Genomic DNA, 72,089 nt, shown 5'->3' on the forward strand with positions numbered 1-72,089 from the left:
TGGGCATTTGTTGTGAAGTGTCTGCTGTCAAAACAAAAATATATCAGTCAAATTAAATATATATACATACGTTTAATTTGACTGATATGCATATGTGTGTGTAATCCTGAGTTCAAATTCCTAAACTCCTCTGCAGATGTACATTTTTCTCATCTGTTAAATCAAGGTAATCATATTTGAATCTCTTGCTTCACGGGGCTATTGTAAGACGAGCACTTTACAAATCCCAAAGCGCTATATAAATGTGAATTTTTTTTTTTCCCATTGACATCTCAGGACCTTAGAGCATCACAGGGTCATCACAGGAAACATCAGTAAGGAATGTAGTGGTAGATGCAGTATTATAGGAGTTTGGATCAGGAGTGAAACAGTACATGACCTGAAATTACCTTTTTTAAATATGTGTATGTTTCTGTATTGCCAGCATATTTTCTTGTTTGAAGGCATTCATTTTAGCAGAAATGTGCTAGTCAATGTTAAAATAATATCCAAGTGTGCATGGAAAAAAATGAACACAACCCACTTTCAAGTTTCATCTGCATTATTAACATTTTCTCCATCATTTTCTTAAATCTAGAAAATTATCCAAACAATAAATCATGCCTTAATGTGTACTATTTGCTGAGATGCAAATGCTCACACTGGAAATGAGCTGGCTCCAACATACTCATGGCTTAGTTAATCAAAATTTTGCTCTAGGAAAGACAAACTGAGGGTTCAATATCCTTTAGGGATGATGACTAATTTATTCAAAATCCAATCTGATTTATTTTAAACTCTGGGCATATGATGGCTTTTTAGGAATATGTTACTATTAGTATTAGGGTTAAATAGTGAATGTAATTTAATGTCCTCAATAAAGAACCATGCATATAAAAAGTGTTTTATTTCTTTACAGGTCTATTTACATAGTTAATCATAATTAAGATGTTACACACATGTCATTAATAAATAAAACATGTTTTGCATTTTAAAAAAAACATTTGAATTTCACTAGTCACGTAATTTACACCAAGAAACTAATCATCAAATATTTTCCTTTGATAGTACTTTTGAGACCAAGGCAGAAAGTCTTAAACAAATCATTTCCTAGAGCACACAAGAAGACAGAAAAATACAATTGATATACTTAATGTGGATGTTTTCCCCACAAATCTGCAGTGGTAAGGAGTGTTTTTATATGAGGAGTCCTCATGCAAAAAATAACAGATTCTAGCCAAGAAAAAAGGACATTACTCAGTCTTTGCTAGCTGTTTTATACATATATATGTACATATACATACACATTATGCACATGTACATATGTACATATATGCATGTATGTACACATGCACAATATGTATATATGTATAGTGAGTAGTTTTACAAGGTATTTTTAAAAAATGATTTTATTATGAGGCTTATAATTATTACAATTATTTGAAATATCTCTTTGGTATTTTAGTACATAATCTCCAAACTGATTCAAACATTTTTTCATAGTACAGGTCACACTTTCTGAGGTCAGCAGAATTCAGTTTAAGTTCCTGACTCTGCTATTGAGGGCTTTCCCTTTCTGACCTCCACTTTAGCATCTCTGGGCTCTTCTTTCCTTTTAGTGCTTTGATAGACTATGTGTCCTCACACTTTTGACAATTTGGGTAACTTCATGACAGATGTCTGCTTCAGAAATACTTTTTTGCCATTTAAAGGTTGAACCAAGCACTCACTTTGTCTGAGGACTGAAGACGTAGGAGAGCAGCCTCTTAAAGGGAGAACACATCAAATCACAAACTCTTTTAACTGTTACACTTCACAATGTTGTCATGCATTCCTAATACAACATTATGTGTGCAATGAGATTATTATCTCATGCGAGGTATAATATGTTGGCAATTAATCTTCTAAGCTTATTTTTTGTTAATTTTAATATAAGTTTGCACAATTTGCTAAGTTGTATACATTCAAATTCTCAGAGACATGATGAATAAGCCACCAAGACAACTTCAGAGAAACTTTAATTGTGTGACATACAGAAGTCCTATATGATTATTTATAGTTATTACTATTTTTAATATTATTATTATTTATAATAATATGTGACTGCAAAAATCCAGAAGATCACAACCTTATTGAATTAGAGACTGCGTCTTATTTTTCCTTGAAAAAAGGTAAGATTTTTAGTACAGTGCCGGGATTATAGTGGCTATTTGATAAATAACTGTTTATTGAATTAAAGGGTTGAAGACACTAAGTCCTGTTTATGCCTACAGTTGGGAAAATGCAACTTTCCTTTGGTCATTAATCACAATATCTGTAGCATCCACCAGGTGGCAGTGTTTCTCCATTTAATAAATGCAAGCGAGCTCTAGAGTGAGTTGAAGTTAATTGGGAAGTTGAGGAAGCTATTGGCATTGAATAAGAATGTTTTTTAAAGTTGTTAAAAGGTCAAGGAATTTGTAAAGAAAGAAAGAAAATCAGTGAAGGCAAGAAAACAATCTAGAAAGAGACTGCTTCAACCTTTGAGTCAATAATTAATGTTTCAGAATTTTTGCTACCCAGACCAAAATTCTGATGATTTTGTACTATAAATTTATGAGAAAGAGGCAAATGAAATATTTAAACTATTTTTCATTATTGATTCATTCCTTCTATTTGCTTTAAAAAAAAAGCAACTCTTGTAAAGAACAAAGAGATACTCAGAGAATATTCAAGAAATCAAATTTTAGAATGTGTACGTATGAATTCAGCACAATGTCCTGTATTCCCTTACTTCTTCAGAATACTATAAACAACTAGTCATTGTGATAAACCTGACTTATCAGGGAAAGCTTGCTTTATTAAAATATACTCTGCTTAATAAGACAGGGAAGTGAATCAATACATTTCAGGGCTGAAAACAATTTGAGTACCACAACGATTATTAATATCCAATGATACATAATAACACATTCTCAATTGTGCCCAGATAGTTGGTGTCATTATTCTATGCCTTAGTTTGGGGAGTTTTGGGAGGGGGGTCAATATCTGTTCTTTGGGTCCTGGAGAGTTTCTACACGTTAAGTCCTTAGGTATATGTGGCATTCTCTTCTCCCTCTGATTAAAGATGTGTTTTCAGATATGCAGGGCCATATCTCAGCAAATTAGTAAAGGAAATAAGATGTACTCTTGGTGTCCTCCCACCTTCCCTTTCTGTGTCCTTTTTGTGTTCTTATATTTCCCCTTCCCACCTCATCCATTCCACCAGGAGCTCCTTATGTCCACTGAAACAACCTAACCGAGCACGTCCTTCCCTATTTGAGATTCATCTTCATAGGCATCGTCATCATCTTCTTCTTCTTGTCCACCCTCCCCTTCCAAACTTCCTTTCTTCACTGTTCAATATCCTCTGTCAGGGAAGAAATCTACTTAATGAAGTCATACTGAAACATAACTAAAAATGGAACTCTCTTTACAGTGATGTCAACATTTTAAAAAGAAACATTTAAGAATCATTCTAAAGGACAGATGGAGAATTTCAGATATCAGTGACTGATTGGGGCAGCTCTTTTAGGGCCATGAAACTTTCCTGATGCCCCTCAAATTAGACTTTATAGTTAGAGGCATCTACTCTATTTAGACTTAAGGTCAGGTCTTTTGATATCCCTAATGATAAAATAAAAAAAGGATTCATTCCCCAAAAGGATACAGAGCTAAAAAAGCCAATAATAGTAACAGCTCATATTCCCATAGCAATAGATTTCCAAAGCTTTCTCCTCCCAACAACTTTACAAAGTATATAATGTAAGAATTATCCTTTGCATTACACAGATGAGGAAGGGCAAGTTGGAAAGCAATAGTGATGCAGAAGAAAGAGCATTGCATTTGGAGTCCAAGGTTCTGAGCCAAGGCAGAGCTAGTGGGAGGGAAACAGATGGTAGCTGAAATTGGAATCTAGATGATACCTTAACTGTGAAAGCAAAATAAGGTAATGAACAAAGAATGTTTTAAATATTAGGATAAAAGAGCATCTGCTTTAAGGCCAAATCTCAATTAAAGCTGTGTGGGTGACCAAGCTTAGCTGCCGCTTGATACTCTTAGAAGTTTTGCTTTCCTTCCCACTCTCCCCCACTGTGTACTTGGGCTAGACCAGGGTTTAGTCTTTATCAGCTATCACTGATAGAATGGATGTCACTTACTGAGTTGGCTCCAGTGTGTATCACTTTGCATCCTAGGAGAAGAAAGAGTTTGAGATGGGAGTTGTGGACCTGGAAAATCAGTGGAACTGCATTGGTGTCTGACTCATCCACAGATGGGTTTCATGGTCTTGATCACATCAAGAAGCTTCTTTATTCTTATTGAAACAAGTCTACCTACAAAATGAAGAGATAATTAAAACTCTCACCTTGATGCAGCACTGAGTTTGTAAGCAGAAAAGGCTTTGCAAATATGAAATACATGGGAAGACCTTTGGCTTAATTGGTGGAGCTCCTGTGGCAGATATATGCGAGGGTACAGCAAGAGTTCCACAGGTTGAGCTGTCATGGATGGATTGTGATCTATATCATGGGACTAAGTACGACCACCACCATCACCACCACCACCATCACCATCATCATCTGTATAATTTATAGAGAGCTTTAAAGTCTGTAATATATGTCATCTGATATAACAATTCAATGAGATAAGTGCTATTATTATCTCCATTTTACAGATGAGGCTGAGAGAGGCAAAGTGAATTGCCCAGGATCACACTAGTGTATGAGGCCAGATTCAAACCAATAATAACAATTGCTTAATTATATAACCTTTTACAAAGCATTTTTCCAGTATCTCATTTTATCCTCACAACTCCCCTTTGACATAGGTGCTATTATTATCCCTGTTTTACAGATGATGGAAGAAGGTAAAAAGAGGTGAAATGACTTACCTAGGGACACATAACTAGTGACCAGGGTCTAATTCAGATTCAGGTCTTCTTCACTCCAGATTCAGTGCTCTATCCACTGTGCCACCTAGTTGCTTCTACTACAGAAGAATTCAATAAAATTCAAGTCCAGCAATTTATCCACTTTGATATCTAGGTGCCTCCCACAAGTTGAAATCACAGATTTATTGAAATTATTGAAGATACAAATGAAAAGCATAATCATCTCTTAATTACCTCAAGGAACTGGTTGTGGAGTGGGAGTATGGGGTATTCCAGGAGGGCTAGCACCTCTGGTGTGAAGGCTTGCCAAGACGTATTTAGGGCTACTCATCAACCTTTGGTGTCCACCTGGCACTCAGCTCTCACCTGTGACTCCAAGAAGCTGTAGAATGTGCAGCTGCCACACCCAGTAAAACCATCTCAGCAAGTAAGCTAAACCAAGTTGAGGGTAAATGACATGCCTCAAACCTATTGGTGAGTTAGGGAGTTATACAGCCCAAGCATGTGAAGACTTCCCTTGGTGGAATGGAGAAATGAGAATAATTTATTCCAATGACTAACTAGGTGGTTGAAGCAGACACTATGGAGTGCTTAGAGTTTGGTCAGACATCAAAGACACCAAGGTAATCTAATGTACCTAGGGCCATGATAGGCCATCTTGGCTGTTGTCTTGCCATTTGACTTTGATGACTCTGGAAGAGAGAGTGAGGCTGATGACTTTGTGCAATCTGCCTCACAAATCCAAATTATGAGCAAGTCAAGAACATCACCCTGTGATGTCATGGACCTCTTTGAAATGAAGGACCACAATCACCAACAATAACAATCTCCACTATAAAAATTGATTATCTGGAAAGAACATAATCTCAAACTAACTTCGTCTCCCTTGTCACTGAATAAGATATTTCTGGACCTCCTCCTTCACTATTGACAAATGCTGCAAAAATAGTTTTTAATATTAACTCAAGTCAAATATAATCAATAAAGCAAACCTACTGGGGGAAAAGTTACATAATGTGGTCCAAAGACAAATAAATAGCAATGAATTATGGATAGTACTATCTGCTGTTTGAGAGCATCCTTGTTACCTCTGCTGTCCAGTAGGACAGATAATCGAGAGTTAATTGTATATTGACTTTTGGTGAATACAGCATAATATAAACTGATCAATTTCTAGTTTCTAACATATCTATATAAGGAAAGGCAATGAGACTGGTTTGCTTCCCTAACTTACAAAACCTCTTAAAATCTGTTTTTTATCGAGATACTGGATGACTAACCTATTTTTGCTCTTTGTGTTCATCTTGTTAAAATATTGTTTCATTGATTAAAGTTTCACCAAAGATCTAAAGACCAATATTATTTTTCTAAGTATTGGAAATGTAAAAATTAATCACTCCATGAATGATTTGCTATATGTGATGACAAATAATATAATTTACCTTTAAAAATGAAATTGATACTTATAGGGAAAGTAAGAAAAAGTTGATACTGGTGAGAACATTACTTCTTAAAAATAAAGGCTACCTTTTTGAAGTGCAAAATAATTTTCTTCCTTTCCATTTTTAAATTTAGAGGTGAATCTGTACTCTGAATTATTCCCCTGTGATGCTGGTCCTTCAGAATATTTTTAGGGTTTGAGATAGAATGCTCAAAAGCTTTAAGGTTTTAGAAATGCCTTCCAAAAATTATAAACTAAATTTAATATTTCATATTACTTGTATACTATATCTACTTACCTTCATATACCATTCATTATGAGGAGAGGGCAACAGCTAGAATGTAACCAGGATGACTTGTACTTCTAGGTGTTCAGGGAGGAAAAAAAAACAAATTTAATTTGTTTTCCAATATTAATTCTATTTTGCAAATCAGGGTTGAAATGGTTATCTAATCCCAAGCAATTAAAGAAATGCACATTCAAAAAACCTTAAGGTATCATTATCTACCTATTAAACTATCAAGAATAAATAAAAATTATATAACCCAAGGTTAATAGGTTTGGCTCAATAGGTACATTTTGACATTGCTGGTGGCATTGTAAATTGGCCTGACTTTCCTGGAAAGTAATTTGGCAGCATGTGACAAAGGGCTACGAGACTATTATTACACTCAGACTCAGGAGTTTTACTTCTGGAATTATACTGCAACGAGAACTTTCCTAACTACCCCTCATTGCCCCAATGCCAAGTTCCCACCTGGCTCATGACTTTGCTCTCATATTCCTACTACCTCTATTGGATATATTCCTCTACTGTAACCCTTGGTCTCCAACCATCTGCCCTGACATTCCTCCACCTCCCTTCACCCTTCCCAACTACTACCTGGCCCTTCATCTACCATGAACTGAAAACAACCATGAATCCTCTTTTATGTGTTGCTTCCAGGAATTAGAATGTGAATCCCTTGAGAATTAGGACTCTAGATTTTCTATTTGTAGTCCCAGGGATTATCTGAATTCCTGGAAGATAATAAGCACTTAATAAATGCTTTTCCATTCCGTTATAAAGGGGGAAAAAAGTAAATAGCACAAAGATATTGGAAGTATCTCTATTTATCTCAGTAGGAAAGCAGAAACAATTCCCAATGTCCAACAACAGCAGAAATGCTAAGGAAAACTATGCATATCATCACAATGAGATACTTTATAACTATTAAATGACAGTAATATGAACCATACCAGTGTATAGATCGTATAGATCAAATAATATTAAGGTTTGGAAAAGAATACAAGGTGATAATTTTTAAAGTCAGAAGGGACCTTAGGGATGATACCCTAATCCCCTCATTTACAAATGAAGAAACTGAGGCTCAGAGGAGCTAAGTAACTTTAAAAATGTCACAGATATAGGATGTAGTGTAACTGGGATTCAAACTAAAGTCCTCTAACTTCAAACTAAGCACCTTTGCACCAAACTGACTCTCCTCAACTATGGCCTTGGAGTCAGGAGGCCTAATTTTAAGTGTTCATAATAACTCTGTGACCTTAGATGAATCATTTCATTTCTTTAAGACTCAGTTTCTAAGTAGACATGCAATACACTATAGGAAATGATTACATTAAACTTGTATTAGACAAATGTAAAAATTTAAGCTTTGAGGATAAGAATTCATTATTTGGTAAAAATCGTTGGGGAAGCTGGAAAGGAGTCTGGCAGAAATTGCGCATAGACCAATATCTTACATTATCTACCAAGATAAGGTCAAAATGGATACATGACCTTGATATAAAGGGAGATATAAGAAAATTAGAACACGGAACATAATTACCTGTCAGATTTATGGATAAGAGAATAATTTAAGAATAAACAAGATATAGAGAGCATTGTAAGGTATAAAATGAATAATTTGGATCACATTAAATTAAAAGGGGTTTGTATAAATGAAACCAATGTTGCCAAGATTAGGAGGGAAACAGAAAATTGGGAGAAAATTTTTACAGATAGTTTCTTAGATAAAGGTCTCATATCTCAAATTTATAAAGAATTTTGTCAAATTTATAAGAATATAAGTCATTCCCCAATTGATAAATGGTCAAAGGATATGAACAGGCAGTTTTTCAATGAAGAAGTCAAAACTATATAATCAAAAAAAAAATGCTCTAAATCACTTGATTAGAGAAATGAAAATTAAAACAACTCTGATACACAACCTAACAGATTGACTCAACTGACAGAAGGGGAAAACAACAAATGTTGGAGGGGATGTGGAAAACTTGGGACACATTCACTGTTGATGGAATTGTGAACTAATCCAACCATTTTAGAGAGCAATCTGGAATTATGCCCAAAGAGTTCTAAAACTGTATATACCATTTGACCCAGCAACCCCATTATTAGGTCTATTTTCCACAGTGATCAGGGAAAAAGAAAAAGAACTTCTGTGATGACAAAGAATTAGACATTGAGGGGAATGGCTAATGAAGTTGTATATGATAGTGATGGAATACAACTATGCTATTAAAAATGATGAGCTGGTCAATTTTAGAAAAAACATGGAGAGACTAGTATGAAATAATGAAGAGTGAAATGAGCTGAACCAAAAGAATATTGTACACAGTAACAGAAATATTGCTGAAAGAATAACTTTGGATGACTGAGTCATTTTGCATCTTATAAAAAAATCAGCCTTTTACAAAGGAACTATAAAGAAAGATGCTATCCATGTCCAGAGAAAAAACTGATAAATAGAAGAATGTATAGCATGGTTTTACATGTTTGTGTGTGTGTGTAGATATAGATATAAAAATATGGATATAGATGTGTGTGTGTGTATGTGTAATGGTAGCCTTCTCTAGGGCAGGGTGAGGATGGAGGGAGAAAAAGGTGCATAGCAGAGAATGAAAGAAAATTTAGAAAGAAGCACAAAAAAGTAATGTAGCTTTGAAAATAGTTTCTAGTATTTATTATACCATTTTTAAAAACAAAAAAGTGAACAGTGTGAAACAGAAATTCGTGGCTTTAATGTTGTGCTGTATACATGGAAATGTTGCGTTTCGTGTCTTTTTGTATTTAAGTTAACATGAATAAATATTTCTAAACTTTTTAATAAAGACTCAGTTTCCTATAAAATGGGAATAATACCTATGCTACTTACCTCATGAGGTTCTTTTGAGGAAAGTGCTTCATAAAACAAATCAAAAACCTTACAAAACTATAGGTTAGTATATACTAACTGATGGGGAGAGGGCATGATATATGTTAGCAGGGACTATTATTTTATTGATCTTTCTTTGTATCCTCAGCAAAGTCCCTGACACATAGTAAGCACTTTGTCATTCGGTTGTTTACAACTCTTTGTGAACCTATTTGGGGTTTTCTTGGCCAAGATCCTGGAGTGATTTGCCATTTCCTTCTCTGGCTCATTTCAAAGGTGAGGAAAGTGAAGTAAAGAGGGTTAAATGACTTGCCTAGGCTTACCCAGTTAGCAAGTGTCTGTGGCCAGATTTGAACTCAGAGGATGAGTCTTCCTGACAACAGGTCTGGCACTGTATCCACTGTACCACCTAGCTGCCCCACTTAATAAAAGTTTATTAACTAACTGGTTTAACTGGTTTGGGGAACTTCCAGTAAAGAAATTCCCCATGACCAATGATGCAGACAAATAATTCTGTGACTTATAGCTTGAGAACAGAGACTTATAATAATCTTTTTTGTGTCTTGGAACCTTTTGGCAGTGTGATGCAACTTATGCATGCTTTCTCAGAATAATGTGTTTAAACTTATAAAATAAATACAAAGGATTACAAAGAAAATCTGGTATCTTGAAACACAATAATCAAAATACTTTTTCAAAGCAAGTTTGAACTTCTGCTTAGAGAGTTGCTTGGAATACCCAAAGGTTAATTGATTTGTCTATAGACAAAACAAAAACAGCAATGAAAACAAAAGAAAAACATAGTTCATATCAAAGATAGGACTTGAACCCTATCTTTCTAACTGCAAAGGCAACCCTCTCTTCCCTACAGCAAGGGTAGCTAGGTAGTATGGCACATGGCCTGGAATCAAGAAGACTTAAGTTCAAATCCAGTCTCAGATGCTTCCAAGCCACGTGACCCTGGGCAAGTCACTTAAACCCTTGTGTCTGTTTTCTCATTTGTAAGATGAGAATAAAAATAACACCTACCTCCCAGGATTATTAGAAGGATCAACTGAGATAGTAATTGTGAAGTGCTTAGCATAGTACCTGGCACGTAGTAAGTACTCTATGCATGTTAGCTATTTTTTTAATAAGTATTACAGCATACTGCTTATACATCCTATAATCATAAACTTGGAGGTAGTACAAATATCATTTCCCTCATTTTATATATGGTAATATTAAGAAGAGTGACAATAATAAAACTTACATTTATATAGGATTGCAAGGTTAACCTATCATGTTCCTCAAAGCAAACTTGTAAGCTAAGTAGAGCAAATATTGTGAACCCTTCTCCCCCCAGTTTAAACCGAGGGCCAAGAGACTCCGAGGGACCCAGTGATTTGCCCATTTTGTTACACAAATAGGAAGTGTCCAGCTCTTACACAAGAAAGAGATAGTGGAACTCTTTTTTTCCTCATGCCTTTGAAGCAAGTTATGTGTATATATATATATATAAAAATGATCTCAGGGTAATTTGAAAAAAATATAGTTTAGAGCTTAAAGTCTATTGGTGTGGGATTTTTGTATAAATATACTTGTCTACAATTTAATGAGTAAATGAATACGTAAACTAAGAAATGAATTAATAAGATTGATAAGAATTACTAAATAGATGAATAATTAACATCAATAAATGCATAGGAATATGGCCATATTAATTCTTATATTCCAGAGCATTATAACACCAGAATTCTTGGCATGGAAGAAAGCTTCCAGTTTTGAAGAGAAACTAGTTCACTTTCTAGAGCCAAACACTTTTCAAATTTATTGCAACTGGTTTTCCCACATAAACATAGAAATGTCATGGCTTCTGTGGCCGAAAGAGTTTGATTTTCTGTTGTGCCCAAGGAAGACGTAAAGAGAGCTAGCTGAACCCTTCCATAGTGTGAAAGGGTTGTCAAAGTTCTTTGGGCTTTCACAGGAGGTAGGCGTAATAAGCACCCCAAAATCAAGACTGTATTTTAACCTGTCTCATATTGGTCCCACACAGTCCCATGGGCATGAATTTTTAAGTCCTTCAAAACGTAAGGGACTCAGTTAAAGGTCCAACTTCTCACACTTTCAGTTCAGTAAAACCATATTAATTCATGACGAGTCCAAGGAGCAGAGGAACCGAGATGGCCCCAAACTTACTAGATAAAAGACTGGCTTGGATAATTGGAAATTTGGAAGGCTAACTCAAGCACTAAAGTGGTCACATAATTAGTCATCCCTCCCCTTGTTTATTTACCTGCCCAAAAGTTGATAGAATGTAACAACAAACCTTCCTGCCATCCTCCTCCCCACAGAAAAGCAATTAGAACCACTTATAAGCTATTTGTTAGGAGGAGATGGTTGGTGTGGAGTGCTCTCCTGGCCCCCAAGTTATTTTTAATTTGGAATAGCTTGAAGTAGAGATAATTGGAAGGGATCGCCTAAATTTTAAAATTTAAATAAGTTTCCTTCATATTCAAACAACAACTTTTCAGTTCCTTACCAGGAGGTGGTGAGAAATTCCAGTCTACAATTTACATAAGACTACCTGAAACATCTTGAAAGTTCTGGTATTTTAGAGACAAGTTTTATTACTGATAGACTTTTCAGAATATTCATATACCTTCCTTTGAAAAACAAAAACAAAATAGCTCACCTATAGCTTCTATGGCCCCCAGGATCCAGGAATTTTCCTTCTAATCAAAATAGTTCCATCAGCCCTTATTTTAATTTTGAAGAGATCAAAATACACATTTCCATCATTTAATAGTGAAGGGAGCTGCTTTGCCTTACTTTAATTGATCTACCCTCACTCCTCCACCAAAAAAAAAGTAATGAAAGTGAAAAAACAAAGTTCCAAACAAATTATACAAACTTTCAACTTTCCTAAGTACATGAGAATTACTAGGATGAAGAGTTTAAAAGTCTAACGTTGGTCCTTCCCCACAGTTTGCCCATGACCTCTGACCCCTAGGCACTTTTTAGACCTATATTAATTTCCCCCAAAGAAAAAAGAGTTCTTTTAAAATAACACACCTTGAAACCTAGGGTAGAGGTGAGAACATGTTTGAAAACTGATAGTATTGTGATAGATAAATTGAACTAGTTCTTCTGGGTGGTCTAGAAAATGGAGAGAAAGAATAAAATATTGTACAAGGTCCACCAGTATTATCCACTATAAGTAAGGATTTTGTAGCTGTTTTAGGGGAATCTTGTGGGTTAATCCATCCTCAGCAGAGAAAGCAAATATATGTACAAAGTATGTCTGACTGAATAGAAACCCACTGTTTGCATCCACATTGCCAAAATTTGGAATTTTTCTAGGAAAGAGGAAAAAAGGATCAGATTGTTTTGTAAACCATAAATTGCAATATAAACCTGAGCTGTCTCTATGCTTCCCAGTTTCTTGTTTCATTTATATCCACGTATAAGATATATATCTATTGTTGTTGTTTTTGAGTTGTTTGTGGTTGAGTCATTTCAACCATTTCTGACTCCCCACATCCCCATTTGGGGGTTTTCTTGGCAGAGATACTAAAGAAGTTTGCCATTTTCTTCTCTAGCTCATTGTACGGATGCGGAACTGAGGCAAACAGGGTTAAGTGACTTGCCCAGGGTCACACAGATGATACACATAAATTATTCCAGACTTGTTACATCTTACCTCCCCACAACCGTGTACTTACTCCTCATTCCAGGGCAACTGGCCTCCTTACTGTTCCTTAAACAAAGGACACTCAATCACGGGACTCAAGACATTTTCTCTGGCTATCCCCCATGCCTGGAATGCTCTCCCTCCTCATCCTTGTCTTTTGGCTTTCTTCAAGTCCCAGCTATAAAATTTCTCCTTCTGCAGGACGTCTTTCCTGAATCCCATAATTTTTAATGTATTCCTTCTGAGATTATCTTCAATTCATAATATATAATTCTTGTTTATACATAGCTGTTTACTTTTGTCTCCTCCATTACACTACGCTCTCCTTGACAGCAGTCATCATTTTTTTTGCCTTTCTTTGTATTCCTAGACTTGGCATAGTGCCTGGCACATAGTAGGAATTTAACAAAATTTTTGACTGACTCACATCAACATCTATTCATTCAATGCACACACAGAGGCAGTACCAACTTATAAACAGATTCAATTTATATCAGTTCATTTAGGTCTTATGTTTAGAATTTGAGATCAATTTTCTTAGAAAAGTAGTATTATAAATGGTAGTTAGATTCAAAGTCTACCAACTACTATTTAATTTTTAATGGATCTAAACAAAAGGTATTCCTACAAGGGAGAGAGGGAGGAAAGTAGGGCTGGATGACTGCTAAGATCTCATCTGACTCTAAGACTGTATGTTTCTAAACATACTAAAAAAAAGGGATAGTGCTAAACCACCATTTATACTAGTTACTAGTGTGTTTAGAGTTCTAGCTTGGGATGTCAGGGACAAATCAATGCTTACTATAGTCTCATCATTTAGAGCAGAGGTGACAAACATAAAGTGCCTGCCTGAGGCCTCAGTACTCCTAAGTGCAGATTAAAATATAATTGGGAAATAGTTAACAAAATAAATAAAACTATGATAAAACATACATAACATTACTTAAAATTAAGTCATAGGGATCCTTAGGTGTGGATTAGTGGTTTCTGTTTCTATTTGAATTTGATACCTGGTCTGGCTCTACTGGAGAGGGTTTCCATGATGAGTGTGGAGGCAACTCCAGCTGGAGTTGGTGCTGATGGTAGTAAAATGACTGGGACAGAGGTTCCCAAGAGCAGATTGGGGAGAAAAGGGAGAAAAATAATAACTACCAAGGGTAAGGACTAAGAAAAATGTGAAATAGGAAATTGAGGATTTGAGGGGTAGAGAGAAACTAAGGAATTGTGGGACACAGGTGTTTTTTGATTTTTATTTTTTTGGTTAAAATAGGGCTGACTCTGGCAGCTTGGTTATAGGGAGAGTTGATAGCCAGTGAGGGCAGAGCAGGTCAGAAAGTCAGTCACCTCCAGGAGTTTGATAGGGACTACACAGAAGGAAGGGGCAGGAATGGTAGGAAATCCCCATGGTGACAATGGTATAAAGGTAAGTGAAATTCCTGTAGCTGGTCTAGTCTATGAGATTAGTCCCTAGCCAGTACAACTATTATAGTTAAGGGATATTTCTCCTTTATGGTTTGTGGAATGCTTATATATAATAATATATTAATAATTGATCAACTTGTATCTTCTTAGCATCTCTGAGCATCATCTTTCTTCAAGGTTCAGTTCAAGGGTTATCTTCTATATAAGGTCTTTCTTGATTCCCCCAATTTCTGGTGTCCCCCTTAACCTTGTATTTATTTTGTATGTACTAATATTTTTATACCTATCTCTTTATTCTTGCCTTTTTTTATAATGAATTTTTAGCATAGAGACTGGCACAACAGGGGCTTAACAAATGTTTGTTAATAGATTATCTCTATATGAATGCATATATATGTAATATACATACACATATATGTATTGGATCCATATATGTGATTTTATCCATGTGGGGAGCTCCCAGTGTGGAAACTCCTCCCATAGACCAGATGAAGTCTTAATGACCTGAAGAACTAAGAGTTTCTTGGTCACATAATTAATATATATCTAACTTAAAACTACATCTTCTTGACTCCAAGACTGGTCCTCTATCCACTATACCACATCATCTCTCAATACTTTCTTAAAGCTTTAAAGAGGAAATTTTTGTCACTAAACCAATAATCTTAAACTTCTGCCTCAAATTCACATACTTTGAGTTGTGAAGCTAATACAGATGGCACCAATAAATAGGTCCTCATTTGATTCTTAATAAGATGACTTAAAATAGGAATTTGGAGTGACAGACTGTCTTTAGGAAAACCATGCCTGTATCTGATTTTGTAAAGAAGTAACTTCAGGGAACACCCAACTGAGTGTCCAATATAATCTGCCCTAAATAATTCATCTCATTTAGGCAATGTAATGTAGCAGCAAGAGCTCTGGAATCTAAAAATCTGGGTTCAGTTCTCAGCTATGTCATTTCCTTCATCCACTATACGACCTAGGCAAATCCCTTGTGAAGGGAAGACAAGACAAGAATTTCTCTGTGAAGACAGGAGTTTCCTCTTTGGAAAATATCCTAATTATTTCAGTGGGTTGTTTTGGGCATCCATTGAGATTAAAATCAGTGAAAATCATGTGTAAACATTAGAAGGCTTCATAAATACAAAGAAGTACTAGATATCCTCTTTAGAGATGTGCCTGGAAGTATTAACTTGTTAGTAACTTCATAAAGGCTTTGTTTCTTCCTAGGATAATATGAATGACTTCTTATCAATCAGGTGAGTTCAATAGCAGGCAGAGAACACTAAGGCTTTTTTTTTTCCCAAAGTCTAGAAGTTTCAGTTTCCTCAGGATCATGAAATCGTAGAAATTTAGAAGGACATGGAAGGACTTTGGAGATCACTAGTCTAATGTAACTGAAGTATATCGCAAAGTTAAAGGTAGTTAGCAAAACTGTGAAAATATTGTTGTAAGCACTTCAGAGGTTATTCTACTTTTTAAATACAGTGTCTTTTCTTTTAATTTTGTGGCATTTGTGACTCTTTGGAATGAGTCTTGGGCAGCTAGATGGCTCAGTGTATAGACTGTCAGTCATGGAGTTAGGAAGATTCATCTTTCTGAGTTGAAATCCAGCCTCACACACTTCCTAGCTGTGCAACTCTGGGCAAGTCACTTAACTCTGCTTGCCTCCCTTTCTTCATCTGTAAAAATGGGCTAGAGAAGGAAATGGCAAACTACCCCAGTATCGCTTCCAAGAAAACCCTAAATGAAGTCATGAAGATTTGAACACCACTGAACAGTGACATGCTACCTCATAGTCTCTCAGAATCTCATCTATAAAATGAAAATGATAATTAATAAATACAATGATTAAATGATAATTCATAACCTACAGTTATGAAGTTCAAATGAGAAAAATGTAAAAGTTCTTTGCATACTTTAAACGCTACATAAATGTATATATTATTATGTGACCCACATCTTACCAACTTAGTTGTTACTCTCTAGAATAGATCCTATATTCCAGACAAACTAATAACACTTACCATGGGCAAACTCTAACTAGCTCGTTCTAAGCTCTGTGGGACTCTCTTTCTGAGTATCAAGCTGACTCAAACTTAGCTAAAACTCACCTGCTAAAAGTCTTTCACACTTTACACATAGGTACACACAATTGTATATTCATATTTCACCCACCTTCATATTTGACCTGTGTTTACATGGCAAAATATAGAATCAGAAAGCATTTGAATTGGAAAAGACTTTAGAGATCATCTAGCCTCAACTCCTTATGTTATAAATGAGGGTACTGAAGCCCAAGGCATCGAAATGATGTGCCCAAGATCATACAGCTAGGTAGTGGGTAGATTAGAATTGAAGTCATGCAACTCTTAGTTGTTTTTTTCCTAGTATATCATACTGTACTTTAGGGGCTGTATAGAAAGAAACCCCCTAAATAATTGAAGTTTTCTAGCATTCTCACTTTGAGTGAGATACGCCCATTCAATGAATAGGTTTCTTTAAGTAGTTGCTCAAGGGATGGCCCCTTTAATTAAAAAAAAAAACAAAAAACTGGGAGGAGAAGATCCTCAGGGTTCCAAAGTAAAAGAGAAACAATTACTATTTATTACTGAATGCTATAAGAGCTTAGTCTGAAAATGACAAGGTCTCACATTGCATCCTGGGCCATCTCCAGTCATCCTGATGAATATCAGTCCACTGGACCCAGATGGCTCAGGAGAAGAAAGTGAGGTTGGTGACCTTGCACAGCCCTCCTTCACTCAAATCAAAGTCAACTGCAAGTCATTTCATCATCTTGATGTCATGGTCCTCTTTGAGAATGAAGGACAAACACAATAACAAATAACTGAAGTTTGAAAGAAAGGACTTTTAAACATAGAATACTATGGGGAGGAGGACAAAAAAAGAAGGAAAAAATTTCCAATATCTCTGGCATTAAAAGCTTCTCCTCTAGGCACTTTTATACTTAGAGTTAGAAACTGTTTTGGTGAAAGATTGCTTTGCAAATATTCGTTTTTCAGTAAATATGTTGATTGACAAAGGCACCCAAATGTATGCACTAACCCATGTGAACCTCATATACCAACACAACTAGTCAACTTAATGGGAAAAAAAAAGAAACAGAAACCACCTGTCTACACACCTCTTCCTAAATGTCACTGGAATCATCTAACTACACTTGTCACTTTTCAACCAAATGTTTTGTCAGATTGTCAGGCAGTAAAGAGTCAGATTTAAAAAGAAATAAGGTGTATAGAATTCTTGAACACTTTAAAGTTCAAATAAATGTTAGTCATCATTGCTATTTTTATTGGTTTTACTTTGGTGTTCTTGTCTTTTTTTATGGAATTCAGAGAAAAGTCACTATCTGGTTATTCTTTCATATTTGCATATTACACAAAGGGGAAAAATCACTGCTTTGTAATTGAATAAGAGAATTGGGACGCAAGGTGATTGATCTTCTGTAAGTTCACTGAAATGACTTTGGGAATATTATTGCTATTAATAATCATCATTCTCATCTTTTTCAATGTAATTTAGCCATAAATGACTATGGAACAGGTTGCTATCCTGCTATTATTCTTTTCTATTTAATGTTCTGCAAACTATTGCATGAGTGAATACAGTAGCTGCCTTTTATAGTTGGATGATTTTGATGATGATAATGATGACCCAACAATGACTGAGTTCCCTCCCCCACCAAAAAAAAGAGAAAAACACTTTGAGGCAAAGGGTTTCTACCCCTGTTTCACAGATAAGGAACCTAATACTCAAAAAACTTAAGTGACTTGTCTGGCTTAGACCTAGCAGGTATCAAAGTCAGGACTTTAACTCAGATTGCTTGATTCTAGGCCTACCACTCATTTTATGCCAGCAGAAATGAAGACATTGTTACAGTCTGCAGCTATCAAATATAGGGAATTTTCAGGGCAGCTAGGTGGTGTAGTGGATAGAGCACCAGTGCAGGAGTCAGGAGGACCGGAGTTCATATCTCACCTCAGACACTGGACACTCACTAGCTGTGTGACCTTGGGCAAGTCACTTAACCCCAATTGCCTCATCCTGGGTCATCTCCAGTAATCCTGATGAACATCTGGTTACTGGATTCAGATGGCTCTGGAGAAGAAGTGAGACTGGTGACCTGCACAACCCTCCCTCACTTAAAAACAAAGTCAAGCACAAGCCATGTCATTATTTCTCTGATAGCATGTTCTTCAGCAACAGAGGACAAAACACACATAGGGAATTTACTAAACTTTTCCTCCTTACCATTATAATATGGTAGAACCTAAATTTTTAACCATAAAGAGATAAAATCCTTTCACCTTTATATTTCATCTACCTATGTGGCAAAATATAGAATCAGGGAGTATTTGAATTGGAAAGGACTTTAGAGACCATCTAGCTTCAACTCTTTATTTTATAAAGGAGAATACTGAAACCCAAGGAGTTGAATTGATTTGCCCAACATCACACAGCTAGGTAGTGGGTAGATTGGAATTGAAGTCATGTAACTCTTAGTTTTTTTTCCTAGTATATCATACTGTACTTTAGGGACTCTATAGAAACTCCCTAAATAATTGAAGTTTGGAAGAAAGGACTTTTAGACATTGAATACTATGGGGAAGAGGACAAAAAAGAAGGAAACATTTTCCAAATTATCCAAATAAATGGCAAAACGTGCAACTTCACCCCAAACAGATTTATTACTGGATCAAGGTAGAAGACAAGCTATATCAGAAGAAAAAACAAATATGTGCTCATTCCCTTCTCCAAAGGCTTCATGAAAGAAAAGAGCCAGGGCAGCAGTAAAGGTGCGGGAATATAATGAAGAAAATGTAAGACAAAGGAACGAGGGAGAGATAGAATAATATACAACGGAGAGGAAAAAGAGTGGAAAATTATATTAGATATAGATAGTACCAAGAAAATCCTCCAATGGAAATAGATGAGAGAATACATCTCCTTTCCTTGTCAGAGGTGGGGAACTATGAGTGCAACTTCACTTATGCAGTTAGATTTGGTTGACATATTGCATTGTTTTGCTAAACTGCTTTTCCCCCTTCTCTTTTTTGCTTGCTGTTGCCTGTGATAGTTACCTGACTAGGAAAGGGAAGGGGAATACATTTAGAAATGTATGTTAAGTGATGTTAAAAAAATTATTTTTAACTCAAGAATTCTTTCCCCAATTATGGTTATTTGCAAGACTATTCGGGAGAAGGAAAGATAATGGGGGGGGGGGAGGAAGAGAATTATGAGGGAGACAATGAGTTATCAGATTTGAAAAGAGGAAAAATGGTGTTTCTCTGATCCCATAAATCAAGAAAGTCACACTGAACTTGCTCTTTTTTTTGTTAACTAAAAAGAAGTGTCTAAGATCTTTTAATATTAATATTAATGAAATGTGCCTAGGCTTTATCTGTCTATTGGTTCATCTACCTGTCCATGATTCTATCAAGCCATAGTCACACACACACACACACACACACACACACACACACACACACACACACACACACACATACACACACACACATCAAAATAATCAATTTATTTTTTAAAGAAAATAATGAATTCAACAAAATTAAAAAAAAAGTGTAGCCATTTATTCCAGTGAATAGAAAAAATAGTAATTCAAGGTAATTCATAGAGTATGACTAAGTTTGTTATTTGATAGTAGGAGGAAGAGGGTTGGGCATGGACAATATAGTCTATTCTTGTTTTAATGTTAATAGAGAGAATAGGGACAATGGAACCAATACTGACATTTCCACTCACCTCACAGTAGAAGAGATTCCTGAACACTAAAAAAGAAGAGAATAACTTCTAGAAAAGAAATATAGGATAAATAATGCACAGGCACACACCCAAACACACAAAGAACTGAAGAGAGATAACAAAGACGAAAAGAATGAAAATAAGTACCATGGACAAAGGTCAGGAAGGAAAAGTACCCAAGGACGTTATGAAGAAAAGACACCTTCAAAAGCATGATTTTTGTATACTAAGAAGGTAAGATAGAGAAATAAATGAGATGAGTATTCAGCTTTGTAAGAGGTTCTGAGACACAGTTTCTGTGATGGCAATGAGAAGCAGGTCAATTTCAACATTCAAGGGTTTACAGACTGGTCTGATACCAACCTTCTGAAAAGAGAACTGAGCTATATCAAAATGCAATACAATGGCTCATCAAAAAATTTGACTCCCCCCCTCATTGTTCTTTTGCTGTCAGCCTGCGGGAATGAGGTCAAATCAAAATCAACAACGTATTATTGAGCCCCTACTGTGTACTTAGCCATATGCTAGGTTTTTTGGGAAACACAAAACTCAGATAAGAATGACCTTCCTGAAGCTTTTAGTCAAGTTGGAGGGAGGAGGTTCAGACACAGATATTGATGACTTTAATAGACAATATTATATTCTAAGTCTATTGGAGAAGGAAAAACATGAAGTGTGAAGAGGGAATTTTTTATTAACCAAAGATATCAAGGAAGGCGTTGGTGTTTAAGTTGGATTTTGAAGAACAGACAGAGCAAGGAAGGTATTTCAGTTGTGAGGAATAGGATGGGCAAATTGGTCTTTGGTTCTTTCTATCTCTCTTTCAATGTCCTTCTCCAATCATCCGTTGTTCTTCTCCATTGTCTCCCAAATACCCTCTATCATCATACTGCTTTCTTATTGCCCAAAGTCACATAAATGTCCCTCAAATTTCAAAATTATTTTTCCTCTTCATTTTCCTCTCTGAGAGAGCAAAAAGGGACAAGGAAACCCTATTCAAAGATCTATTTTAGAGTTTCAGACAAAAGTATCTCATTAGCGTAATTCACAGACAGAAAAGAGTGCTAGGCTTAATCTTCTCAGGAATATTTGCCTTTATTCTCTAAAACAAATTAATCTTTAAATACTGGACTGTGCTGTCATTGTGATGAAGGATCATAGATTCAGAGCTTATGGAGACTTCAGAGGCTATCTATTTCAAATTCTTCACTTATTTGTGTGGAAACTGAGGCCAAGGTAGGACAATAAAAACAGCTCTTGACTCACATGGACATCCTTTTCCCTTTCATCTCCTGCCACCTCCTCCTCAGCTTACTTTTTTTCCCCCTGTTCCCTCTTCCTCAGGTTCCCAACACCTTTACTTGTAAACTAACCACACACCACCAAAAATACCATTTCACTACTTTGTGTGTGTGAATCCCAGTTAATTATCAGTTAGCATGACTTTAGAGATATTCCAGGAGACAAGATTTGCAAATAATAAGGGGTCAGAGGGAAAAGAATGTGGGATTTCTTAAGGAGGATGAGGCATGAGACAGGCTCCTAGTTTTTGGTGGAAATGGGTGTCAGATTGGAGATTCAAGTCCTGGGATGAGAGAAGCCACTTTTCATCTTGATCAGCTGAATATCCCTGTTAGGGATGCTGGCATTAATGTTAATCTCCCTCTTTGATTCCCAGGTTTCTAAGACAGAAACTATATGAAGGGTGGTAAAATAGAAAGATCAGTCACTCAAATGACCAAGGTTCAAATCTGCCTCCTGCTGTTTAAAATCAATGGAAACTTAGACTCTCAGAATAATTTTTGCTCTATAAAATGTAGGAACCACAATTGGAGGTCCCTTCCACCTCTAGATTTATAATTCAATCTGTTCTCTAAAAGAAGAGGACAGTGGCTTTGGCTAGGTAGCTACCAAAGTAAATTTGAGTTCCTCTCTTCTCCTTATCTCTCGTGCCCCAGAGAAGGTTTTCTCTCCTCATTATTAAAGAAGTCAGGCATGTCTGGGTGTCTGGACATGGGGTACAAGAATTGGGGTTCTTAATCTAGAACCAAATTTTAGAAGATTAGTGGACTTAGTTGAGCAAAAAATACCATCTTTATGTTTTACTATTTTCTTATTAAAATTTAGTATTTCATTCAATTATCATTTAAAAAAATATTCTGAGAAGGTACTCATGGGCCTCATCAGACTGCCAAAGACCCCCAAAAAGGTTAAGAACCCCTCCTCTAGAAGATGGCTTCTTCTAAGACTCAACTCAACAGCACTTCATGGAACGAGGAGCCAGATAAGCCAATTGGACAGAACCAGATGAATACCCATTTAATGAAAAATTTACATAAAATGTATAGGTACAAAATAATGTATTAATTTATAATTTATCAAGTTACAATGTGAGAATTAATTTTACATGACTGAGCTCTGTCACTGTATTTGGCATATCTTTGTAAAAAATGAAATATGATCATTGAATAGTGGTCTTGTCCCCCAACTGACCTTGGACTTAATGCCTTCAGTTGTTGCCCAGAGTCTTTTCAGAATATGTACCACTTTTAACTCAGGCTCTACATCATATCATTTTGTAAACACAAAGGTTAAAAGGTATGTGGAATTAGGGGTGTTATGGGCACAGAGTTTTGAAAGAATAAAATGTGTTAGTGGCATGAATTTCAAATATCTTTTGTGATTATTGGGGGCAATGCTAGGGGAGGGATAAATAGGCATGTCCCAAAAGTTTTAGTGCAGTTTAAACTATTAAACCTGAAAACTGTGTTAAGACTTTGAGATAGCCTTCATTATGAAGGTGATAGAAAAATATCCAAATAAAGTGCTTTGATCGTTTCCCCCAGAAAGAATCTCTAAATATAACCAGGAGGTGCAAAGCAAAAAGTCAATAGATAGTGCTTTCCCATTAAAATACAAGACATTTCAGCCTAATGACAGGTGGGTAGAAGTTTTCATTTTAAGGAAAAGAATCTGGCTCATGGAGGATTAAAGTGATTCAACTCTGCAGCTCAGTGGGAGAACCATAGGAATCAGAGCCAGAAGGAACTTTTTTGCAGACCAGGAAATTAAAGTCCAGAATGGTGAGGTGACTTGCCCGATGTCATTCAAGCAAAGAGTTGAAGAATCAGCATTTGTAACCATATCCTCAGGGTTCCAAGTCCCAGTACTTTTTTCACTGTAGGGTACTATCCCAAAAGGAAACCATGTTTATAACAGAGATATCAGGAGATCATGAGTGTAGAGCTGCAAGAGAATATAGACACCTTTTAGACTGGCATTTTATTTTATAGATAACAAAATGAAGGCTCAGAAAGGCTAGTGACTTGCTAAAGATCACATATGGGAATTGAACCCATGTTCTTTCTTCTCTGTATCCATTCTTTTCTCCAAGGACCAGACTACCTTTCCAGAGACAGAGGGACTTGAGTTGGCTGAGAGCTTTTTGCTGCTGTCCCTTTTAAAACAGAAATGCTTTAAATTGCTTCCCCCCATCTTTGACAGCACCCATCACCATTTGTTTCTTTGCCCCCATGGACCCAGGAATCTGTGAATTTGTACCCAACCTCCAAGGTCATTTTTGGAGATATACTAAAGTAGGAGAAAAAAAAGATAATCCATTGGACAAAATTTTACTGGGGCCCTAGTCAATAGCTACATCAGATTAGAACTCCAGAATTAACTCAGAGCATCCATGAGAGCTATGTGATTTGTAAATAGTTCTAGAACTACATAAATAGTCAAATGAAAGGATGCAATTAGTCCTTGCATTTTATATTTCAGGCTGGGGTATCCAAAGCAGCACAACTTTTCTCTTTCTCATTCTGAATTACCCTATTCCATTCTCTCCCCCTGCCCCCACCAATTATCTTTCACTACTGCAAACCCTAAATCATAGTAGCTGTAAGCCTCCAGCCAGCACTCTCACTCCTGGATCAGAATGCCTTTCTCTAGCTACACCTTGAATTTATAAAGTCATTTCTAGAATAATTTAAAACATTCCCTATCTTTGCTAACAGAATACACCTGCCAAGGGAGAATGGGAACAAATCTTCAGTCTGTTGAAGTAAAAAGTAATCAAGTAAAAAAATCCCTAAGCACATTTTAATGAAAAATCTAGTTCAGAGCCAGTTTCCTTACCTACTTAATATGGATAAAATCATAGTTGTGTTTTTTCTCTCATTCACTGATTTTTAAAGAAATCAAAATTCAACCTCCCTCCTGTTATTTCTCAACCAGTTTTAGATGCAGATAGAGATTTAAACCTATTTTTGAATCAAATATGAGTTTCTACAATAACGTAGGTCTTTGAATTTTATGGTGACATAGACTTTTTTTGTATTAAAATGACTTCATTAAATTCATATACATGATTTTCATTCTTGACCATCCTGCATCCTTGTAGTATGCTTCCATTCATAGAAATGTCTCCACTGAGCTTCCAGGAGCCAGTACTCAAGACATTTTAGACCATCCTGTCCAGTGTTGCTTTCTTGCTTCTTGAGAGGTTTTTTCTTTCTGTGTGGTCATTATTTTTGGTAATAAACTCTAAAGGTGAAGAATATGTGAGAAGTTTTTGGTTAAGATGGTATCAAGCAGGGATTGTGTCTCTGTGATTAGCTTGCAATGAACTGCCACTCATTTAATGGTTCTTTACATCTAAGCTTGGAGAATGTGAGAACGATACTGAAAATAGACACTCTGAATGGAAAAGACTACATAGGCACTGAGTATTAAAAAATATATTGTTTACTATCATGTGGGAATTCACAAAATTATCATATATGTGACTACATCTAAATTGATTAGTTGTTTTGATAAATAAGAGATTTTTATGGTAAAGGACTGAGCAACAGAACAACATACCTCTACAATCATTGACAGCACTGTTTGCACTTTATAAATTAAACTTTTTTTGTGTCTAAGGAAGCTTATTTGAAATACATGTATGATCATATATATGTACATATAGATTCTCTATACACACAAATGTGTATTTATATGTGTGTGACATAGGTATTATACATATAAACATATGACATACATGTATACATGTACATGCACAACTTATACGTTTATGTACACATATATGTGCATACATATTCTCTAACCTTTTTAGGCAAATTCATTTATTTCCTCACTGCCTCAGTTACCTTCAACAGTCTTAGGTCTAATATTTATTGATGCACACTAGATTCAGGGGTGGTGGTGGAGAGTTACAGAGACAGGGAAATTAGGATAGGGCTAGTTTACTTAATCTCAAAGAAGCTTTCCTAGAGAATAAGAATAAGAAACTCTTAAAAGCATATCAAAGTGGAACGAGAATCAATATTGGTGTCAGGAAGTCATGGGTTCAATTCCTGACTTGAGCTCATACTATGTATGATCCTGGGTAGGTCAGTGGACCTGACCAACCTGTCAGTGAAATTCTCTAAGACTATAATTGTAGAATAACTGTCTGATTTGCCATGGTTTTCTCAGAGGAATGTCCTAGAGTGTTAAAATCTCAGATCAGTACAGAGAATTCAGAGAAGGCCAATACCTGTTTCTAGAGGCAGTAAGGCATAATACATAGAAGCTGAATCTGGAGTCAGAGAACCTCTATTTGAATCTTGACTTTCTTTCTACTACCTTGGGCAAGTCACTCAATCTGCCTAAAACTCCATTTTCTCATCTATAACACGAGGGAGTCGACTTAGGTCGACTGACTCTAAGGTACTTCCCAGCTCTAAATTTATGATCCTGGGACCCTAGGCTTTAAAGCTTAGAAAGAGTTTTCCTTGCAACAACCCTGTGAGGTAAACAATAAAAATATAACCGCCCACATTTTCCAGATAAGAATGCTAATTTTTAAAGAGGTGATGTGACTTGACCATAGTATTGAAGCAATCATTGAAACTCAGTTTTCTAATTCCAAATCCAGTGCTTTTTCCACCCAAGTCTTTTGATTCCAAAGCTAGCCCTCTTTCTACCACATGCTATGTTGTATTGTATTGTACCATGCTGCCTCCTTCAAAAATACCTGTGGGTTTGCAAAAAGGTGACCTTTCATCACTCCCCAGGGAGGAGAAATAAAAGAAGCTCAGCTCACCAAATATTGGCACAAGGACTCTTACAAAGGCTGTCAGCAGACAGATGGAATATATAGAACGAGAAAGAGGGGAAATGGAAGTTGGCACACAGAAAGAACTTCAACAGCCTGGCATTGAGATATGCTACATGTAGCCCCCTGAAGTTACATGCATTTATCATGACAGGAGCAAAGTTCTTCTTTTGTATATTGCTATAAGATCTTTTTGTTGTTCTTTGAATTTGACTCTTCCTGTCCTAGAAGTCAGTTATTCAGTTATACAGAGTGGAATCCTGTCCTAATATCATTCATTGTTTCATGGATTCAGATATATTTTAGGTGAAGCTATGTCCTCTGAAACACAGTAACACAGTACCATTGGAAACGTCTTAAGTCATAGTTAACTTATAAATAAGGTGGTAGTACTGCAGTCTAGTACAAGTACTGGAAAAGGAATTCATTTTATTTCTGGCAATGTTGGGTTACTTTTTCGCTCCAAGTGCAATATGGACATGCATTTCTGTGACTACATGAATTATCACCATACACGCCCTGATACATTCACAAAGATAGAAAAGTAGACTTACCTAGTCAAGCAGATGCTCCTCTTCCAGATGTCCACAGCTTTTTGTATCACTTTTGGGATTCTCAAAAATAATGTCAACATCTCATTACTAGAAGTTACAATTAGAAGAAACCTTGTAGAGAACCCAAGAGGGAAGAAGCAACAGTGAGAAGAAATTCTGTATCATTTGAAAGGTGAAATAACACTCAGCTGATTGAAGTACAATGATTATTACCCAAAAACTGTCCTAAAGAGTCAGAGGTAAGACATCTTGTGGGTAACATTATTGCATCAGTGTGCCAATTGTGTCATATTCATTTAGAAATATGATTGGCAGTTAACTCATTAGGTAAACATTATCCACTTGAGGATGAAAATCAAGACTAAGAGGAATCATACATGATGAAAAGTTGAACCTACAAATTAATAGGACCTAGGAAGGAAATTGTCTGATTTGCCAGCAGTGTTCACATTTGGGGGAAAAAAAAGAATTATCTTCAGTCAGGCAAAGCTTTTTCCTGTAAGTATATTTCTCTTATCCTTATTATTACATGTCTTTTTAATAAAAAGTAATGACTTTAACTTGGTTATTGTTCATTTTTGTGGGTATGGTTTTAAAACTCCAAATACCCATCTTGGTTTCAATGGCTCCACTTCTGTAGGTGTTATTGAAAATGTGGGTAATATCCATGATTTTGCCTGGTTTAGTTCTTTGGCAGACGAAGATGAAGGAGGTCTCTTGTGTTAGTCACTACTCATGATATACTAGTAAAGTACAGCACATTGTTAAGTGATCTTTACTTCATTTTAAAGCTAACAATTCCAGCTGTTTCTTTGGTTTCTTTTCTCAATTGATGAAAAGTTTTTCATGTAATAGTTTTAATCAAGCAAATACTAAAATTCACAGCTTTAAAATCAGGCATATCATTTCCAAATATAAACTCAAGAATCTGTGGTCACTGAAACACATTAACCTGTCTGGTTTAAGGAAACAATATATTACTGATCCATTTGGCTATCTTGTACACAAACCATTCATCCATCCTTGAGCTCATTTACTACTTTTAGAAAAAGGTTTTAACTCAATAAATAGGCTTTTCGTTGCATACTTTGAATGGAGGAATATGTGTGTATGTACACATATGCATATATATATGTGTATGAATATAAACCCTATGTCTATAACTTAAACATAGATGTGCATCCAACTAAACTGTAGCAAGAATTTTTAGAGTATAACACTTGAAATTTTGCTTTAAAAATCATAATTCTTCAAACAAAGAAGTCCTCTCTTTACCTACCTCATCTCAATCTCATATTATTTTAAAGAAAGGAAACTTCATTCCATATTCTAGAAAAGTATATTGGTAGGGTAAGGTTTAACAGAGCCAGAGAGAATGTGCAAGGAGTGAGAAAGTGAATTGATGGATGGATGGTTAAATGAATATAAATGAACTGACACCTTTACAGGAAAATAACATTTCTTTTCTTTTTTTATTCTATAGATCAGTGGGTTTTGTATCTGTAATTCTTTCATATCAGCAAAGAGGAAATAAACTCTCATGTAAATCATTTTCCCCCCATCTGGAAGCATATTAAAACCATGCAGTTTTTTTTCTTTTAAGCAGAGTCTTTTTTCCCTATTTGCTTATCAGTTCATCCACCATTACATTTTAAATGAAATTGCAAGACCCTCCTCCCTCCCCCAAATTCCAGCCTGATGTAGAAAAGTGGGAAGCAGACTTTTCCTGCTTTAGAATAGTGACCTAGATTCAATTACAGATAGACCCAGAAGAGAGAAATGACACCTCACAATTCTCTTAGAGGTCTTGAAAAATTAGAAATCCCAAAACAATACCTAATAGAAAGAGATCTGTTTATTTTCCCATTATTCTGCCTTACCTTTTCTCTCCCTAAATTACATTTCTTTGGCCTATTTAATTGTTCCTGATATACCATCACAATAGCTTTCCCAAGGGATTTTTGGAATCATAAAAACTCGATTTTCCAAGAAATTTCTCTCAGAGTTTTAGCTTTTGAGTCGGTGTATATCTCTTGTGTTATACACAGTCTAGATGAAACCAGCAGTCTGAATCTAGACAATATAAAATGTAGCTGAAAAAAACCAACAACATACCTTTCATAGTGTCACTGCAAAAATAATACATCAAACTAATTACATTATAAAAGCACCTATTACAATTATGATGTGTTCAAATAAAGCATTGAACAGGCAAGTATATTTTACTGTGTTTTCCCAATTACTCTGAAATATTTAATCAAAAGCAATAGGAAGAGGGGAGAATCCTCTGATACTTCCCTATTGACTTTTATCACTAAATTAAGCATATAAATGACCTGAAAGGATGGCTTGGTGTATTAAATTAAAAAGAAGAAGAAGACAATTATTCTCTCTTCTTTTCCCCTCCCTTTCTGATCTCAGCCTGAAAGGAGTCTCAGGGAGATAAGAAAGATGGGATTCAGTTCTGGTGCAGCTCTCCGGGCTGTCCTGCTTATTTGAAATCAACTAGGAAACACTTACTAGCAGTAAACTGCCTTCTATGTACCATTTCCATTTTGTGGCTCAACTGATCGACCTCCCTCAGCCTCAGGCCCCCTTTTCTCCTTTCCAACACCCCAAATCAGAGCTCGGAGGCTCAGGACGTTTTGGAACCCTATAAGTGAAGGGGAGGGAGGATTCAAACGGGGCTCATACGCATATATTTAACCCTTTCTGGGAACATCGAAAAGGCACAGCTTACAAAGGGTGCACAGACAGGCTTGACTTTTCTCTGTGACTTTTCGGAATCAGCATTGATCACTGTCTGGATCGAGCTGGGGAATTGTATACAGTGCAAACTATAGCTGTTTCAGCAGTATCGGGAAAAACAGAAATAGGGAAAAGGGAAAACAGAATATAGTCTCGGGGAGATTTTTATGTCGGAAGGGGTTTCTGGGTGGGTGTTTACGTGGACTTCCAGAGAGAATTAGATCAGGGTAATTTGTAGTCCTTTTTTCTGAGTGCAAGAGAGGTGAATGTAAGTGGCCCCTCCTTTTTTCGAGAAAAGGTCTCCACTCCACTGGCCAGTAAAGAAGTCAGCTAAGGACCCGTAGTACGGGAGCTGATGGTTCCATTTCAAAGTGAAAATATCCAAGCTTTGGGAACCGATATTCAAAAAATATATATAATCTTCATATGCAGTTCAATGGAGGATCCTTATAATTTACAGCACTAGATAAGACTAGAGGATGTAATAAAAAAAAATTCTGAAGCAATTCTCCACCCCCTCTACTCGTATCTTCCCCCCTCCCCAACCCCAACCTCCTATATTGAATTGCACCTTGGGCAACGGTGCAGAATCCAGAATCTTAACTTCTCTCAACATATGTTTCTAGTAGATAAGTAAACAATCTGGACGTGAAATGAAAATTTTAATTAATGCAGTAATGCTATTACACCTCAAGTGTGCAAATCCCATTGACTTGCCCTGCGACTACCGGGGGTGGGGTTGGGGGGGAGGGAAAAAGCGGACAAGCAACCACCACAAATTCTAATCTGCGCTTGCTTTTCAGCCAGTCCCAATTGTTTTCATAGTTTGCTTCCTTTGAATTAATCTCATCTTATATTTCAATAATTACCAGCTACTCAACTCCCCTTTCTCATACACTCAAAGGCTGACTCCCTCTTCTTTTTTTCTTTCCTTCTCTCCCCTTTTCTTTCCTTTTTTTTTTTTTTTTAAAAAATAAACTCTCTTTTTCAAGTAGACATCAACCCGGATTTAACTTCTAGGAACTGTTTTTTTTTTCCTCCCAAGTACAAATATAAGAGTTGTTGGAAAGCGATAGCTGGAGACCTAGCACGTTACTTCTTGTCTAGTCATTCAGATGTTGCATGTTTAGCAATAGCGAAGTATTTAGTTATTTGCTCTAGTAAAATCATTTTTGAACAAGCTTAAATTCTCCTTTGATGTTTCCTAGCTCTGCCAGAAATGGGGGCAGGGGAGTGAAGGTAAGTCAAAACTAAGAACCAAGAGGGAGGAGGAGAGAGAGTTGGGATACGGATAGATTAGGAGAGTTTTAAAGCATTTCTCTCTCGATCCGGCTGGCAAAGAACACACTTTCAGGTATTTCAACAAAGACTTCTAAAAGGGGCTCCAAGTATGGAGCCCCTTTTCACACTCCTTTTTTTTAGAGGATCTGACTGATTTCTTTTTTCAGGAACTTTTACCCCTCCCCTGTGTTTACCTCTCTTCCTCCCCAACTTTCAGCTTCCACTGTCTTTGTCTATCTTTCTTTCTCTCTCTCTTCTCTCCCCCTCCCATTCATCTCATCGGTCCTTTTATTGGATTCATCTCCAGTCTTTCCTTCTCGAGTGGCTCTAGCCCTTCCAAACGTGGAGTCTATAAAACCAATCGCCACACCCTTTTCTTATCACCCACATCCACTTCCAGCCCAATCCCCAGTTTGGATCTTTAATAATACCCTCCCTCCCCCACTGGCTATTTCCAGTTAGAAGACAAGTTTGTCTATGATCGCCTTCCTCATCTCCGGGATGTGAAAGTTTCTGAATTGAAGTTAGTCTGGCTGCTACCCAGACCCCACCTCTAAAGGTTCACAGGAGTCAATTCCACTCCGCTTTAAGAAGTGATTTTTTTTTTAAACAACAAAACAATATCAACAACAGCAAAATAACTTCTCCATTTTCTTGCTGCCTTCAGCTACGGGCATTGATTTACACTTCTTACTTTCAAATTTACCCTGGTTAGAGTCCCGCGGCTTTGTTGTCTTGAAAGTAAAGAGTAGAGTTGGAGCGGAAAATGGGAGGAGAAGGAGGGCTCGTGGAACGCAGAGTGGGGGTGGGTGGAAAGAGACCTGGAAACACAGCTATGGTGATAGTGACAGAGGAGGGAAGACTGTATCCTTTTGGAATCGGGAAAAGATCTGGGAAAAATCTCTTAGGCAAGCTCGATTGGTATCTGTAGAGAGTTGGAAATACCTTTCCCTGGGCTACCTGCTTTCTCTACTCAGGCTGGAAAGGGAGGGAAAGTGGAGGAGAAGAGAAAATGGACGGGGAATATTCCTCTTATTTATTCTTTTACCTTGCCTGGCAGCAGACACACTTACCTCCCTATAGGAACACTAGAACTTTGAAGTTTTGTCTATTAACCAACCAGATGGCTGGGTCTCTACACATATGGGTAATGTCAACTCCAAAGTGGAACAGAACTCACTCCCGCTTTGGAAGGAAGCGATGATTTAGGGATATGCTTCTAGCTTTTCAAAAAACATTAAAATATTTCGGAGACAACAAGAAGACTACTTCTGACCACAAGCTGCCTTGGAGTTAATGATTTATTTGCTTATTTTTCCAAAAGAACAGCTAAGAACAGGGAAAAGATGAACCTCTAATCGGAAAAGCAAAATAGCTACTTACTGGAAGTATCAAAAGGTCTCTAATGACAATATGCCACCTACAGAAAAAGCCCTTAATGTATGTCTATTTCTCTCGGAGGAGCTGTACCTTATAATCCGTAACAAACAGATAAAGTATAAAAAACTGTTTACAACTTGGAGAACATTCAAATACTTACTTTTAAATAAAATTGATAATGCCACGCATTCTTTTCAAAGAATCTCTCTCTCTTCCTCCTTCTCTCTCTCTCTCTCTCTCTCTCTCTCTCTCTCTCTCTCTCTCTCTCTCTCTCTCTCTCTCTCTCTCTCTCTCTGTCTCTCTCTCTCTCAGCAAATAGTGAGATTGGAGTTTTAAATTCTTACAATTTTTTTGACATTCACATTCAAATTAGCAGAAATTCTTTGACCCAGGGAACAAGAGTGACAAGGTTGAAAAGTGAACTATGAGAAGAGACTTACTACATTTTCCTAATTCTATTTCTATTTCTTTAGCTGGTGGGCATAAGGGGAAAGAAGGATTTCACCGTTTGCACCACCAAAGAAAAATCCCTACATCCAGTGAATTCCATCTTCGATATTCCCACACAAGTTATCAAAGTAGGAAGACTAATAGAGACCCATATCCCAGTGAGAGACTGTAGAATAGGCAGAATAGAGAGATAGCCAAAATGGTGTTATTTGAAGAAAAAGGAGGCCTCCCTGCCTTCATAAGGCCTTCATCACAATTTCAACAATTACTGTTTTATTTGTGTTAAATAGCCATCTCTTGGGAAATGAAAATTATCCTATAGTTAAGTCACATCTAGTCCCTCACACCTTAGTGTGAATTATTCTAAATGAATTATTCGACTCCCTTAAGAAAATTGAGATCGAAAAAACTGACTTAATGAGAGTTTCGATGAGGGTCTAGGCTAGACGCAAGAAAAATCCTCGAAGTGTGGAATACCAAAAGAGGAGGCAGTTCTGAGTAAAGAGCTGCAGTGTTAGAGAGGACCGACAACCTGAATGCCCTGGGCTACTGGCAATGGAGGGGCAAAACAGAGGAGGTGAGGGAGTCAAAGTTCGGCAACTTTGCAATTTCCTGTGGAGTCTATGAATAATACAAGCAGAAGCTCCCCTCCAGCCTCCTCCCCGCTTCCCAAGCTCGGAGGCACTGAGCAGGTGGGCTCTTTTCCTGCTAATAAGAAAAGAAAGAGCATGTGACCTCTCGACTTTTCTATTTTTGCAAATTCTTGAGGAAAGAGGACCCTGGATGATCACTAAGTCAAACGTCAGGCTGCCTAGAAATCTGTGCTATCACGGAGCAAACCACAGAGAGAAAAGATGCTCAAAACCTTTGGTTCTAGAGTAATCACCTGAAATTTTAGTCAGGCAAACCAGAACCCTTTCCTCTCAGTCTTTTACTTAATCTCACCACGGTGAGAAGGGATGGAGACTTCAGTGGACATCGCCTGGGCACGCGCAAGTGCTCACGCAAACCCACAACCCACAAGTTGCTTCTTTGGTGAGAGAGAAAGCTTGTAGGTGCAAGGCAACTCTTTTCTGCGATAAGGTCTCTGAAAGCGCCAGATTCCAGACTGCAGGCGGGGTGTTGGATATCCTTACAGTCATTGTTTAATGATTTTATTGAAAAGAAGAGACAGTTGTGAGAAAACAGGTTTGACAAGGAGCCGCGTTTGCCCCCCTCTCGAGGGAATTTCTTTTTTGTCTGTTTCTGACATCAAAGTCAGTAATCGGTTCATTTCAATGTCATGATGATTATTTAATGTATTTATCTGTGCTAAGTAACTTGCTCCTCACACTGGCGGGTGGGCAGGTGACTCTTCCAGGGAAAGTAAAGACTGAAATGCCTTAAAAGGTAAAGGAAGGTAAACGACTCTATAGTAAGAATAGGTTAAAGGAATAGACTGTAAATAAACCTTGTAGAAAGGAAGAAGAAAAGAAGAAAGGAGTGGGGATGCAAGAAAATTCGATTTGGTCATAAACTGTGCATTTAACTCTCCATACAGAATGTTGTTGAATATTGGTCTCAGTACTAAAAAAGAAAAGAAAAGCCCTATTCTCATCCTACACACACACACACACACACACACACACACACACACACACACACACACACACACACACACACACATAACTTTGGAACCATTTTGACCATAGCATCTGGTGGAATGAAAAGAGTTTGGGGACCCTTGGAGTGTCTCTGCTCCTCCTAGAGCCACCAATAAACAACAACTCTATTGGCCCTGCTCAGACACTAACCACTGGCTCATGGGATCTTTCCCTGAAAAACTGCTCTCCTTCCAGTTTAGGGCAGGTACTAAATTCTCTCTTGGCTGACTTCCTGTGTACCACTGTCTTGTAGGTACCGGTGGGTGCTTGTACACACTCCCTCCTGAACCCCAGTCTTCCTCTCCTGTAGGGTCTTCCCTGAGCTCGCTTTTCAATCGAGCACTTTTTGAAGATCGACCTCTGTAAACCTAATCTAGGGAGATGTTAGGGGACACTGAGCTATGCAGAAGATCAGAGAGGCTGACAGCTACTGTCAGTTGGGGTTAAATCAGAGACCACACTATCTCACCTAAGGTTCCCAATTGCAGGCTTACCTCTGTTTCCACATTAGAGGAGGAGGAGACTTTCCCAGAGTGTCCCAAGTCTCCCTTCCTGATTGCAGCCCCAGTCAAGCCAGTCTCTAATTGTCTTGATTTGTAAGAGGGTTTTTGTGATGCTAAATAAGCGTGGTTCAGCCATTCTACCATCTCCTTTCATACCTCCCCCCCTTACTCGGCCCTTTGTTTACCCTAGGCTGATCTCTCTTTTATTTATCTATCTATTATTTATACGCTTCCCCTCCTATTCAGTCCCCGTGTATGTTAATTGTGTTATACCATTTAATCCTAACATTGGTCTCAAAAGAGCACTTAATGAGAAAAGCATATCCAACACGGATCACTCTGCTATTCAGCCCAGCCAGATGGACAACTGCTAACTTTTTTTTTTTTAATGAAAATCCCCCTTTAACAAAGGGGTTCCGATGAATAGGCTTCAAATAGTACCTCAAACATTGCTAATTGTTTTTAGGACAATATGCTAATCCACTAGTTTCGGCTTCAAATTCTGTTTATAATTTCTCCCTCCTCAATCCACCTCCAGGTACCGAACCCCATGGAAACACACGTAACAATAACAACAGCAACACAAAGAAAACAAACCTAAACAACTAGTCCATTTCTTTCCCCCCCATCCCCCCCAGGACATACAGCACACACACATGCAGCCACTTCCGGCCTTCTCCCTTGGCTTTCCTAGATTAAATGCAAGGCAAAACTACACACCCTATGGGGGAGAAGGGGGAAAGGAGTGATAATGTTGCCTCAGCAAAGGATGATGGAAAAATCTTGGTGGCTGAGTGGAGAGCAAGAGGAGTTTCAAACTCCTGTTTAAATAGATAGGATAGTAGGTGTGTGAAACCACCCTCCTTTCCTTCAAATTCTGTCAGAAAACAGTCACATTGGAGTAAGGACTCAAGGAAAAACAAAAACAAAAACCAAAAAAAAAAAAAGAAGAAGAAGCATTTTCTCAGAAACTGCTTCAATCTCCCTCCTTCCCCCCCTCTCTTTCTCCCTCTCTCTCTTCTCCCTCCATCCCTCCTTTCCTCCCTCCATCCTTTCCTTCTCCTCCCTTCCTTTCTTTTTTCCTTCCCTCCTTCCTACCTTCCTTCCCATGTTTCCTTTCTCCACTCAGGCTTGGACCTGAGACATAACTTCTTGGGGCTACTTGTCTCCCTAAAGGGCATGCCACATGATTCTTTAAAGAAAGCATTGGATCTTTGGTATGGTTCACCAGACTTTTTACTCAAGTGCTCATCAAGTGAAAAGTCTTAGGAAGAAGAGCCATGATGGAATTTCCAAATAATAGAGAAAGTTCTTTAATCCTTTTCTTTTGCCATGAACATTAAACTTAAATCTTAACTGCCATTGAAAAGATGTTAGGACTATTCCCCCCTGCCCCAATAACAATTTATTTTTCTACTTTTGCCAGGGATTTATTGCGGTGACCAATTTTGGGCTTTGATTTGTTTTTTGTTTTTGTTTTTTTTTACACAGACCCCTTGATCAAAGATTTAGAACAGCCTTTAGAGAATCCCCAGATGCAGACAGGAAAGGGCAGAGATCTTTCTCTACCCTGACCATGAGAGGAAAAAAAAAAAAACAATTTCAGATGTGGAGGGAGTCTCTATTAGAAAAGAAAGAAAGAAAAACCCAACAGTGTTTGGTACCTGTTACTTTTCTTTCCACTGAGTATATTGACATAGGAATACAGTTTCCATATACAGACAAATACATACAGAGAGATAGCTCTAAGATACTATCATGGCTCTGAGCATCCCTCAGTCTAAATCTACTTAGTCTCTGAATTTTAGAATTGATGACTGGGAGGGGGGCAGAGAGGGTCTCAGACTGTATGAACACCACAGGTTACTTTTTGAGGACAGATTGTCTTTATTCAAAACGTCTTTGTTCAACAAATGAACAGAGAAACGAGGTAAAATCCTTCCGGGTACATTTTCTTTTCCAAGACATCGTCAAAATCATGTTTCAATGACCACTTCGGATTTTTTTTTTTGCTTTAAAAAAATCTTTATGATTCTACATCCTGACTTCATAACCCAACGTTCTGTCTAAAGTAAACTTAGGTCTAGCTGCACTGGTTCACACAAATTTAAAGACTATGTGGGTTCTTTTAATTTTCATTTAAAGAAGCAAACACTATCATATCATGATTTGAAATAGAAATATTTCCCTCTTGTGTAGTTTTAAACTTTTAAGCCGTTTAAAATTCTGACATGGAAAGCAAATGACGCCTAGTCCTGTCTGATGGCAAACACAGATATGACACAGCTAATTCTGTCTTCAGTGTGCAAAAGAAAAAATATATGTATATTTCTCTATATATAATACCAGGGCCTGCAAGATTAAAGTCCAAAGCACATCCGAGAATATAGAAGAGAACATAAATAAAAGCGAAACTGCCTACTCTTTTGTCCAAAGGGGGTCCAGTCAAAGGTCTGTTTTTGTTTGTTTAGGGGGGTGGGGGGTTTCGTAGTTCTCAAAACACTTTCAAGTTTCTGGCACCTGTCTGAGCCTTGAATCCTTGAAGGACTCCCTCCCCCCCTTCCCCCTTCCTTCTTTCACCCTCAGGCGAAGAAAGGAAAAGTTGTAAGGGGGGCCAGCAGGGGTTGGGATCCGCCAAATTTCTGTGGTTACAGAGAAGTCCTCGCCCTTGGAACAGGGTGGAGCGGGCGTCAGTGGCTCAGGTGGGCTGGAAGGGCAAGGGAGCACAGGGCAGATAATAATACATGCAACCCCCAGCCACCCAGCCCTGCCCCCACACCCCAAAATGGTCCGACTGCTTTCGGCAGGGATAGGTCCGGGGAGGGGGGCGAAGATGGGAGCAGGGTGGGGATCAAAGGGGTTACATGGCCGTCGCGTGGGCTGAAGAATAAGGGTCTATTCCAGTCTTGGTCATGCCGGGGAAGAGGATGTAGGCAACAGGGGGCTGCAAACTGGACGCCGACCAGGCAGTACAGTTACAGGGCACCACATAGCCCGGGTTGGTAGGGGACGGGTGGGTATGGGTGTGCTGGCTGGGGCAGCTGAGACTGCCGAAAGCCCCATTTTGGTAGCCCAAGGTGGACGCGTAGGGCAGCGTGCTGGTCGCCAAGGTGTGAGGGACCTCAGTCATCTTCTGGATGGCGCTGGAACTAAACTGACTGGGGTCCAGGAGGGAGTAAGGTGCCGAGGTGGGGGGCAGGAACGCCCTGGCTTTCTCGGGAGAGCCGAGGAGACTGTCCGTGGTCCCCACGGGCAGGCCGGCTGCCTTGAGGGGATCAGTTTCTCCGAGGTAAGGTAAAGGGAAGACGTACCTGTCCTTCTTGAGCAGGTTCTTGGGCTTACGTCGCGGCCGATACTTGTAGTCTGGATGTTCCTTCATGTGCTGGGCGCGAAGCCTCTTGGCTTCATCGATGTAGGGGCGCTTCTCCGCTTCGGAGAGCAGTTTCCACTCAGCCCCTAGACGTTTGCTGATCTCCGAGTTGTGCATCTTGGGGTTCTCCTGGGCCATCTTTCTTCTTTGGCCCCGGGACCATACCATGAAAGCATTCATGGGTCTCTTGATATGGTCGGTGGGCTTGGACATGGTCCCGTAGGCTGGGGGAAAGGGGGAATAGGAGTTTCTTCAGTGATCAGAGACCGAGTCTCTCAGTCTTTCTCTCCTCTCTCCCACTTCCTCTCTCTCCTCTTTCCTATCTCCTTCTTGCTTTCTTGAGTGGAGGGAGGGGGGTCAAAAGAAGCCCCCCAAAATGCTCCCCAAAATGCTCAGCTAATCATACCAGTTCTTCAGCAAATCCGGTCCTTTCAGAAGTGTCCTTCTCTGGGGGGGTAGGGATGGGGATCGGGTTGGGGTAGAAGAGGGAGGAGAATGTAAACAGAGAGTGAAGAGAGGGGTGGGGGGAGCCAAAAAAAAATCCAAAAGTATTTGAGGTCTCAGTGATTAAGCTTTCAAGTATTTGTATATGTGAGTCTGAGGAAGCTCCCCTTCTCTTCTCTCTCTTTTCTTTTTCTTTTTTTTTTCCTCCTTTCTTTTCCTGGAGATGTCTAGCCTTGCAAAGCACCTGGCTGAGAATGAGGGAAGTCTGATGAATATGAGCCAAAAGCGGTGAAGTTCAAAGGCGAGGTTGCTTGGGACTGCACGCAATCTGACATAATCATGGGGCGTTGACTCCCTAACCTGAACGCCCAATCAGCATGAGAGAGGCAGAGAGAGAATACCTTAAAAGAAAGAAAATAAAAGGAAAGAGAGGCAGAGGGAGGGAGGGAAATGAGGATAGAAGGCAGGAGACAGAGAGAGAGAGAGAGAGAGAGAGAGAGAGAGAGAGAGAGAGAGAGAGAGAGAGAGAGAGAGAGAGAGAGAGAGTTAAGTATAGAGGATTAAAGGGAAGACTTGTGTTAGACATTGCACTATTGGGCTATTAGCAGCAAATAAAACCCTTCACGCCTCCTGTCTTTATTTCCTGGGTGTAGGGAATAAATAGGACTTAAAATACAAAGAGTCAGAGGGCGGGACTCGAGGGGGAGCAGCGGCAGAATGTTAGTGTTTGTTTATAAATAGGGTAGCATTTCAAGCTAAGACAGCATTCCACCCACCCACCCCCAATTGTCAAAGATCCCTTCAAAGTAAAAATGGGGGGTAAGATTTGAAATCAACTTTTTGTAGCATTCACTGAACCTTTCTCCCACCCCCTGTCCCTTAATCACCTCCCCCAGACCCAGTCCCTCTCTATTCTCCCCTCTCTCTCCTGGTGCTCCCCCTCCCCCCCCCCCCCCCACGAGACCAGTAACAACCTAGCAGGTGAAAAAGTGGTAATGGTGGTACACGTCACTGAGCTGGAGCACCCGACACTTCGTTTCCACACAGATGCACCTGGTGGGTCATCAAAAACCGTAAATCAGTGTGAAAAATTAAAAAAAAAAAAAGCAAGCCCCGGAGCTATGACGATTTGCTAAAGATGAAAACAATCTGTTATTAACGGAGAGAGGAAGGCTTGCCTTTCCAAAACCAGTTTTCTCCAGCTTGAGTTTAAAAAAAAAATCTAGTTTCCCCTCTGCACCCCTTCTAAACTGGAACAGAATAATGAAACCCAACACTGCCTTTTGATTAATTTGATGGGGTTTAAGCCAGCGACGGAGAGCCTTTTACCTTCATAATCTTTTCTGAGCAATAGTACTTTGTACTTGGCTTTTATGCCACACAGTTCTTCATAAGGTTGCGCTCCTACTGTCAGACGTCTTTGAACCAAAGGGTGACTGTTATTATTATTATTTTTTTCCAATAGATGGTAATTCTCTGGGTAAAGAGCACTAAATAACCTCGAAGAATCAACCTGCCCGCCTGTTTCCTTTGAATAATTGCCTGCCTAATGTGAAATGCCCTTGGGGAAAATATTTATTAAATGGAAACAATTGTCTTGGGTCCGGTGGGACCTCAGTTGGTTAAGGGTTTACTGGCTTTTTGTATCAGGCTGCTCAAAAAGAGATTGGTCCTTTCACTTCGCATACCTTGGAATGCTTTCCTTGTTGAGGGGTTTTCTTTTCACATAAAAAACCCCACGCATTTAGGGCAACAACTTCTAGAGCAAAACTTCTCATTTCTCCTTTGCCACCAGAAAACCCGTATTCTGAATTCGTCCCGACTTTGAATTAGTAAGGAATGGTCAGTCCCTCGGAATATGAGGAAAGGCAGCTATGCGGTTGGAAAGAGGGATTTCTGTGAGTTTGATGTGCGTTGTAGCAAAATATGAAATCTCAGACGTGAATAGGGAAGCCTTAAAGACTGTGTAGAGGAGATAAGGTGCCCATTTTGGGCTCTATTAGGTAAGGTCTATTTATTTCCCAGTCTTACTAATTCAGAGAAGGGCATTTTCTGTTCTCGATTCTCTACATGCCCACACCTTTGCATTTTCAGCTATGCATATACATATACGCCTAGAGAGCAGATGTACAGCCTTTGTATTCCTTTTCGCTCACAATATTTCCCCAGATGCCTTAGCTTCCCTTCCCCATCCTTTGCGTTTCTGTGCAATAAGTTAGTTTCATTTGGCATCAGGGTGAAAGGGGAAGGGAGAAATGATTTAAGGTCCATTCACCTGTATAGCTTTCAAAGTGCTTCAGGCACCACCTGCTACCTACCTTGTACTCACGTATTTGGAGGGATGCGAACAGATTATCTAGTATACACAGATATGGTCGGTGAGCTAGGTGTGACCGGCAAGCTTTAATAAGGGGCAGTGATCCCGCAAATAGGGGGAAGAAATAGATAAGTCCCCAATATTGAAAAAACAAAACAAAACAACAAACCGCTACTCTAGATGACTTCACACAGGGCGTGAACCGGAGCACTGTGCCTCTAAACATTTACAATCCGTTATATAATAGGAAACTGAGCGGCGCATTGAAGAGGACCAAGGCTACAAAACCTGCCTAGTTAGCGCGCACAGTGCATTCCGACCCACACTTCTTCCCCCTCCCCCCACGCCCCAGTTTTAGATTACAGTATGCACTGATTTTTTTTTAGCATTTTGGAGACGAAGGTACCCTCCTTGTGTATCTTATTTTTATTCCTCTCTTTGATGCTTTTACCAACCCTTCGGAGGAGTGAACTTTTAAGTTACCTTTTAACTCTACCCCTTGGGTCCCCGGTGGCCTCCATCCTCCCCAGGCAGATAGTACAGCAGAAGTCTGGTCAGGGAGATGGAGACGCAACCTTTTCCCACAGATCCTACGAGGAATCAATGATTCCCACACTTTCCAGTGCACTCCTCTGTTCCCCCCTTCCGCAGTGGCACTTACCCCTAGCCAGCGTAGGGTGATGTCACAGTCATTCTGTTTGGGTTAGGTCCACCTCAGCTACTCTCTTGCGATTACTTTTAATATCTCAACCAGGGGTTGTGCAAGGGAGCTCAGAAGGTCGTGAGAGGAGGATAATGCTGGGGGGTAGGGGGGTCGGTTATGACTGGTAGGATTGATTTACACCAGATGCAAGGCTGATAGCATCCCGCCGCCCAGTCCCTACTTATAATGGTTATCTTTTGGTTTCTGAGCGGAGTCGCTTCCCCCAGCAGCTTTTCCTTCTGGGTGGGAGTAAGAGGGAGAGGGAGAGAGAAAATCTTGATGGAAGGTTTGTTGGGGAAAGTGAGGTAAAGCATGGGCGAGGAGGCGTCTGCTGCAACTTTCTTGGTTGCCTTTCGGATTAGCCAGCGCAAAGGTGCTAGGAAGAGAACACCATCAACAACACCACTTTCACTCCTCTCTTGAGTATTCCCATCTCCAAGCTAGCGCTCTCCTCCCTCCCCCCGCCCTCCCCTTCCAACCCCATAACACACTCAACTTTTCCACTTACGCTCCTGCTTCCCCGATGCAGTTTTCTGGTATTAACAAAATTACGGAGAAGGGGTAGGGAATGTCTCTTCAGCCCCAGTAAGTTTGGAGAACAGGTCCCTTTCGTACATTTATGCTAGCAATTGGAAAACACCATGCTGGCCAACACTCCGAAAACATAAAATACTGTGAGCTCAATTCTTCAAGGTGTCTGGGGGGCACAGAGGGGAAATTTTCCTGGAGTACTTGATCTTTTACTCCAAAGATCAGTGCAACTTGTCCCATCTCACCAGGACTTTGCTCAGGACCAAACTCCACTTTGCCCTACTTGATCCAAACCAAATTAGTACTGGGTCACCAAATAGCCCTAAAACTGGATTCTAGCCTGGGTTCTGCTGTTTACTAGCGGGGTGGCCTTGGGCAAAGTCGACTAGTCTTCACCGGACATTTCACATATGAAATGGGGACAGTAATATTGTGAGAACCATATGTGTTCTTGGATCTGAAAGTTTTGATCCTTAGCAAAGATGATTATCTGCACGGTCATTGTCAGCATTATGCTTGCTGTTGAACCCTGAAAATCTTACTCCCACCATAAGACCTTTCTAATAACTGGACTTATTTTCTTTCTCCCCACTCTTTTCTAGAGTCCCTTCTCTACTCCTCCCTCTTTTCTTCCTTCCCTTGGTTGCTCCAGGTTTACTTGTTCAAAAAATCCCCGCAATCTCCTGTCCCGAAACAAGCTTTCCAATCTACCCAAGTGTATGAAAATTAAAATAAACTCATTTCCAAAATAATTTTCAAAAACTTGTGGTGCCTGCTCAGAGCAAGATCGAAATCTAGAATACAGACTTAGGAGCCAATAAACAATCACCCAGTGATTTTCAACCCATTTCTGACCTCCTCCTCTTCACCCCTACAAGCTGTGTGGGTGTGGGTGAGGGTGAAGGGGATCCCAAGAGCTTTGTTTTCCTAGCAGCCAGAGCTTTCGCTATACTTGGCATAGAGATGTTTTCTCCGACGGCCGATGGCTGAATTCCCGCCCTCCTGACATGTCTTTCTCATTTGAGATCCCGGAAAAAAGCAATCTCTCTGGGATCTCAACTGAGCAAGCGAAATCCGAGCATCCAAGATGAGTCACGTCTACCAGTGGAAAGAGGAGACCTTAAAGAAAGAGTATTATAAACCCCTGGATCTGACCTCATGACTCCACTTTTTGGAGTCCTAAACCAAAATCTTTAAATGATTGGAAAAGACTCCTCAAGGATAGCAAAACACATTTATGACCTTAGGCCAGAGAAAGACCGCTTGAAGCCATTCGGGCAGTGTTACTGGTTGTATATCTTTTGCCCTTTGGGCAAAGGAGATACCGGAGAGAGACTCGATCCTTTCTCTGGGATTTGAAAAAAAAAAATCAACTTCGGGAGGCAGGAAGAGAGACTCATTTCTCCTATTTTCGAGTTTGAGCCTCAGGAAACCGGAAAGAGACCTGGTAAATTTACAGGAAGAGGGTGAGGGAGAAGGGGACCCCAAGGACGAGTGTTTGGGAGTGGGAGTGAGGAGGAAGAGACATCCAGCAAGTTCCAGGAAACTAAGATTAGTGTCCTGGATGCTATGGTGACTGGAGAAGTTAGAGGTTCTTTGACTTCTGTCCTTTCTCAGTTCTGGGATCCTCCTCTGTGCCCTTACTAAAACTTAAGTTTAAACAAATCTCCCTAGAGTTAGAAATCTGTAAATGTATGGAAGTGGGGGCCCCAGAAGTCTACTTGCTCTAGAAAATGCTAGCCTCAGACTCCTTCCTCTAACATAATTATCACCATCGTAGTCATTACCAAAAATTAATAACATTATCAAAAGTACCAGCATTGATTGGTTTCTGTTACTGGTCTGTGGCAAAATTAGGAATGCTATTAATAGTCATAACTTTTTAATCAAATAATCCTGGATCTCCCTTTCTAAGTAGGGGAAAAATGCATATCTTGCTGACATTTTTTTTTTTTTTTTGCATTTCCTCCTTTATAGTTGTTCACAGAGAAAACACCCTCAGATCACAGAATCATAGATTGAGAGCTGCTGAGGAGCTTTAAGCCCATCTTGTTGATTTCCCTCATTTTACAGAAGAGGAACTCAGGCCAAGAGAAGTTAAATGATTTGCTCTGGGTCACACAGAAGTGACTGAAGTAGGATCTGAACCCAGATATTCCCTTTTTTTGTTCAGCACTTTATACATGCCTCTCAAATATAAACATATTAAAAAGATTTCTTTCTTTCTAGGCGATGCCCCACTTCCACAGCCACCCCAATCCTCCTCATCTCCAACTCTTTTCTTGGTCCACTTGAAGATTTTTTCTTTACTTTTTCAATTTCAACATTCCCTTTATTCTCTCATATTCTAATATAATTTAAAAGTATCATATGCAGCCAAGATAGCACAACAGAGACATGGCTCCTGTTTAAAAAAAAAAAAAAGTCCATCCCAAGACAAATTTGGAGAATCCTCTGTGTCAGTTCAGTATTGTTTACAGTTGAATGCGAAAGGATAGTTGGATCTAGGGCTTTGTCTTGGTTGAATGACACATCTGTTCAACCCACTGTATGGATAAAAGTAAAGATACTTTCCAATACTTTAAATTGCCTTAACTGTAACTGATAGTGTTTTTGGAAAGCAGGAATCCTGTGATGGTTCAGTAGTGCAATGGTTTGATAGAACAAGGGGAGAAGACCAACATTAGACTCAGCTAGTCTTCCACAATGATTTGTCATGCAATCCTCACTGGGTCACTGACACATATGGAGGGTGTGGGTGTGGGGGGAATGTCAAGACACTCTTTGGAAATCACCCAGCTCCACAGGAATGTCAGTCATTAAACCAAATATAATTACAATGGTCAGAGGATTTTTGATTTTATTCACTTAGGGTCTGCTCTTTGACAAGGCAAAGAATTACCTGGTGTTACCTTAACTGCTCTAGATGGCATAATGAAAAAAGTCACTGACCTTAGTGTCAAGAGACTTGGATTTGATTCCTACCTCTGATAAGAGTTGCTCCACTGGTGACCAAGTCATTTAACCTCTTTGTCCCTAAGTTTCCTATCTAAGTGACCTTGAAGTTTCATTCTAATGCTAAATCTATGATCCTTTGATTTAAAAAATAGGTACAATGCCTGTAGTAACTAACTCATAGAGTTGTTATGATATATTCTCTTTGAAACTGGACTATATAAGTGTAAGATATTAACATGTTTCTGTGAATTTCCAAATTCAGAGCCAGTCAAAAAGCTGTATTCTTTCCATTTTTTTTATCAGTAAAGTGTAAAGTGGCAAAGTGTACTTTGGTAGGGGTAAGGAATGGGCATGCCAGGGTTTCCTGTAGGTGTATCATGAACATCAACTTCTGCAAGGAGGAACTGAGGAGGAATAGCAAAGCAGGCTGTTTTAAGTGACTAAACATTTTAAGTAGAAAAACTCCAACACACCTTAGTGGGATGTAAGTTTATTTCATGTAATAGAGCCAAAGTATTATCCACATAGTGTTCCTTTTTCTCCTGGTGTAATTTTTTCATGATCATATGCTTCCTTAATTTTCTTTGTGCTGGCTAGAGTATAGGACTTAGAATCAGGAAGAATTGGATTAGGAATGGTTTTATGACAATTGTAGGTGGAGCCAAGTTGGTGGAGTAGAGGCAGCAACCCAGCCCAATTCTTCCAAGATTTCCCTCCAAAAAACTTTAAAATAATACCTCAAATCTAATTCTGGAGCAGAAGAGGCAACAAAAGGTAAGGGTGAGACATTTTTCCAGCCTGGGGCTAAGAGTTTGACAGATGCGGTCTGTGACATTGGGTTGAGGCAACACCAGCAGTAGGTCTCAGAGACAGCTGTGACAGCTAAAGCAGCAGCTTCCAGAGCTATCAGTTCAGAGACAGTAAGGGGGTTGGACAAATGGTTAAAGAAAGATTATTGGGGACTCTGAGTTGATACTGGGAGAAAGACTGGGACCTGCTTGGCAACTCTGTTTTTCATATGCATTTCTGGGTCACAGTTCCAGAGAGGACAAGAGCTGGAGGACCTGATCACATTTCTAGAGCCAAAAAGGAGCTCTAACACTTGTGGTTGTAGGGGAACAAGACAAGAGCAGATCAAGAGAGCAGTGATCACACTTTTTCCCAGATCACACCAGTTTGTAAGCATGGGAATTGGCAGAACCTCTGAATTAACTCTGAAAACAGGAGTATGAAAAAGGCCAAAGTTTGGGACAGTGCCTCAGTCCCACGTGAGCAGAGTCCAACTTTTACATAAAGTTCAAAGTCAAGAAAGAGGTAGAAAAATGAGCAAACAACAACAAAAAAAGAACTTGACCATGAAAAACTTCTATAGTAGCAGGGAAGACAAAGATAAAAACTTAGAAAAAGGCAACAATGTAAAAAGAACTGCAAGCAAAACCTCAAAGAAAAAATGCAGATTAGACTCAAGCCCACAAGAATTCCTGGAAGAGTTAAAGAAAGAAATGAGTGGTGGAGGGCAGATTAAGAAAAGAAATAATAGTAATGCAAGAAAACTGTGAAAAGACAATTGACAGTTTAGTTTTTTAAAAGGCACAAAAATACTGAAGAAAATAATAGCTTAAAAAAAACAGAATTGGACAAATAATAAGAGAGGCATCAAAACTCACTGAAGAAAAGAACTCCCTAAAAATCAGAATTGGTCAAATAAAAAGAAAGGTACAAAAATTCTCTGAAGAATATAATTTGCTAAAAATTACACATAGGCAAGTACAAACTGACTCCATGAGACATTAAGAAACAATAAAACAAAGTCAAAAGAATGGAAAAATAGAAGAAAATGTGAAATATCTCATCAGAAAAGCGACTGACTTGGAAAATGAGTTGAGGAGAAAAAATTAAGAATTACCGAGCTACCTAAGAGCCATGACCAAAAAAACCTAAACATCATATTTTTTTTTCTAAACATCATATTTCAAGAAATTATAAAGGAAAATTTCCCTAATATAGCAGAACCAGACAAATTGAAACTGATCACTGGTCATTAATCACTTCCTAAAAGAGATTTCAAAAGGAAACTCCCAGGAATATTACAGTCAAATTCCAGGGATCCTAGGTCAAGGAGAAAATATTACAAGCAGCCAGAGAGAAACAATTCAAATACCACTGAGCTATAGTCATACCACATAAAATTTAGCTGTTTCCACATTAAAAGAGCAGAAGGCTAGTCATATGGTATTCTGGAAGATAAAGGAGCTAGAATCACAACAAAGAATAACTTACCCAGCAAAACTGAGCATAATCCTTCAGAGAGAAAATGGATTTCAAGCATTCTTGATGAAAAGACTAGAGGTAAATAGGAAATTTGATATTCAAATACAGAACCCAAGAGAAGCATAAAAAGGTAAACATAGAAAAATCACAAGGGACTCAATAAGGTTAAGCTGTTTCCATTCCTATATGGGAAGATGATAGATATATTAACTCTTCACAATTTTATTAGGGCAATAAGAAGAAGCCTACAGTCTCACAGGTGTGAGTTGATTATGTTGAAATGATCTTCAAAAAATGAAGGGGTGAGAAGGAGGGATGCATTAGGAAAAGGGGGAAGAGAGAAGAAGAATTATATTATCTTATATAAAATAAAAATGGGAAGCATGAACTTCACTGTCATCAGAATGGATTCAAAGAGAAAAGTAGATTGGTAGATAGACAGGCAGAAAGACAGAGAGAGAGAGAGAGAGAGAGAGAGAGAGAGAGAGAGAGAGAGAGAGAGAGAGAGAGAGAGAGAGAGAGAGAGAGAGAGATCTGTCTTACCCAACAAGAAAGTAGAAGGGCAAAGGAATGAAAGAAAGGGGTGATAAAAAAGAGGCAGATTAAGGGAGGCAGTGATCAGAAGCAACAGACTTTTGAGCAAGAGCAGGGTAAAAAAGAGGGAGAATAGGATAAACCATTGAAAATAGGATAAAGTGAAGCACACAGTTAATAATCATACCTGTGAATATGAATGGAATTCACTAATAAAATGGAAGCAGATAGCACAATGGATTAGAAACCAAAATCCAACAATATATTGTTTACAAAATACACATTTGCCATAGAAAGTCACATTCCCAGAGTTAAAATAAGGGACTGAAGCAGAATCTGTTATGCTTCAGGTGAAGTACAAAAGACAGGGAGAGCAATCATGATCTCAGAGAAAGCAAAAGGAAAAATAGACTCAAAAGAGATAATTGGGGAAATTGCATTTTATTAAGTAATACCATAGATAAAAACAATATCAAAAATTTTTACAGTAAGCTTCTCTGATAATAAAAGTTCCTCATTTAAAAAAAAGTCTTTCCCAGGCAATAAATTAACACTTACTAGAGGAATGACCCTAGAGGAATGGACCTCAGTTTCCTCAATTGTGAAATGAAAGAATTGGACTCAATGACTTCTAAGTTCCTCTTCCACTCTGTCTGATCTGAATGGAAAAATCCTCATCATTTGATTTATTTCAGAAACATAGATCCTTAATTAAATTTGTCTCTAAATCTCTACAAAAAACCAAGCTACTAAATGACTGATACTGTTCTTTTTTATTTGATCCAGAATTAACTGTGGTAGATAGGAATAAAAGTAGTCCCCTAGACCTTGACTTGATTGAGTCTCTTCTCAAACTAATGGTGTGCTGACTGAACAAAAAAAATTCAGAATTGTTAGTACATAAAAGATGGCAAATTATACCTATGATCATTTTTTAACTCCCATTTTTTAAACCATTGTTTTGATGCACCAGCATCCTAGGAGAACCAATTGTCCTTATTTTTTATTTGTCCAATAAATAAAACATTCTTTGATTGTACTTCTTTTTTTAAAAGTTTAAAATTTACTCAAATACAAAATAGGAAAAGAAAAAATAAACATTATAATGTACACAGCAGAACATGAGAGGATTCCATAGATTTTACTTCTTGCTGGATAATTTAGGCCCCCTCAGAGAGAAACACAGTTCTATTGGTGTCACTCCCTCACCCTTACTTAGATTATTTTCATCCAACTACTGTTTTATACTTCTCAGCTGGCTGTCAACTGTTCTAAGCAAGGTTATCTGATAACAGCCTGAAGGTCCCATCCTGTCAGGGTGTGTGTGTGTGTGTGTGTGTGTGTGTGTGTGTGTGTGTGTGTGTGTGTGTGTGTGTGTGTGTGTGTGTGTGTGTGTGTGTTTTAAAGGAGATTCTTTCCAACTGAAAAGTTTTCCATCTAGAGATGTGGCAGGTTGGTCTAGAGGAATCTACTCACTGGCTTTGTGGCAGAAGATTCTAGCTAGCATCTTACATTTAAAATTAGAAGGAAGGGACCTTAGAGGTCATTTACTAACCCCTTCATTTTAAACAATAAGGAAACAGAAAGAGAAAAAGATTGTGAATTGCCAGAAGTTAAACAGTAAATGACAGATCCAAGATTAGATCCAAGGTCCTTTGACTCCCTTTCTACAACTCTTCCCAGCTTTGCACAATGGTTCCTTTCCAGTTCAAATCTTAACTTTACTAACTAAAGGATCTTGGGTAAATCATTTAACCACTATGGGCCTCACTTTCCTCTTGTGGCCAGACTGCAGCAGTGTTTGAATATGAAGAATGTGTGTGGAGATTTAAGGTACATTGACCAACATTTATTTACCTTTAAAACTCTCATTTCCACAAGTGTCTCTTCCTAATAAGGAGAAATGATGGCTTTCAGTTTTGCTCATTAATGGCTCCCTTCTTTTTACTTTGAGGATTTGAAGGGATAAGTAAGATAAATAAGTAACTCCACTTTATTATTGGAGGCAGACAGAAAAAGATCTCATTCAGTCCTAGGATGGAAGAAATGGACTAAGACAAGTAGTTAAAGAGGATAGCAGACAGTAACAGCAATCCTAGTACTCTCATAAAACAAAATCTTCACAGATAAACTGTTTCTCTTCCACAGCCAAGCTTACATCTATTATTTTTTTTTAGATTTTTTCATTTTTTATTATTTTATTTATTTTTTAATGTACTACAATCACTACCATAAAAACTTAGATTTTTACCCCTCTACACCTACCCTCCCACCCCCCTCCCTCCCCAAGATGGCATACAATTCTACATATACATATCTTTCTACATATACTTTCCTATTGAATACATTTTCACTATAGTCATGCTATGTAGATGAACTACAATAAATGGAAGAAATCATATAACAAATCAAAACATAACACACACACACACACACACAAACATGATATGCTATATTCTGTGAATGAATTCCATAGTTCTTGCTCTGAGTGTGGAAGGCATTTTGCCTTAGAAAACCATTGGGAATTTTTCTTTTTAAGTTCTTGCATTATTACAAAGTTCCAAGTCTACCAGAAAAAACTCTCGCACACTGTGGTCATTGCTGTGCACAAAGTTCTCCTGGTTCTGCTCCTTCCATTCAGCATCAGATCATATAAGTCCTTCCAGGCCTCCCTGAAGTCTTCTTGTTCATCATTTCTTATGGCACAATAGTACTCCATTACATTCATATACCATAATTTATTCAGCCATTCTCCAATTGACGGGCATCTCCTTGATTTCCAGTTTTTGGCAACTACAAAGAATGCTGCTATAAATATTTTTGTACATGTGGGACCCTTTCCCATTTTTATGATCTCTTGGGGATACAGTCCTAGTAGTGATATTGCTGGGTAAAGGGTAAGCACATTTTTGTAGCCCTTTGGGCATAGTTCCAAACCGCTCTCCAGAATGGTTGGATGAACTCACAGCTCCACCAACAATGAATTAGTGTTCCAACTCTCCCACATCCTCTCCAGCATTTATCATTTTCTTGTTCTGTCATGTTTGCCAATCTTATAGGTGTGATGTGGTACCTCAGAGTTGTTTTGATTTTCATCTCTGTAATCAAAAGTGATTTAGAGCATTTTTTCATATGATTGTAGATATCATTAATTTCTTTCTCTGAGAATTGCCTGTTCATATCCTTTGACCACTTATCAACTGGGGATACATCTATTATTTTAAAACAAAATTTCTCAGACTTTTTTGGTCACAGGATCATTTTAAGCACTTAAAAATCATAGAGGATACTACAATGATCTTTTGTTTATGTGGTTCTTACTTCTCAATATTTACTATATTAGAAATTAAAACAAAAATAAAAATATTTATTACTTCATTTTAAAATAACAATAAAAACTCATTTCATGTTAATATAAATACCATTTTTAATGAAATGCAACAATAATTTACAAAATAAAAAATTAATGAGAAGAGTAGTAGTACATTCACAAAGTCCTTCAATGTCTGGATTAATAGATAATAGCCAGGTTTTCATATCTGCTTCTGCATTCAATAGGTTGAGATTCATTGTTTTGGTTGAAGTCTGTGAAGAAAATCTGGATTCACACAGATATGTAGTTGGAAAAGGGGAGAAGTGTTAATAATAAATCAATTGATAGAGATTTATGTTTTAATATAATGTATTCATTTTCAGTTATCAATATTTACTTTCACAAGATTTTGAATTCCAAATTTTCTCCCCATCTCTCCCCTCCTCCCACCCCAGGACAGTGTGTACTAACCCTCTTTCCCCAATCTACTCTTCCTTCTATCATCTGCCTTTTCTTTTCCCCCTTCCTTCTATTTTCCTGTAGGTCAAGATAGATTTCTATATCCCATTGCCTGTATAACTTATTTCCCAGTTACATGCAAAAACAATTTTTAACATTCATTTTTAAAGTTTTGAGTTCCACGTTATCTTCCTTCCTCCCTCTCCACCCACCCTCATTGAGAAAGCAAGCAATTCAATATAGGTCATGCATGTGTAGCCATGCAAAACACTTCCATAACAGTTGTGTTGTGAAAGACTAACTGCATTTCCCTCCATCCTGCCCTGCCCTCCATTTATTTCATTCTCTCCCTTGACCTGTCCCCCCACAATAATGTTTGCTTCTGATTACTCCTTCTGCCAGTCTGTCATCCCTTATGTTATCCTCCCTCTCCCATCCCCTCCTCCCTGCCTTCTTGCAGGGTAAGATAGATTTCCATACTCAATTGAATGTGTGTGTGTTATTCCCTCCTTAAGTCAAATCCAATGAGAATAAGATTTACTTATTTCCTCTCACCTCCCCCATCTTCTACTCCATTGTAAAAGCTCTTTCTTGCTTCCTTTAGGTGAGATGCTTTACTACATTCCACCTCTTTCTTTGTCTTTCTTCCAGTACATTCCTCTCAATGCTTAATTTTATTTTTAGGCATCCTCCATTCATATTCAGCTCACCCTGTGCCCTCTGTCTATATCTGTATCTATCTATCCATCTATCTATCTATCTATCTATCTATCTATCTATCTATCTATCTATCTATCATCTATCTATCTATCTGTCTGTCTGTCTGTCTATCTCCACATATACACACATATACATACATACACATATATAATATACACATACATACACATACACACATGCATACACATACACACACATATTCCCTCTAATTGCCCTAATATTGACAAAGTTCTCATGAGTTACAAATATCATTGTTTCATGTAGGAATGTAAATAGTTCAACTTTAATGAGTCCCTTATGACTTCTCTTTCCTGTTTATCTTTTCATGTTTCTCTTGTTTCTTGTATTTGAAAGTCAGATTTTCTGTTCAGCTCTGGTCTTATCAACAAGAATGTTTGGATGTCCTCTATTTCATTAAAATTCCATTTTTTCCCCCGAAGTATTATACTCAGTTTTTCTGAGTAGGTGATTCTTGGTTTTGATCCTAGCTCCTTTGGCCTCTGGAATATCATGTTCCAAGTCCTCTGATCCCTTAGTGTAGAAGCTGCTAAATCCTGTGTGATCCTGATCATGTGTAAACAATACTTGAATTGTTTCTTTCTAGCTGTTCATTATATTTTATCCTTGTCCTGGGACCTCTGGAATTTGGCTACAATATTCCTAGGAGTTTTCCTTTGGAAATCTCTTTCAGGAGGTGATCAGTGGATTCTTTTAATTTTTATTTTATCTTCTGCTTTTAGAATATCAGGGAAGTTTTCTTTGAAAATTTCTTGGAAGATGATACCTAGGCTCTCTTTTCTGATCATGGTTTTCAGGTAGACCCATAATTTTCAGTGTTCTCTCCTGAATCTATTTTTCCAGGCCGGTTGTTTTTCCAGTGAGATATTTCACGTTGTCTTCTATATTTTCTTTCTTTTGGTTTTGTTTTATAATTTCTTGGTTTCTTATAAAGTCATTAGCTTCCATTTGCTCCATTCTAATTTTGAAAGAACTATTTTCTTCAGTGAGCATTTGGACCTCCTTTTCCATTTGGCAAATTCTACTTTTTAAAGTGTTCTTCTCTTCATTGGCTTTTTGGACCTCTTTTGCCATTTGGGTTAGTCTACTTTTGAAGATGTTATTTTCTTCATTATTTTCTGGGGTCTCCTTTATCCAGCTATTGACTCATTTTCATGACTTTCTTGCATTGCTCTTATTTCTCTTCCCAATTTTTCCTCTACTTCTCTCACTTGCTTTTGAAAATCCTTTTTGGGCTCTTCCATGACCTGAGATCAATTCATATTTTTCCTGGAGGCTATGGATGTAGGAGCTTTAACCTTGCTGTCTTCCTCCAGTTGTATGCTTTGATCTTTCTTATTATAAGAAAATACCTTTTTGCTAAGTAAGTAACTTTCTATAGCCTTTCACACACCCCCCCCCCCCCTTTTGGGTCATTTTCCCAGCCAATTACTTGACTTTTGAGCTCTTGCTAAGTGGAAAGTGTGCTGTCTCAAGTTTTGGGGGGTTTTATTTAGCTGTTTTCAGAGACATCTCTAGGAACATGTAAATTCGCAGTTATTCCAAAGTGGCATGATAAAAGGAGAGATGTTTATTCCTCTCCTGGCCTGCACTCAGGTCTGTGAGCAACCACAAGCATTCTTTTCTTCTCTGCAACTGAGTGTAGGATTCCTTCTCTACAACCATCTCCAGCATCCCCCATGCCAGTGTTCCTCCTTGCCCTAGAACTCCTACCCAGGACTGAGACCCAGATTAGCCACTTGATTCCCCCACTGCCTATAGGCTGAGAGCTCCAGAGGCAGCAGGTGAGGCAGCAATCACTGCTACTGCCCTAGAACTGGAACTGGGACCAGACCACATTCATTTCTTACCCAGATGAGAGAGCTTTCCCACTGACCTTTGAAGCTGTCTTTGGCATTTGTGGGTTGAGAAGTCTGGAAACTTCTAAGCTGTAAATGATTCAGCTCCCTGAAGTCTGCTTCAGTCCTGCTTGTGTCAGCACAGCCCATGCTGGGCTACACTATTCTCAGAGCCTGGTGCAATAGAGTCTTCCTGTTAGCATTTTAGATTGTCTTGGATTGGAAATCTATTTCACTCCATCATTTTTTGGCTTCTGCTGCTCTATAATTTGTTTAGAGTCATCTTTACCGGTATTTTGAGGGGTTTGGTGGGAAAGTTCAGGCAGGTTCCCAGGTCTACTCCAGCATCTTGGCTCTGCCCCAACAGAAAACCTCAGTACATGTTTAGTAAGCATATACTATATGCCAAACTAAGTCCTGTGGATACAAAATGAAGCAAAGATAGTCCTGTCCTCAATGAGCTTATAATCTAATGGATAGACAAATAACATCGCAGTATTATTATTATTATTATTATTATTATTATTATTATTATTTTAAGAGCTTCAGAGTTTATTTGCTATGCAAAGTTTAATAATGCTCAAAGGTCTGAGATTTTACTGTTAGAAAAAATTGTGTTTTTAAACAACTCCCACTCACTGGCAATTTTATAAAAGTCTAGTGTCCCCATAAAACAATTGACTTCAGGCAGCTATCTAGTCAAAACTTGAGCTGTCTTCACTGAAATACTTTATAGTCAAAGGATGAAGGGCAGGCTTCATGGAATTTAAGAGTCACTTTCATCACTGACATCTGACCTGGCCTTTATAGTAGCTAGAGCAGCGTCCATTTGGACTTTTTCCTCATCAGACTGAACAGAAGGGGACTCTCCACTTTCACTATTCTCCTGGGTGACAGAGTCAGTGCACTATGAGGATAAGAAAGACAGTGTGCTTTGAGTTGCAGAGCAATTGGGAACCTCAAGGCTTATTTTATTCTGGCAGGTCCTGAAATCAGGCCCTAAGTCAGAGTTAGCACGCTGCCTTCTCTAGAGTTCAGAAAGATGTCCAGGGCTTCATGATCAGACATGTCCATTAGGTACATCTGTTCTAGCATATCTATATTTACTTCCATGGATGACATGCTGCCTATGGGCTCTCATTGTTCAGCTATCAGCAGATAGCCTGTGGAAAGGTACTGCTCCATGTCCTGCTGGAAGGCTTCTTCAAAGAATTTCTAGCATTTCTTTAGTTTCAGCTGTTGGCTGCGTTTCATATCTAGCACCTTCTGAGTACACTCTGCCTTTAGCTCAGTTCTGAAGGCTTCAAGTTCCTTCCTTTTGTTTTCCTTGTAATTTCCCAGTTGTATCTGCAGATGTTTGTATCTCTCTAATTCATAGTGCCCACATAAATCTTCCAAGTGCAGTAAGTGGTTTCCTACCTCCTCAAAATTAGCCTCTAACTGAGTCAAATTCACAGTCATGGATTCTAGATCTGCAAACAACCTTGGAATCTGCTGGAGCTGTTCTTGGAACTCTATTAAACTTGTCCTCTTTTTCTCCCAGTGTACTGAAAGCATCACCACTTCAGTATCCACTCGCTCTCCAGCATGTGCACACTCCTTTACTTTTTTATGAAGGTCAACCTGGGTAGCTTCATATCTGCTGAATAGCTGAGTCCAGCAGAGGACTTTGGCAAATATTGAACAGCCCTTTTTTTGCTTTAACTTTTGCTTCTCTTGACTTGTCACTTAAAAACTTCAGCCTGGAGGTAAAATCCGACTGCACACTCAGCAGCCCCTCTGTCAGGGTCTCCAGCATCTTTGCTGCCACCAGCGCTGGGGTCTTTTTCTCTTCCTGCTCCCTCTCCCCTCTGTCTGGGGTGGCCCCTTAGCCCATAACTGTCACCCACATACACATCCCCACACCCTGGTCCTACTCCCCTCACACCCCCTACTATTATTTTGTAGCCAACTTTGACTTTAACATCCCAGTCTCAAGGGAACCCCAAGGGTCTACAGGCCACACTTTGAGAACTACTGTTTTAAAGCATACCCCAGGTTTCTATATTGATGATGTAATAGGAGATGGGAGCAGGAGGTTCTTATGATTTCCTGGGTCAGAGAAGTTAGTGTCAAACTCTTCCACAGCTTGCCAATTCAGCCAGGGCAGGATAGAATAAGGTCAAAAGCTGAGAAAAATGGGGTAGATGTGGACAAGAATTTGACATGAATTAAGTTTCATTTGGGTTATATAAGTTTCATTTGGGCTTATGTAAAGAAAATCCTTTTCATCTTGTGTCTGGGGTTAGGAGAATAGATAGGACTGGGCCTAGGCAACATCTAAAGATTAAGTTTGGTTTTGCTTTACTCTTGTGCTTTCTTACTCTGGGTCTATACTCTTCCAAGCTGAAAGTGTTCTCACATTTCCCTTTAGCCGCCCAAAGCTCCTCGCTTTGTCCTTCCACTAGGCTTCCTCTTTTAGTAATAATGGCTTTGAAATGAGAGTACCTGCACTTGACTTCTGAATCCCAAGCCTACTAGTTGTGTGATATTGTACAAGTCACTTATCTTCTCTGGCTTGTAAAATGAGGATAATTATATAATAAGGGTAATTATATATTTTCTCAGAGAAGTCAGAGGAAAGTATTTATATTAAGTGCTACATGAAAGTGAGTTATTCTATTCAATTCAACAAAAATTTATTATAGATCTATTATGTACAGAGTATAGTAAAAATAATAGGATTACAGATTTAGTTCTTGGAAGTTATATAGTCAAATTCACTTACTCACAAAGGAAGAAACTGAGACCCAGAGTTGTTAAATGACTTGGTTGTAATCACCCAGGGGGTGAGTAGCAGAGCTGAAATTTAAACCTAGGTCTCTTGAAGTTGGGTATTGAGTATGAGAGATATAGAGTTTGAAATAGAAAGGTCACTGTTTTCTGGAATTTATAGTCTAGGAGACAGATAAGAAACAGATAAATAAATTTAAAAGAAGATATGATGTAGGAAGGCAATTACCAATGGATAGAGGATAAGACAATTCTTTGAAAAGGATGGAGTTTGATATTAACAGATGAGCAGCAATTAAAGAAAGGAAGATGAAAATTCCAGACATGGCTTGCTGTGTGAATAGGAAGTTACAGAAGCAGGAAAGTAGAGGATATTGTTCAGGTAATAAAGTATAGTTCAATTTGATTAGAACACAGAATGCATACTGAGAAATCATTCAAGATGAATCTGGAAAGGTAGAGTACCATCATAGAACCTCAGAGTTGACTATCTAATCAGAGGCTATCTTGTTACCCTGACAAGTGTTTCTATGGCTTCTGTTTGAAGATGTCTAATGAGGTGATCAGATAGTAAGAAGCTCATTGAAGGCTAGGCAAAGTAAGATTATGCCTTATTAATGAAAGCAATATTTTCAACTGAGAATTAATGTGACCAGATCTGTGAAAAATAAAATATTAGTATCTTAGAGACAAAAAGTTTGGATTGGGGCAAAAAGAATAGAGGCAGGATAGCCTTTTATGAAGTTGTTGAAATTGCCATGACAGGTGTTAATGAAGGCCTATACCAGGGTTGTGGTAATGGCAATAGGGATCAGGGGCCAGAGGGAAGAGTTGGAATCAAGAGAACTTGGTTACTGAATAACTACTAGATTCAACACGTGGGAGTCAGAGTGATTGTTGCTGCTCATGATAAAAATTGTGAAATTAGAAGAAGTTGGTATCAATTGGACACAAGCTTAGTAAGAATTCCTAGAAGAGGTAAAGAAAGAGATTTTTAAAAATTTTTCATTAAATAAGAGCCATAGAGGAAAAACTAGGAAAAGAAAATGAAAGTTATACAAGATAATTACGAAAAGAGAACTATTAGCATGTTAAAAGAGGCATAAAAGTACTGAAGAAGATAACTCCTTAAAAACCAGAATTGACCAAGTGGAAGCTAATGACTTCAGAAGGCATCAAAAACAATAAAAACAAAGTTGAAAAAGTAAAAAAGAAACAGAAGAAAATGTGAAATATGTTTTTAAAAAACTGACCTGGAAAATGGACCAAGAAAGGATCATTTAAGTCATTGAACAACTAAAAAGCCACAAACAAACAAAAAGTTCATAGAAAACATATTGTTTAAAGATCAAATTGCTTATATTCTTGTATAGGAATATGATACTTGTTACCCCTAAAAGCTATTTTATCATGAGCACAGTTAGAGGGAGTCTATATAGACAGAGAATAAAAGTGTGGAATATATTAAATTAGGATGACCTTAAAAGAAGAATGGAAAGATGAGAAAATGAGATGCATTGGGAAAAGGAGAGGAAGAATGGGGAAAATTATCTCACATAGATGAATTACCTAAGGAAGAGTTTATGCAATGGAAGAGAAAAGGGGGACAGTGTACAATATTTGAACCTCACTCTCATTTGAATTTGTTCAAAAAGGGAAGAATATACAGGCACACAGACTTGGGTTTAGACATTCATTTTACCAAACAGAGAAGTAGGAGAGAAAGGGGCTAAAAAAAAAAAGAGAGGGACAAGATGGACGGTAAATTAAGGGAGGCAGTGGTCAAAAGCGAAACAGACAATGTGGGAAAGGGGAAAAAAGAGAAGAAAACATAAGAAAATAGAATGGAAAGAAGTACATAGTTAGCAATTATACCTGTGAATGTGAATTGAATGAACTCACCCATAAAATGGAAAAAGACAACAAAATGGATTAGACATCAGAACCAGCAATATGTTATTTATAATTGAAACAGAAAGATATAGAGTTAAAATGAAGAACTGGAGCAGAATATATTACATTTCAGCAGAAGTGAAAAAGACTGAGGTTGCAATCATAACCTCAGTCAAAACAAGAGCAAAAATAGATGCAATTGAAAGAGGTAATCAGGGAAACTATATATTTTTTCTGTTAGGCATTATAGAAAATAAATCAATATCAACACTGAACATATATATGTGTATACACACACACACACACACACACACACACACATATATAAATAAATCAAATAGCATAGCTTCTTGAAGGAAAAGTTAAATGAGTTACTTGAGCAAATAGTAAAATCGCAATAGGAGGAAGCTCAATTTACCCTTCTCAGACCTGGATAAATCTAACCATGAAATAAACAAGAAGTTAAAGATACAAATAGAATTTAGGGGGAAAAAAGGATATATGATAGACCTCAGAAGAATGTTGAATGGGAATAGAAAAGTGTATATCTGTTTCAGAGCTGTGCTTGATACCATCAGAAAAATAGAATATGTGTTAGGTTATACAAACCTCATAATCATGCAAAAAAACCAAAAATATTAAATGCACCCTTTTTGGTCTCTAATACAATTAAAGTTACATTCAATAAAGCATTTTTCAAATAGTTTAAAAATTAATTGGAATCAAAATAACCTAATCCTAAAGAATGAGAGAGTCAAAGAACAAGTTATAGAAACAATCAATAATCAATCAATAATAAATTGTTGTGGGATATGAAAAGACAGTTTTCAGAGAAAGAAATTAAAGTTATGAAGTCATATGAAAAATGCTTTAAATCACGAATAATTAGAGAAAGGTAAATTAAAACAACTCTGATACCCCCTCACATCCATCAGATTTGCTAAAATAACAGAAAAAAAGAATGACAAATGTGGAGGGAAAGGAGAAATGTTAATGTACTGCTGGTGGAGCTGTGAACTAGTCCAGACATTCTGAAGTATAATTTCAAACTATACCTCCAAAGCTATAAAACTGTTCATACTCTTTTGACTTAGTGATTCAGCTCCTAGGTTTATCACCCAAAGATATTATTTTAAAAAAGGAAAAGAACTCACATGTACAAAAATAATTGGTAGCAGTTCTTTTTGAAGTGGCAAAGAATTAGAAACTGAGGGATTGCTCATCAATTGGGTAATGGTTGAACTAGTTATAGTATATGAGTGCGATGAAATATTACTGTGCTTTGAGAAATTATGAAAGGAATGGTTTTAGAAAAACCTGGGAAAACTTATAGGAACTGATGTAAAATAAAGTGAGCAGAACCAAAAGAAATATTTATACAGTAATAATGATATTGTAAAGATAATCAGCTGTGAAAGACTTAATAACTATGATCAATACAAGGATCCACCAAAATTTCATAGAACTTATGATGAAAAATACTTTTCATCTCCAGAGAGAGAACTGATGGGCTCAGAGTATATATAAAATAATATTTTTCTTTTCCTTCCTTCCTTCCTTCCTTCCTTCCTTCCTTCCTTCCTTCCTTCCTTCCTTCCTTCCTTCCTTCCTTCCTTCCTTCCTTCCTTCCTTCTTTTCTTCCTTCCTCTTGAAACATGGCTAATATGGAAATGTTTTGCATGACTTGGTATGTATAATGAGTATTGTATATCTTGCTTTCTCAATGAGTAGAGGAGAAGGGGAGGGAAGAAGAAAATATAGAATTGAAAATAAAATGCAATGAAGAAAAATAATTTCTAGGTTAGAAATTCCTGATTTGTTACTTTGTTTTTTGTAAACTGCTCTGGAAGTTTACATTCATCCATGTTAATTTTTATCTTAGGAATTTTGGTGTATGGTTTCAGCCTATTGCATTGGGTGCTACCACCTAAAATACTTACCAGTCTTCCCAGCTTTGAGTCTTCTACGAATGTGATAAAAATGCAAATTTAAAGCCCTGAAGCATAATGCTAGAAATCTCCCTCAAGGTTGAAATTGAACCCTTCATTAATCAGTAATCATTGTATCAGCAACAAATTCACTTAGAATTAGAGCATCTCAGCATTGTAAGAGGCCCAGAAGTTATCAAGTCTAGCCCATTGTCAACCTGTCACAATATTCAGAAATGGTCTTATAGTTTTCACTTGAAGATTTCTCATGATGGGGAACTCACTATCATTCTATTTTTGTCTAGCTCTAATTGTAGGAAACAATTATATTTCCATGTGAAGCCTATTTCTCTATTTTCCCCCTGCAAGGTAAGAATGGGTCAAATACATTGGTGGAATATTATTTGAATACTGTGTCATTGTCTGCCATCTTTTCAACCACTACTTCTATGGAGAATAATATCAAATCTAACTCTCTAGCCATAACCTCTTTTCCAAAGGTCAGAGTCATTTTCCCCCAAATAATAGTAAATTTTACATTCTAATTTAAAATGCTTTCCATACTACTCTTTACAAATATTAATATTATTATTCTAATTTTTTTCATTTAAGTTCTTTCATTAGAAGATTATCATTGAACATCAATACAAGCAATTTTCTTACTTCCATTTACATTTTTGGTTACTCCAAGTTCTTATCAAAATTCTATTTGGTCTTTATTTTTTTCTTAGTATATAGTCTATTCTTCTCTTTCTGAGTTTCCTTTCCAGATTTCTTGTATGTCTCATACTTGTTCTTTTTAAATTTCATTATAGTGTTCCCTTATATTGATGTACCACAGTTTCGCCATTTGTTGAATATGTGAGGTTGCTCCCAGGGCTGTGGTACTTTGTTCTCCTCTAGTAATTATAGGTAATGCTGTAATGAAACTATTTTTTTAAATAAATAATTTAAAAAGATATTTTCAGTGGAGTGATTGGGTTCAAGGGCATCATCGTTTTTGTAATTTTTGCTGTGATTTGCCAAATTGCTCCCCCAAAAAGAGTTCTTAAATTTGCAACTCTAGCAGTGATAGATGAGTGGACCTGATCCTCTATCACTTTACCAACATTACCATTTGTTACTTTTAATCATTTTCACTCGTTTTATGGGTGTGAGGTACTACCTCAAAGATGTCTTAATTTGTATCTTTTGATTGTCAAATTGAGTAATTTTTTAAAGAAGTGATGATTAAAAGTTTGTTTCTACTTTTAATAATTTTTCATATCATTTGTTGATTGTGGACTAGGAATTATCATTGATTATTTAAGAGTTATTTATGTGTTATATATATATATATTATATGTATCTGTCATACTGCTATATGTTTTCCAATAATTTATTTTTACTTTCTTATTTTTTTGGGGGGGAGGGAGTATGGAATTGTGATTTTTTTTTAGTGAATAATGTAAACTCTAAGTAAAAGAAAAAAACCTATTTCCTAATGTAGATCTTTGACTACTCTGTAATTTATGATCTTAGAGACTTGCCTGGGAGCATTGGGACCATAAAACAGCTTGTCCAGAGTCACGAATTCAGTATGTGTGTAGACTCAAGTTTTCTTGACCTTTTGTCTACTACATCATGCACCTTCTTTTTCTTTTTCTTGTTTTATAGAAATTTACATTTTTTTCAATGTAAAAGCACCTGTCTTATCCCTATTACGTTCTTCCATTTCTTGGATTAAAAGGATAAAAAAAAACAACCTTCCCTTCTATAATCTAAATTATCCTAATTTTACAAGTGCAAATACTGATGTAGAGAGAGATCAATTGATTTTCCCAAGATTTGGTAGCTGGGAAATGACAGAGCTGGTTCTTAAGCCTAGTCTTCTGAATCCAAATTTACTGTTTTCCTCTAGGTCATGGTGCCTCCAAAAACCTGTAGGATTATATTTCTGTGTGGATCTCTTGCCATGCTCTCAAACTCAGCAGAGCCTTAAACCCTGGATTGACTGTGATTTGCGATCTCAAGAAATAGAAACAGTCACTCCTCTCTAATCTAACCATACAGTGTTTTGGCTTTTTTTTTTTTTTTGGTAGGATACAAACACAGGAACACTTATTCACCAGAAATGGAGATAAGGAGATACATATCTTACTGCTTGCTACCCTTTGGTCCTGGTCATGTTCTGCTTTGAGAAAATGAATCAAAATGCGTATTAGCACCATAATAAATTGGTTTAGTCCAGAATAGCAGAATGATTCAGAGCATTCTGGAGGTGAAGGGGGAGGCAGGAGAGTTGGGGGTCTTTGTGGTTTTATACTGAGATAGTATTGGAGGATGCAACCTTTTTACAAATACACTGATTTAGCATATGCTGACCCCAGTTTAATGACTTCTTATGAATAACGCAGAGGTTGGTAAAATTCCTTTGATGTCAGTCTGTTCATATGTATACATCAATTATTCTAGCTCTTTCTGTCTATGTATTCTCCCTCTGTCGGGGCAGAGGGGGGTGGGGGGAGGGGGAGAAGGCCTAATAGGCCTAAACTTTGACTGATGTCTGACCATTCCTTTCAACTACTCTTATCCGAGTTTTATATTATTCTCCCCAACAACTATTCCTGAACTTTTCATCTGTCCTTAAAGCCTCAGCCAGAGTTCCACTCTCTACGATACCCTCTCAGCAATTTATCCAGTACACTTCCACTTTCCACAGGGCATACTCTACAAATCAGATTGAAGTCATCAATCACTCAAACTATGTGGCTGGTCTTATGCTAGCTGTTGTGGATACAAAGACAAAAAGAAAAAAAAAGTCCCTATTCTGAAGGAACATACATTATAATGAGGGAGACACATATTACGATACGCAAAATGCCTGTAAAATCAATGCAAGGTAACTTTGGGAAAGTCCCCAGCTAGAACTGGAGCCAAACTTTCGATGTGGAGATTCTAAGAGGGGAATCCATTTCAGGTACTGAAGACAGCGAGTGAACACACTCACACTGGAGAGTGACTATTAGGAGGAAGAGCAGCTCGGTCAGTGGAGCGATAGTGGAGAATAGAAGAGGCTGGCATGCTCTGGTTCATGGTGTCACATAGTTACAACAACATTTGATCTCATAGGCAATCAAGAGTCATCTGAGTTTGCTGGGTAGAGGAGTGACGTAGTAAGACCTGTGTTTTAGAAAAAAAAGCTTTAGTAACTCTATGATAGACTGGAATACCTGCAGCAGAGAAATAATTAGGAGGCTATTGCAATAGAGCAGATGAGAAGTGATGAGACCTTGAGATAGAATGGTTGACTGTGTGAATGGAGAGAATGACTTGAGAGGTAGAGTCCTATAGAAATATAGAAGTAGATAGGGTCCAGACTTTGAATGACTTTGGTGTTTGTCCAAGGAGCATGTGTTTTATATTGTATATAGTAAGAGAGAGGCATTGAAAATTTTTGAGCAAGGGATGATGTGTACAAGTTGATATTTTTTAAAAGATAACTATATTTGCAAGATTGTAAACTCCTGTGCTAGATTAAGGTCTTAGTAGGTCCTGAATACTTTTATTTTTCAGGCTTTTGGCTTTGATTTTTAAATGTATTAATTTCTTTAAACAGCATGTGGGTATAAAAGAGAGCTGGGCTTAGAGTGAGAAAAACCTGGTTTGAAATCCCATTCTGAAGTACACTAGCTTTGTGACCCTAGGCAAATCATTTAACCTCTTAATGCCTCAGGCAACTGTGGAAGCCATCTACTTTGTCCTTGAAGGGTTATGATTCCACTGTGGGAGTCCTATAAGCTGGTAGAATCATAGATCCTTTGTGCTTCTTCAATTGATATCTGTGAGTAGATGGGTGATCAAAATTATCCTCTCTCTTTATACTTATTCAAGTAGCTATCCACTTGATAGCAAAGTGTGACTAAAAATAATGAGAATTTTTTTTGACTGCTTGGAAATTGGCTTTAAGGACAACTCTATAACAGGAATTCAAAAATAGTTTTAAGTAATAAAAGCATCCCTGGAATAAATCTATGGCATCCTGAGAATACTGTATTGAAGGACAACTCTTCTCATTTAGTTGCATGAATTCGGGACTATTTCAATATCATAAGGAGCTGTGATTTAATCAATACAAGTATTCCTTCCGCTTATTCAGCACACAGCCTCTCTATGACTTGGTAGATTTAGTTAGAGTAAAAAAAAATTCTTTACCTTAGGATATCTTGGTGATAAGCACTTTATTCTTAGCTAGACTGGTCTTCAGGTGACAAATGTATGTCTGTCAATCGTCAGCACTATAAGAGACATGCTATGTTTATTAAAAAATCACAACTGTTTTGTCACTGTATATTAACTTTTTAGAGAGCATAGCTCTAAGAATTAATGCTCAGAGAGAAAATGAGTAAGTTGGATAAGAGGATGTCCAAGGTTCTTCCAATCATATCATTTTAGGATACTGACGCCCACTAATTTTTTTATTTAACTTTTTTATAGGCATCATTCATGGAACTAACCCTTATGTGTATGCTATTGATCATTATCATCAAAACTGAAGTAAATATGACTTATAAATGTAATGAGGGAACTTGTCAATGAAGGCCCAGCTCATGCTTAGCTTGGTAAACCTATTTTTTGAAGTTCATGATGATGTGGATTGAGAGCTCCTAGCTCTCCACAAGTGCACACACCAGAGGAAAGGTTAAGCTAGTCTGAGGTCAAGAATGATCTTAGGACCAAGAGTAAAGACCCTCTACAGAAACCAGACGAAAACAAAATGCAACCTTTCCCCAACCACTTAAAATACAAAATAAATAAAATAAAAAACCAAACAGCAACCTACCTTAACAACATCCACAACACACACACACACACACACACACACACACAATCTGTCCACCTGCTCACTGATGCCTAGAATTCTTTTGACTTTAAAGAAAACAATTTATTTCATAATTAGAGATAAAAGTTTTTGAAATACTAACATGAGAACTAACCCATGGTCCTGAATGATTTGCAGTCTCAGTGTAATTGATGCTTACATGGTGCATACCCTTTCTTGGCTTCTTGTTTCGTTGGGGTTTTTTTGGTTTGTTTTTGTCTTTTTAGGAGGAGGACATTGGAAGGAAAAAATAATTAGGTACTTTGTTGGGGAAGCAGAAGGGAAGAGAAGAATTTAGCATAGAAAAAGGGAAGGAGATGCTCTGAGAAGGCTACCACTTGATAAAGAGATACTATACCCTTGGGAATGAAGTATAAGAGAGAACTTGGAGAAGAGGCAGAGTGGAATTATTAGGTTATTCAGGTTATTCATCAATAAATATTGGTGTCGTGCATCTTGCTACTGGTTGCACTTCCAAAATGTGCTTAATTATTCAGCTCTCTGGAGGTTATGAACAGGGAACCTTGCAAACTGAGGGAAATCACTATATTTATGTCCCTCTTTGACATTAAACACTTTAATTCTTTGAAGGATCCAGGATTTCGCAGAGGTGGGTATTCCACTTATTGATGAAACTGACAAACGCTTTGTACCTTATACTATGTAATTCTTGTTTTGCCATGCATCTTCCACAGATCATCCACCCAAAGGGTTGGAGGGCTTTTCACTTGTTCTTAGAACCCAGAGAGTCTGAAAGTATCACTTAGGTTATTTACCTGTCATCTTTCCTTCTATATGCAGGGACATTGTAGGTTTCAAGCCTGGTCTGGATTAGTCATTCTTTCATTTTCCTTTTATTTTACAGGGATTTTGGCTCTAGAGGAAGGATGCTGAACCTTTCTTTTCCCCCACAGGCCTCTTCTGCAGTTTGGTGAAAACTATAGATCCTTTCTCACAATAATGTGCTGGGAGTTAGGAAGATGAGTTCAAATTGGGTCTTAGATACTTACTAGCTGTGTGACCCTGTGCAAACCACTTAACCTTTCTTTGCCTCAGTTTGCTTATCTGTAAAATGGGAAATAATAATAGCACTTATTTCACAGGGTTATAGTGAGAATCAAATGAGATAATTATTGTAAAGCACTTAACACAGTTGTTGTTCAGTCATATCTTCATGATCCCATTTGGGGTTTTCTTCTCTAGCTCATTTTACACATAAATGTTAGTTATTATTATGATGATGACAATTATTATTACAAAAATCATTAAGGGGATTATGTTGAATTTCTATTAAAATAGTGACTTTCTAAGGGCAGCACAGCCACTATGTTTCAGATGTGGGGCTCAAATCCAGATCCTTCTTCCTTTTTCCTATGAGTCTCATTTCCTCAATATTATGATGGAAGCTAAGGCAGTTGCAAGAGGGATAGTAAAAACCAACCATCTATCATTATTGCCTTCCAATTCCACTGACATTTTAATAATAAGCTGAATAAGGTCATTTGTTTACTTTGCTTTTCCCCTGCAGTCTGGCTTCTGACTTGCTAAACCAAAACAACTCAATTAATTCTACCAACACAGGGAAGGTATGAAAAAACAAAGAGAACAAGTTGGAGCAACTGTTGACAGGTTGGTACCAGAAGCAGAGGCAGTGTGGTGCAATGGAAAGATTGCTGAGTTTGGAGTCAGAGGCTCTTAATTCAAATCCAGACTCTGTTACATAATACCTATGGCACCTTGGGAATGTCTGGGCATCCCAATTAGTTGAAGTATGGAGGACTTGCTGTTTGTTTTTTGCCTATGAAGGGTTTCAATTCTCATTGTAAGTGAAATACTTCTAATGATCACTAGCCCTTGTGGTTCTGAAATAAATATTATCTAATAGTGTTATAATTCAGGGTTGACTCTAGCCAAAATGCCATTTGCTTTTCCATCGCCTGTCTCACCTTCTGGCATTGTCTTCCAGAACTTTTCCACTGCCCTGAGGATGTCCCCTGGATGACAAAGACTACCTTTTCAGTGTTCTATCTAGTTCTATTCTCATCTTTTGATGCAATGTTTTAAAATTCCCACTTTGTCCTTGCTAATCTCCATAAAAACCATTCTTCCCTCAATGGATTAGAGTTCAGATGTTAGTATGAAAACAGTCACTTTAAGCCTATGGACATTATGGTAGAAATTGTCATCTATTCTAGCCCAGAAATATTTGGTCTTTATAAAATAAAGATAAATCTAAGTGAATATCTAATTAGTCATGTCAGACAGCATGAAAAATAACAATAGCTAATATTTTTGTAATATTGAAGATTTCCAAAGTGTTTTACTTTGTTTTAAAATGTGCTATTTAATATCTCCATATTATCTCATTTGATCCTTTCAAGAATCCTGCGAGATAAATGCTATCATTATCACCATCTTAAAGATGGGAAAGTAGAGGCTGAGAAAGGATAAGTTGCACACAATTAGAAAGTGTCCAAGGTAGGGGTTTGAAACCAGACAATCTGCAATCCAAGGCAAGTTTTCTATCCACTATGTAAAACTATCTTGTAATTTTTTTAAAACTGAAGAATTGAAAGAAGATGTTTTTATGAGACTGTTTGCCCTTTTATTACTCCATGTAGGCATTTGTTTATTATATCTAAACTCATACATAGTGTTATATTTTCAATAAAGGAAGGAACTTTAGAGATGATCTATCCAACCAAGGACCTTATTTTATACTAAGGCAAAGGTTGTGCCTGTGAAATTAAATTTTCCATCAACCACCTCTCAGCTCTGTTGCTTTCTACATGTGTGACCTTGGGAAATTTACTTGATTTCCCTGAATCTCAGTTTCCTTATGTGTAAAATGAGGCAAGGGCACTGGTGACTTCTAAGGTTACTTAATCAATTAGTATTTATATTAAGTGCCTACTATGTGACAGATACATAAAGAAGCTCTAAGTCTAGGCTCTCACAATCCTAAACTGAAGTTTGTAGAGATGAAGTGAATTCTTGGTCCAAGTTCACACAGATAGTTACTGACAGAAAAATAAAATAAATAAATTTTAGAAAGGACACAACAATACAGTCTTCTGTCTCCTTCCTATATTGTCCTTGACCAGATCTATTTCATGAATACTTCCTCCCAGCAATCAGTTGTCATTCTAATTCAACACTATCCCATGTGTAATATGGGCTGAATAATATTTTTCATTTAGACAAGGAGAAAACTAACAGGCGTCAGTGTAGTCTTGGGTTCCATTAAGGTCCTTGTAAGCCCTAGGCGCTTCTGTTTGTAGGCCCTTGATGGTTACATTTTTATGAGTGCATCTGATTTTGCAATAAAAAAAAAATTGGAAAGTTCATCTCATGTTAATTTCTTTACTTTATAAAAAAATTGACATTGATATGACTTTTATCTCTTTGAGTATATACTCTGCCTAGCTTTGAATGTACATACATATACATACATGTGTGTAAATGTACATATGTATAGATAGCTACATATATACTTGCATACATGCATTATTTAGAGGCAGCATTTTTGTAGTGGATAAAAAGTTATCTTTGGCTTGAGGAAGACTTGAATTCAAGATCTGTTTCTGACATATGCTGACTGTGAGACCCTGGGCAACTCACCTAACTTCTCAGTATAGTAAGACTAGAAACCACAGAGCAGAGAGATGTCAACTATATTCAAAGAAGAATTTCTTCATGAAGCATGCCTTACTGTAAAAAAAAAAAAAAACAACCCTAAAATGCATACATATGTGGTTGTTGAGTTATTTTAGTTATGTCTGCTTTTTTATGACCACATTTTGGGTTTTCTTGGCAAAGAAGCTAAATTGGTTTGCCATTTCATTCTTTAGCTCCTTTTACAGATGAGGAAACCAAGGCAAACAGGGTTAAGTAACTTGCCCAGTACCACACAGTTTGTAAGTATCTGAATTCATGAAAATAAGACGTCTTGATTCTAAGGCCAGGACTCTATTCACTGAGCTGTGTGTGTGTGCGCGCACCTGTGTGTGTGTGCGTATACACACATATATACACATATACACACATACATATATATGTGTATGCGTATACACACATATATACACATATACACACATACATATATATGTGTATGCGTATACACACATATATACACATATACATATACACACATACATATATAAACATATATATGAAAATATACATGTTAAAAAGTGATCTTTATTAAAATGTATATCACACCAATTTTTTAAAAGTCATTGGTCCTAGGCACAATGCTTTCTGAGCCTTTGGATAATACAGCCTTGATATTATTTTAGGGAAGTCACCTGACCTTTTAAAAATCAGATGTATAGTGAGTGGCAGCAAAGAGAGTTAGATCCTGCTCTTCTTCCAAATTCCATTCTCTTTCTATTTTACTACAATTTTTCCATCTGTAAGAAAAAGGTATTAGTTGGACTAGGTAATACCTTAAGGTTTTTTCTATGACACCTTTATTGCTCCAGCAGAATGGGGATCTATAATTAGGAGAGACTGTCATTCCTGTTCAGTAAACTACCTCAGATATCTCTTCTCATTGTTCCTCTGTTTCTCTATTAATATAATAGAAATCTTAGGCATATTTACACAGCTTAGTTAGTTCTGTCAAAAGTGTGAGTCAGTAATTCAGATATTTTGTCAAATTGTGGTACTGATGAACTTTTGACTGAAATAAACTTTAGCATATTGTGAGTGTAACTCAGTGCCTACTTCTTCATAAGGGTAACTGAAAAGCTGTCATAGAAAGTCCTTGAACCACTTTGTTATGACCCTATAGGAAATGTAAATCCTTCTGGTAGCCCTGTTTCTTGAAGGGGCAGAAAAGGGATATGGCATGTTGAATCCATGACATGCATGAACGTATTGGATTCCTTTAAAATTGAATTTGGTTTAGCACAAGAAGCTGTGTTGATAATCTTGAAGTCCTACACTGTTAAATTATCTAAATTTACCTCCAGTTTGTCTTTGATTCTCTTTGTACTCTTTCAAGTCTCATTTGTGTCTATTTCCTCTAACATTTAGACCTGGCATTAAAATTCTCTGACTTCTTTTAGTTGATGCATTTAATGTGAAGCATTCTTCTCTTGTATTTGAAAGGCAAATTTTCTATTCAGCTCTGGTCTTCTCAACAAGAATGCTTGAAAGTCCTCTATTTCATTGAAATTCCATTTCCAGCCACCCCCCCAAATATTATACTCAGTTTTTGATTCTTGGTTTTAATCCTATCTCCTTTGATCTCTGATACATCATATTTCAAGCCCCCCCTTCCCCTGATCCCTTAGTATAGAAGCTACTAAATCCTGTGTTGTCCTGATTGTGTTTCCACAATACTTGAATTGCTTCTTTCTAGATGCTTGTAATATTTTCTCCTTGACCAGGGAACTCTGGAATTTGGCTATAATATTCCTGGGAGTTATTCTTTTGGGATCTCTTTCAGGAGGTTATTGGTGCATTCTTTCAATTTCTATTTTTCCCTCTGGTTCTAGAATATCAAGGTAGTTTTTTTTTGATAATTTCTTGAAAGACAATGTCTGGGTTCTTTTCTTTGATGGTTTTCATGTTGACCAATAATTTTAAAATTGTCTCGCCTGGATCTATTTTTTAGGTCAACTGCTTTTCCAAAGAGATAGTTCACATTGTCTGTTATTTTTTTCATTCTTTGGGTTTTGTTTTATAATTTCTTGATTTTTCATAAAGTCCTTGGGTTCTATTTGCTCCATTCTAATTTTGAAGTAATTATTTTCTTCAGTGAGTTTTTGGACCTCCTTTTCCACTTAGTCCATTCTGTTTTTTAAGGGATTCTTCTGCTCATTGGCTTTTTGGGTCTCTTTTGCCATTTGGTTTAGTCTGATTTTAAAGGTATTACTTTCTTCAGTATTTTTGGAGGGTCTCCTTTAGCAAGCAGTTGACTCATTTTTCATGATTTTCTTACATTGTTCCCATTTCTCTTCCCAAATTTTCCTCTACTTCTCTTACTTGATTTTCAAAATTCTTTTTGAGCTCTTCTATGGCCTGAGATAATTTCATATTTTTCTTGGAGGCTTTGGACATAGGAGCCTTGACCTTGTTGTCTTCCTCTGGTTGTATGCTTTGATCTTCCTCATTATAAGAAATAA

General features: G+C 37.6%; 1 protein-coding gene and 1 pseudogene across 1 annotated transcript; both read right to left on the reverse strand.

Annotated features, from left to right (window-relative positions):
- Positions 1 to 37,885: 37,885 nt before the first annotated feature.
- Positions 37,886 to 38,608, reverse strand: SOX14 (SRY-box transcription factor 14). The gene has a single exon (XM_072617026.1). The coding sequence runs from the start codon at positions 38,606 to 38,608 to the stop codon at positions 37,886 to 37,888; it is 723 nt and encodes a 240-aa protein (XP_072473127.1).
- A 16,659-nt stretch (positions 38,609 to 55,267) lies between these two features.
- Positions 55,268 to 56,299, reverse strand: LOC140509243 (dysbindin pseudogene; annotated as a pseudogene).
- Positions 56,300 to 72,089: the final 15,790 nt, after the last annotated feature.

The sequence above is a fragment of the Notamacropus eugenii genome, chromosome 5 (assembly GCF_028372415.1).
Source record: "Notamacropus eugenii isolate mMacEug1 chromosome 5, mMacEug1.pri_v2, whole genome shotgun sequence".
NCBI classification, from domain to species: domain Eukaryota; kingdom Metazoa; phylum Chordata; class Mammalia; order Diprotodontia; family Macropodidae; genus Notamacropus; species Notamacropus eugenii.

Excerpts from the sequence above, each read along its gene's own strand:
- SOX14 (XM_072617026.1), bottom strand. The coding sequence starts at position 38,608 with ATGTCCAAGCCCACCGACCATATCAAGAGACCCATGAATGCTTTCATG.